The sequence below is a fragment of the Hyperolius riggenbachi genome, chromosome 10 (assembly GCF_040937935.1).
Source record: "Hyperolius riggenbachi isolate aHypRig1 chromosome 10, aHypRig1.pri, whole genome shotgun sequence".
NCBI classification, from domain to species: domain Eukaryota; kingdom Metazoa; phylum Chordata; class Amphibia; order Anura; family Hyperoliidae; genus Hyperolius; species Hyperolius riggenbachi.
The window spans coordinates 283038875-283110963 of NC_090655.1; the positions used below are offsets into that span (position 1 = coordinate 283038875).

General features: G+C 45.6%; 1 protein-coding gene across 1 annotated transcript; it reads left to right on the forward strand.

Annotated features, from left to right (window-relative positions):
- Window positions 1-29226: 29226 nt before the first annotated feature.
- On the forward strand, window positions 29227-51210 carry LOC137535530 (zinc finger protein 300-like). Its single transcript, XM_068257370.1, has 2 exons — window positions 29227-29437; window positions 49632-51210. Exons 1-2 carry the CDS (start codon window positions 29230-29232, stop codon window positions 50753-50755), a joined length of 1332 nt encoding a protein of 443 aa, XP_068113471.1. The 5' UTR covers window positions 29227-29229; the 3' UTR covers window positions 50756-51210.
- The last annotated feature ends 20879 nt before the right edge of the window (window positions 51211-72089 follow it).

The following is a 72089-nucleotide window of genomic DNA, read 5'->3' on the forward strand; positions in this document are numbered from 1 at the left end:
TAGATATTCCTGGCTTGCATATTTGTATGTAGGGATGAGCAGGCAAAATTCTGCAACTTGATTTTGTAATTTTTTTTTTTCCTTCTCCAATACCAGTTGCTTGGCAGAGCTGCTAATTAGGGGTGGTCAATCAGATGCAAATCAGTTTGAGTTGGTGCAGTGTTTGTTTTTTGTTTTACCACTGTAATATGGCTGTGTGAAGTTGGCCCCCCTACAATCAGCACAAATAAAAGTTCTACTATATTTGGTTAGTGCTACGTTTGTGCCACAAAAATAAACATTTGTGCTGCTTTTGTTTTAAAGATAATAGCAATTATTTTTTTCGAAACAATGACATCACCCAGCCCCCCTACAACAGCGCACGGACACGAAAGTGGTGTCCTTGGTTAGTGCTGGGTTTGTGCTCATTTGTGCTGCAAAAATCACCGTTCTATCTGTCATCGTTTTTGAGATATTAAAGTTTTTTTTATAAAGGTCAAAAGTTCATCTAGCTTCATTCACTTCACTATTGAGATGTTTCTGGTTTATTTAATGTACAGATAATGCCCGGTTAACCAGATAGGGACTGTAGGTTCATTCTTCTATGTCCCCACCTCTGTTTGTACCCCCTCTGTGTACCTCTGCTTGTACCCCCCCCCCCCCCCCCCCCCCCGTGCTCTGTAACCCCTCTCTGTCTCTGTTTGTACCCCTGTGCCTCTGTACCTACTCTGTGCCTTTGGTTTTACACCCTGTGCCTCTGCTTTTACCCCTCTGTGCCTCTATTTGTACCCCTGTGCTTCTGTTTGTACCCACTTGCCTCCTGTTGTACTCCCTGTGCCTCTATTTGTACCCCCTGTGCCTCTTTTTGTACCTCAGTTTGTACCCCACCCCTTGTGCCTCTGTACCTCAGTGTGTACCCGCTATGCCTCTTTTTGTACCCTGTGTCTCTGTTTGTACCTGTTTGTACCTCCTGTGCCCCCCCCCTCCCCCCCCGTGACTCTGTACCTTTGTTTGTACCCACTCTGCCTCTTTTTGTACCCCCTGTGCCTCCATTTGTACACCCCTGTGCCTCTTTTTGTAACCCTCACCCAAGTTTGTACCCCCTGTACCTCAGTTTGTACCCCTTGTGCATCTGTACCTCTGTGTGTACCTGCTATGCCTTTTTATACCCCCTGTGCCTTTTTTTTGTACCTCCTGTGTCTCTGTACCCCCTCTGTGCCTCCGTTTGTACCCCCTGTGCCTCTGTTCCAGCTCTCTGCCTCTATTTGTACACCCCCCCCCCCCACCCTGTGGTGGACTCAGTTCAGAGGTAAGACTCAGATCAGAGGTGAGTCCAACACTGCTGCGGGGACATGCCCCGGCACTGTGGAAGTTTTAAGCCGCTACTTTAAACTTCTGTACCTACTTTGTGCCTTTGGTTTTACACCCTGTGCCTCTGTCTGTACCCCCAGTGCCTCTGCTTGTATCCCTCTGTGCCTCAGTTTGTACCCCTGTGCTTCTGTTTGTACCCCTCCCTGTGCCTCTATTTGTAACCCTCCCTATGCCTTTTTTTTGTACCCCCTGTGCCTCCGTTTGTACACCCCTGTGCCTCTTTTTGTAACACTCACCCAAGTTTGTACCCCCTGTACCTCAGTTTGTACCCCTTGTGCCTCTGTACCTTAGTGTGTATCCGCTATGCCTCTTTTTGTACCCCCTGTGGCTCTGTTTGTACCTCCTGTGCCCCCCCCCCCTGTACCCCCTCTGTGCCTCCGTTTGTACCCCCTGTGCCTCCAGGTGCCTCTGTCCCTGCCCTCTGCCTCTATTTGTACACCCCCCCCCCCCACCCTGTGGTGGACTTAGTTCATCAAGTGGACTCAAACTTCTTCCATGCAGAAATGATGTCATCGCAATGGGATTGGTTCATTCATAAGTCGTGGACTATCTGTCCATTTTTTATAGCCCTCAAATTAAATAGAGCGCTGCAATAACTTTAAAGTTCCCCTTGCTTCAGATCAATGAAAGTTTGTTGCACGGATGCCCCGGCCACAATCTATAAAGCTTAAAATCAAACACAAGTCCATAGGCAGAAAACCAACATTAGCCCTACTGCTCAATAATTACTCATCTCAAATCAGGACTGCTTGGGCTGTGGCCCAGAGGGTCAACTTCTCTTTATCACTCCATCTCAGAATTGTGTTCCATGCTGTGCTCCATAGTTCTCACTTTTGGCTATGAACCCAGAAGTCTCTGATATATTGAGCGTGGTGTGGAACATTTAGGTGAGATGCAGAGACACAGCAAAGTTAAAGGCCCATACACATGGGCTACAATTGTAGCTGTCGCCAGCGCACAGGGGACGTGCTGACGACAGCTAGATGACAGCTCCGCAGCAGCGACAGCCATCTACATGTCTCTGCTACAGGGCAGAGACGTGGCGGAAGCTATCGCCGAAGGGAGCATCCCCCGGCCGGATGCTCCCTTCACTTCACAGTGTTGCCTGTCGCTAGTCCGCATACACAAGCTGAGACACGTGCCGGACTAGCGACAGTTGCCAAGAGACAAGTTGCAGCAAAGGTTGGAAATTTTATTTCGCTAAATTATACAGAGTGTAACAAAATAATTCCATTTAACCAGATTTAAGGCACAAACAAGCCAACTGTTGACTGTGAACAGGTAAAACATTAGCTACTTCTGGTCAATGTAGTGCATGAAGAATAGCAAGTATGGACAAGATATAAATGTGGATACATGGTATCTTCTAGTTGTGGATATCCACTCCCTAGTATTATTCTAACGTAAATGGAAGCTAAAGCTAGAGGTATGTGGAGGCTGCCATATTTACTTCATTTTAAGCAATACCAGTTGCCTGGCTGTCCTGCTGATCCTCTGCCTCTAATACTTCTCACCTCTGAACTGAGTCCACCACAGGGTGGGGGGGGTGTACAAATAGAGGCAGAGAGCTGGAACAGAGGCACAGGGGGTACAAACGGAGGCACAGAGGGGGTACAGAGACACAGGAGGTACAAAAAAAGGCACAGGGGGTATAAAAAGGCATAGCAGGTACACACAGAGGTACAGAGGCACAAGGGGTACAAACTGAGGTACAGGAGGTACAAACTTGGGTGAGGGTTACAAAAAGAGGCACAGGGGTGTACAAATGGAGGCACAGGGGGTACAAATAGAGACACAGGGAGTACAAAAAGAGGCAGAGTGGGTACAAACAAAGTTACAGAGTCACGGGGGGAGGGGCACAGGAGGTACAAACAGAGACACAGGGTACAAAAAGAGGCATAGTGGGTACACACAGAGGTACAGAGGCACAAGGGGTACAAACTGAGGTACAGGGGGTACAAATAGAGGCACAGGTAGTACAAAAAGAGGCAAGTGGGTACAAACAGAAGCACAGGGGTACAAATAGAGGCACAGAGGGGTACAAGCAGAGGCACTGGGTGTAAAAACCAAAGGCACAGAGTAGGTACAGAGGCACAGGGGTACTAACAGAGACAGAGAGGGGTTACAGAGCACGGGGGGGGGGGGGTTACAAGCAGAGGTACACAGAGGGGGTACAAACAGAGGTGGGGACATAGAAGAATGAACCTACAGTCCCTATCTTGTTCGTTAACCAGGGACTATCTGTACATTAAATAAACCAGAAACATCTCAATAGTGAAGTGAATGAAGCTAGATGAACTTTTGACCTTAATGAAAAACCTTTAATATCTCAAAAACTATATCAGAACGGTGATTTTTGCAGCACAAATGAGCACAAACCCAGCACTAACCAACGACACCACTTTCGTGTCCGTGCGCTGTTGTAGGGGGCTGGGTGATGTCATAGTTTTGAAAAAAATAATTGCTATTATCTTTAAAACAAAAGCAGCACAAATGTTTATTTTTGTGGCACAAACGGGCACTAACCAAATATAGTAGAACTTTTATTTGTGCTGATTGTAGGGGGGACAACTTCACACAGCCCTGTAATATCTATATCTGTTAATAAACTTTTAATGACTGCCACCTGTAGTGATCAGTAGTTATTGCTAAGGCAATAGTTTTGGGACCCAGTGCTCTACAGATGCATTGCTCTGCCATTACCTAGTGATGCATCTGTACAGCACTGGGGCCCCTGACCTGTTGCCATAGCAATCACATCCGATCACTACTGACATGTATGCTTGGGATAATGGTCTGCTGCATGCCCAGCTAGTAGTGAAATAAGGTATCGCTGTAATCGGGAAGGGACAAACTGTGGCACTTGTCATGTGGAAACTGAAAAAGGGTTTTCTGCATCCCCCCCCCCCCCCCCCCCATCAATACTGTTCACAGCATGTTTTGTATTGACATGTATAACCGTCAATACCGCTAGGGAGGTTGACCAATATATATTATCTCTATCTGGAAATTGATTGTTTGGGACCACTGATGGACAAAAATCTCCTAACCAATCTGATCAGGTTAATTAAATCTCTAGCTGGTTTTTGGATCCATTCGGTCAATCTGATTGAATTGGTTAGGAGATTTTTGTCTTAGTGGTCCCAAACCAGCATTCCTGAATGCTTATGTGAAGAATTGTTTGTAAACAATCGTCTGGCAAATTGTACCATTATCGGTCACCTTTTAAAGACTTGCTCATCCTCACTTAAGTAAGGCTGCATTTCCACTTGTGCGGTGGGAATCGCCACGGTAAAAATTCGCATGCGGATGCGAATTTCGCATACGGATCTATGCGAATTTTCATGTGAATTCGCATGGATGACGATGTATGCGAATTTAACCATGGCAGTGGCGGTGTGATTTTTTTTCATTGTTTCTATGCGAATTCGCATACCCAAACCGCATGCGAATTTCCCATTAAATACATTGTATGCGATTCGCATAGCGGCATGCGAATTCTGATGGCTCTGCCGTGCTAATTTTTTCTGCACAGAAAAATGCAAAGGAATCCTGACAAGTGGAAACAGTCCCATTCACTTGTATTGCTATGCAAATTTGCATGCGAAAAACGCATGCGAATACGCGATAGTGGAAATGGGCCCTTAGGGGTCTAAAACAATTTTTAATTCCTTTGGGTGCCAATGCTCCCATTTTGAGCTATATTTTGTCTCCTAGTTGCACCCCATTCAATTGGGGTAGAAATGTTTCACGTGCGCAATTTGACATGTATTTTGGTTTGCAGTCGTGTCTTGCCATAAACTAAATGTTTAAGCTACTGTATATACCTTGCATGTACTTGCATGCAAGACTTTCAGCATCATTTTTTTTGATGACGTGATGTTTATGCTGCCGCTGGTAGTCCTTGCACTTGCTTGTGATGTTTTGGTGTGATTTGCATGCATATGTTTTATAAAAGGGAAGTGTAATAGGCCATTAAATATCAGTATTCTATACACAACAGGGTCTTCCACTAGGCAACCTAGGCAGGTTGTTAAAGGAAACATTATCTGAGAAGGGATATGGATGTTTCCTTTTTATAGAGACACTGAAGTAAACTAATTTTGCCTATTTTACCTTATAATTTGCTTTAGTGAAAACAGAAGAATAGAAACTCCGGGCACCAGTTGCTTTGCAAGTCACCTATTTATTTGCTCCCAACACCTTCCTGGCCTGGCCAGGATTTATTGCTTGTATGTTTTGAAGGTGTTGGGAGCAAATAAATAGGTGACTTGCAAAGCAACTGGTGCCCGGAGTTTCTACTCTTCTGTTTTCACATTGGTTCTGCTTTCTGGAGGCACAGCTGCCTGCTGCACCTGAGGCTCCTGACCTGCCAATCCAACATCTAGTGCCCATTTGTCTGCTCTTTGTTACAAAACTCATTTGCTTTAGTGCTCTAATGCCAAGTAATCCGCTGTGTCTCCGCCGCTAAACGAGGGCTGCAGAGCCCTCAAATCCCTCCGCAAATTTCCACGACCAACTTGGTCGTGGATTTTGCTGCGCTGAGGGGCGGAGCTTCCAGCTGTAGCTATGCCCCTCCTGACGTCAATCACCTTGACGTCCAGGAAATGCCAGACAGATTGCCCCCCCCCCCCCCTCCCCGGGGGATTTGGGGGCTCTGCAGCGCTCGTTTAGCGGCGGGGACATGGCGGATTACTTTGCATTAGAGCACTGAAGCGAATTATAAGGTAAAATGGGCAAAATTAGTTTGCTTCAGTGTCTCTTTAAACAATACCAGTTGCTTGTCAGTCATGCTGATCTCTTTGGCTGCAGTAGTGACTGAATCACACACCTGAAACAAGCATGCAGCTAATCCAGTATGACTTCAGTCAGAGCATCTGGTCTGTATGCTTGTTGGGGGGCTGTGGCTGAAAATATTAGAAACACAGGATCAGCTTGAGTGAGGCAACTGGTATTATTATATTAAAAGGAAAAATCCACATCCTTCTCAGTTTAGATTCCCTTTAACCTCCCTACAGATATATCCGTCCATAAAAACATACTGTGAACAGTATAAACGTGCATACACATCAATACTCTCCTGCACTGTATACTAGACCCTCGCAGTACTGACACGCATACACATCAATACTCTCCTGCACTGTATACTAGACCCTCGCAGTACTGGCACGCATACACATCAATACTCTCCTGCACTGTATACTAGACCCTCGCAGTACTGGCACGCATACACGTCAATACTCTCCTGCACTCTGTACTAGACCCTCGCAGTACTGACATGCATACACATCAATACTCTCCTGCACTGTATACTAGACCCTCGCAGTACTGACATGCATACATATCAATACTCTCCTGCACTGTATACTAGACCCTCGCAGTACTGACACGCATACACATCAATACTCTCCTGCACTGTATACTAGACCCTCGCAGTACTGACACGCATACACATCAATACTCTCCTGCACTGTATACTAGACCCTCGCAGTACTGACATGCATACACATCAATACTCTCCTGCACTGTATACTAGACCCTCGCAGTACTGACATGCATACACAGCAATACTCTCCTGCACTGTATACTAGACCCTCGCAGTACTGACACGCATACACATCAATACTCTCCTGCACTGTATACTAGACCCTCGCAGTACTGACATACATACACATCAATACTCTCCTGCACTGTATACTAGACCCTCGCAGTACTGACACGCATACACATCAATACTCTCCTGTACTGTATACTAGACCCTCGCAGTACTGACACGCATACACATCAATACTCTCCTGCACTCTGTACTAGACCCTCGCAGTACTGACATACACATCACATCAATACTCTCCTGCACTCTGTACTAGACCCTCGCAGTACTGACACGCATACACATCAATACTCTCCTGCACTGTATACTAGACCCTCGCAGTACTGACATGCATACACCTCAATGCTCTCCTGCACTGTATACTAGACCCTCGCAGTACTGACATACATACACATCAATACTCTCTTGCACTGTATACTAGACCCTCGCAGTACTGACATACATATCAATACTCTCCTGCACTCTGTACTAGACCCTCGCAGTACTGACATACATACACATCAATACTCTCCTGCACTGTATACTAGACCCTCGCAGTACTGACATACATACACATCAATACTCTCCTGCACTGTATACTAGACCCTCGCAGTACTGACATACATACACATCACTACTCTCCTGCACTGTGTACTAGACCCTCGCAGTACTGACATACATACACAGCAATACTCTCCTGCACTGTATACTAGACCCTCGCAGTACTGACATACATACACATCAATACTCTCCTGCACTGTATACTAGACCCTCGCAGTACTGACACGCATACACATCAATACTCTCCTGCACTGTATACTAGACCCTCGCAGTACTGACATGCATACACATTAATACTCTCCTGCACTGTATACTAGACCCTCGCAGTACTGACATGCATACACATCAATACTCTCCTGCACTGTATACTAGGCCCTCGCAGTACTGACATACCTACACATCAATACTCTCCTGCACTGTATACTAGACCCTCGCAGTACTGGCACGCATACACATCAATACTCTCCTGCACTGTATACTAGACCCTCGCAGTACTGACACGCATACACATCAATACTCTCCTGCACTGTGTACTAGATCCTCGCAGTACTGACATGCATACACATTAATACTCTCCTGCACTGTATACTAGACCCTCGCAGTACTGACACGCATACACATCAATACTCTCCTGCACTGTATACTAGACCCTCGCAGTACTGACATGCATACACATCAATACTCTCCTGCACTGTATACTAGACCCTCGCAGTACTGACATACATACACATCAATACTCTCCTGCACTGTATACTAGACCCTCGCAGTACTGACACGCATACACATCAATACTCTCCTGCACTGTATACTAGACCCTCGCAGTACTGACATGCATACACATCAATACTCTCCTGCACTGTATACTAGACCCTCGCAGTACTGACATACATACACATCAATACTCTCCTGCACTGTATACTAGACCCTCGCAGTACTGACATACATACACATCAATACTCTCCTGCACTGTATACTAGACCCTCGCAGTACTGACATACCTACACATCAATACTCTCCTGCACTGTATACTAGACCCTCGCAGTACTGGCACGCATACACATCAATACTCTCCTGCACTGTATACTAGGTCCTTGCTTGACACACATTTTGCCAAGTTACAGGAAACATTTTACAAATAAATGTTATCACTTTTCACACAGAAATCCTGGGAAAATTGAATGCCAGGGAGTTAAAGGACATCCAAGGTGAAAATAAACGGATGAGAAAAACAGTTGTATCTATCCTCCTTCTCCTAAAAGTGTTTTTTTTTTTTTTTTAAGTTCTCCCACAGTTTTTTTATTTTATATTTTAAATCTATTTTTTAGGTTTTTACTGTTTCATTGTCTCTGCTCAATGGCACCTTCATTGAAGTATGCTAGAGCTCAAATCTATGAATTATTGACCCTTTTTTATCTCTTTCCTGCTCCAGGAAGCCATTTACTGACAAGAAATTACAGTCATAAAACACTTTCCTATCAGCGTGGGTTATGCTATAGTCTGAGCCAGTCTGACCCGGTCCCGACCCGGACAGAAAGTGTCACTTGCGTACCTGATGTTTAACTCTTTCAGGCAGAGGAGGAAAAAAGGAACACAGCCTAGTTATTTGTGTGCTTGGCACTGTACATACCCATGTCCATCTCATCATGTGACATGTCATCTCGGTTTTCCTTTAAGGGCTGAAGCAAGTACAAATGGCGCCTGAGGTTTTGGCGTTGCCATAGGCCGCAACAGGAATTACAGGTAAAGCGGCACTTGGACAGTAATTTGGGTGCCGTCAAGACGCGGGCCAAATTACTGATAACAGTGTAATAAAATTTGTCTGTCAGCAGTAGCTTGCAGCCAGGTTGCGTATTTCCCCACTGTCCACTGGAGGGGGAGTGATAATGCCGCCAGAATGTTTGCAGTAGGCGGGTGAGCAGTTTCTTTACCCTGCGCCCAAATTACCTGCTGGCTTAATTTATATGTGTGTTAACCTCTTGAGGACTGCGGTGCTAAACCCCTTTAGTGACCAGGCCATTTTTAGTAAAATTGGCCACTGCAGCTTTAAGGCCAAACTGCAGGGCGCACAACACAGCACACAAGTGATTTCCCCCCCCCCCCCTTTTCTCCCCACCAACAGAGCTCTGTTGGTGGGGTCTGATCGCTCCCCTCCATGTTTATTTTTTGCATAATAAATATTATTGTTCGTGTTTAAAAAAAAAAAACCCTTAACCTCCCTGGCGGTTAATTTATTTTTGAAATTGGGCAAAAATCCTTTTTTTTTAATTTGTTTTTTTTTGGTTTCATGTAAAGCTACCAGAGTGGTAGCTACATGAAACACCACTAGAGGGCGCATGTGGCCCTCTAGTGCGATCGTCGCCGGCATCAATAGCAAACAGGGGAACGCGTATATAACGCGTTCCCCTGTTTGGCTTCTCCTGTCGGCATGGCGACGATCGGCATGACGTCATGGACGTCAGCCGACGTCCTGACGTCATGCGCACTCGATCCAGCCCATAGCGCTGCCCGGAACTCATTGATCCGGGCAGCGCAGGGCTCTGGCGGGGGGGGGGGGGCCTCTTCAGCCGCTGCGTGCGGGCGATCGCCGCAGAGCGGCGGCGATCGAGCTGTGCGCGCGGCTAGCAAAGTGCTGGCTGCGCGCACAGCACTTTGAATGGGGCGAATCGCCCCAGCAGGCCCTGAGAAATCCTCCTGCGCGGCATAGCCCGAGCTCAGCTCGGGCTTACCGCCAGGGAGGTTAAACCCCTTCCCTCTCTCCCTCCCCACAGCCAGCCAATTATGGCGATCGGCTGTCATAGGCTTCTGCCTATGAGAGCCGATCGCTCTCTTGTCCCCCAGGGGGACAGCCATGTCACACGGCTGTCCCCAGTGCAGCGCTGCTGCTGATCGCAGCGCTGCACCATGTAAATAGACGGCGATCACGCCATCTAACCGTCTCCCGAGCGGCAATAGGTCGGCAAAAGGTTAAGGGGTCCACCTGCCACCACCTCACTCCCCCCTCTCTCCACTACAGCTTATCATAAACGCCACAAGGGGGTGCTAAATGTAATGGGGCCCTAGGCAAGGTGGTACATCTTAATCTGATTCTATGTAGTAGTGAATGTGTACATTCAATGTAACTTTAAAGGCCCAGTGTCACAAACACTGAAGTGTACAAGAGTGCAATTCACCAGGATTTCTTCATTTGTGGACAGAAAATGTATAAACTTCCTGAATCAATCCTGTGCCTGTACTGGTGTTGGGATGCACTACTGCTGTGTAGGGGGAGCATAATCACCCAGCTGATTCATGTATGCTCCCCCAGCCTACATAGACTGTTCTTAACCAGCGCTGCACTTGGAGACTCCTAAGTGACTCAGCTGGGTGAGAGGCTGGCTATGCTCCGCCTACACAGTAGGAGTGTCCCAACGCCAGAACAGGCACAGGATTGATTTCATGAAGGTTATTTTCCGCACCACAAGTTAAAAAAATAAATAAAAAAAAAATCCTGGTGACTTGCACTGAACATTCATCAGCAGTAAACATCACTACTTGGCACACATTTGTTATTGACATTGGTCCTTAAAGTAAACCAAAGACTTAAGGTCCGTACACACGCCGGACTGGAGGCAACGACGGGTCCGTCGTCACCTCCCGCTGGGTGGGCGTTCCAGCGACACTCCGGCGTGTGTACAGTCTGTCTGCAGACTGATACAGCTGTTTCTGAGCGATCCGCCCGGCGTGTGTACGGACCTTAACAAATAGAGGGAATTGATACTTGCCCAGGACTTCCTCCAGCCCTATAAGCACATGAGTCCCTTGCCGTCCTCCCTGCAGTCTGCTGTTTAGCCGCAATCCGCCCCGGTAAGAGGCTCAGTCGTGTCAGTCCGGATCTATTGCACATGTGTGGAAGACCCAGACTGGACCTGACTGAGCCAGTTACCGGGGCTAAATGGCAGACTGCGGGAGGACGGCGAGAGACTCAGATGAGTTTTATGGGATTGGGGGAAGCCCAGGGTAAGTATAGATTTGTTCTATTTGTTAGTCTCTGGTACACTTTAAGGAGAGGGACACACTTGTCTTTCAGTTTTCTGAGCATGTTTTTCTGCATGCCATGTGTGTTTGTATGCAGGAAAAAAGGTGGGGTTTTTTTTGTTTTGTTTTTTTTTTTTTGCACGCGAAAAGCGCATTGTGTACTAGCCATTGATTAACAAGTTCCTCAGAACTCATTCAGAAAACATGCATGAAAATAGTTGTGTCCTCTGCCTCAAGGCTACTCACACTAAGGCTTTGTGACATACATTTAGGCTCGGTTCACATTGAGTTGCACTCTGCTCCGATGAGCGGCAGCAATGCTTTCCCAATGGGAAAGTTCACATTGCTCCAGTCCATTCCCTGCGTTCCACTCATCGGAGCGGACGTTCCCGACCTGTCGGGACCTTGCGTTCTCGCTCCGCTAACGGAACGGCAGCGCCAGAGCGAATGCGCTCCAATGTGAACCTGCCCTTACAGTTGCACTGAAGCATACTTTTAACTGCATCAAATTGAATGTCACACCGCATGTAATGTGCAATGGAGCTTTCCATCAATTGGTGGTATGTTTTAACCAGGGCTGTGGAGTCTGTACAAAATCCACCGACTCCAACTCCTCAGTTTAGGATTCCACTGACTCTGACTCCTCTAATTTGCATGTTACAATCTTGTTGATTGAAAGTATGTAAAATGAAATTAGTCCATTAACTACCAACACTTGGGAATTTTAAAAGACAACTGAAGTGAGAAGGATATGTAGACTGCTATATGTATTCCCTTTAGTCATAGACTAAAACTAGAACTTGTAAAAGGTACAGACCGGAACAAAGAACATCAGGCCCTAGGCAATGTAAGAATGATGTGCAGGTACTCTGCAGGGGAATGAGGAGATTCTTCCTCCATCACACATTCTTCATGTACAATCTGAACAAGGTTTATGGGTGATTGAACACAGAGGTGTTGTCTATGTGAACAACATTCTCAGTGGATTCCCTGCAGCTCTGTGGGGAGAGCATATGTAGAGTATAGTACTACTGTGTAACAAAGGAAACCTGAGACAGATGAAAATAAAGTTTTTTACATACTTGGGGCTTCCTCCAGCCCCCTTCAGGCTGATCAGTCCCTCGCTGTCCTCCTCCGCCACCTGGATCTTCTGCTATGAGTCCAAGTACTTGAGCCAGTCTGGCGTAGTGCCCATGCACACACTCCGCCGCCAGGAGCGTACTACCCCTGCGCAGCACTATTGCACAGATGCAGAATGTTCCTGGCTGTAGGAGCGGCAGGCGGCCGGACTGCGCTGACTGGCTGAATTACCAGGACTCATAGCAGAAGATCCGGGTGGTGGAGGACAGCGAGGGACTGATTGGCCTGAAGGGGCTGGAAGAAGCCCCAGGAATGTATAAAACTTTTCTTTTCATCCGTCTCAGGTACCATTTAATGCGTAGTTACCAAACCAAATTTTACCAACATATCAAACTATTTGATTTCATGAGCAAAGAGAGTGCATACATTTCCATAAATCAGCATCCATGCAGAATTATTTCCATCTCATTGACCATCTCTATTAGTGACACAGCTACACATCAGGCTTTATTCTTACAGCATAGATGTTGTTTAGTATATGTGAGATTCCTGTGTTATATATCTCTATCTCTCAAAATCAGCTTTATTGAAGCAGCACAAGTAACTATGTTTGATTGGTTTATTTCATTTTTGTGGACTAAGCACAGCTATTACTGTATGTATAAATTATTTAAGAGGACTATTATCTGATAGAACATTTTTATCATATTTTCTATTTTAATTACAATTTAAATTCATTAGGAGTCGGGGCATCTTCCTGACTCCGCCTTCAGACAACCAAAAATATACCAACTCCACAGCCCTGGTTCTAACCGGATACACAATGCGAGTCTTAAAAGGCAACTGAAGTAAGAAGGGTATAGAGGCCAATACCAGTTGCTTGGTAACCTTGCTGATCTATATGGCTGCAGTGGTGTCTGAATAACACTAGGAACAAGCATGCAGTTAATCTGGTCAGATCTGACAACGTCAGAAACATCTAATCTGCTGCATGCTTGTTCAGAGTCTATGGCTAAAAGTATTAGAGGCAGAGGGTCAGCAGGACAGCCAGGCAACTGGAATTGTATAGGAAATGCATATGGCAGCCCCCATATCCTTCATACTTCAGTTGCCCATTAAAGGATACCTGAAGTGACATGCGAGATGATGAGATAGAAAAGGGTATGCACACTGCCTTGCACACAAATAATTATGCTGTGCTTTTTTTTTTTTTCTGCCTAAAAGAGTCAAATATCAGGTATGTAAGTGCCTGATATTTGACTACATACATACATGCATGCATGCAGACACTGTACATACACTATACATACACACAAGCACACACACTACATACACACTACATACACATACAGTGCTCTTCAATTTATTTATTAATGACCTAGTAGATGCAGTAGTGAGCAATGTTGCTATTTTTGCAGATGATACAAAATTGTGCAGAATCATAAACTCTCAGGAAGATAGTGTCATATTGCAACAGGATCTGGACAGGATGGCTATATGGGCACATACATGGCAGATGAAGTTCAATGTTGACAAATGTAAAGTCATGCATTTTGGTCGTAGCAATGGTCTAGCACCATACAAAATAAATGGGATACAGTTGGGGACATCAAACTTGGAGAAGGACTTAGGAGTACTCATCGACAACAAGTTAAATAATCGTACTCAATGCCAAGCCGCTGCAGCTAAAGCGAACAAAATTTTGGGATGCATTAAAAGGGAAATAAAAACTCGAGATGCTAGCATAATATTGCCCCTGTTTAACTCTCCAGTAAGGCCACATCTGGAATATGGAATTCAGTTCTGGGCACCACATTACAAAAAAGATATTGCAGTTTTAGAGCAGGTGCAGAGACGAGCTACAAAATTGATACGTGGGATGGAAGGTCTCACTTATCGAGAAAGGTTAGATAAACTGGGTTTATTTAGTCTAGAGAAAAGACGCCTTAGAGGAGATCTAATTAACATGTATAAATACATCAGAGGGCAATATAATAGCGTGGCGGATGAGCTTTTTGTAGAGTTGAGCCGAAATTTTCGTAATTTCGCGTTACTATAATTACGCATGCGAAATTTGCGATTACGATGCGTAATTGCCATTAAAATCATAATTGAAAATACCGTAAGCGTAATTTTCAACGCGTAATTTCGCGTTTCGTTCTTACCGTAATTTCGCATTAAACCATACCGTAATTTCGCGTTAAGCCATAATGCTCCCGCATAATATAAAAAAGCTGCCGACTTTAAGGGTTAATAGCAAAGCCCCCTTAAATGCTAAGAGCCTCAAATTTGGAGCATATATTAAGGAGATCAGAAGGAATAAGAGGAATTTTTTTTTTTTTTTTTCCAAAAAGACCTTATAGTTTTTCAGAAAATCGATGTTAAAGTTTCAAAGGAAAAATATATACATTTAAAAACCCGCCGACTTTAACGGTTAATGGCAAAGCCTGCTTAAAGTTTAGGAACACCAAATTCCCAGGGTATATTAAGGGGATCAGTGGGAATAAGAGGAAAAAAATTTTTTTCAAAAAGACCTTATAGTTTTTGAGAAAATCGATTTTTAAGTTTCAAGGGGAAAAATTCCTTTCAAATGCGGAGAATGTCAGTTTTTTTTTTTTTGCACAGGTAACAATAGTGTATTTTCATAGATTCCCCCAAGTGGGAAGAGTTTTACTTACTTTGTTCTGAGTGTGGGAAATATAAAAAAAAAACGGCCGCGTGGGGCTCCGCACCCTGACTATACCAGCCCGCATAGTCCATGGATTGGGGGGTCTCGGAAGGGGAGGGGCAGCCAAGCTTTCCCCTCCCCCACCGAGCCCTTGTCCAATCCAAGGACAAGGGGCTCTTCTCCACCTCCGATGGGCGGTGGAGGCCGCGATTTCCTGGGGGGGGGGCTTCATGGTGGCATCTGGGAGTCCCCTTTAGATGCCCAGTTTCCTTCAAATCAGAAGGAACCCCATTGGTCTGCTAAGGACCAATGGGGCTCCTTGGAGCCCAAATTCGAAGATGCTTAGAGAGCTCTGAGCTATATAGCTCAGTCCGTGCAGTCCGTATAGTCTGGTCCGTGCAGGACGCTAAATCCCCGCCGGCTCCCGCTGCCCTCCCCGCCTCTCCCACATGTCACCCACATGTCACTCACATGTGGGTGACAGATGTGGGTGGGGTGGACAGCGGGAGCTGGCGGGAACTTAGCGTCCTGCACGGACGCGTAAGTGTATGCGGCGGCTGAGCGGCGAGTGACGTCAGGTGCGGCGTAGTTACAATGTAACAAAGTTGTTACAGTGTAATAACTTTGTTACATTGTAACTGATAGAACATTTCCGAGGCTATTGCGAGGGATCATTTATTTAAAGGGACAGGTAAGTATTAATGGTTAATTAAGAATATTAAAGGACTTTTTTCATAGTTATGTTTTTTGTTCAATTAAAATACTTTTTCTAAGTGTTTGTGTGTTTAATTACTTTTAACTCTTAAAGGAAATGGGTAAGGGGTACAAGTACCTCTATACTCATTTCTCCTGGGAGGGGGGGGCATCTAGGGGACCCCTTTTTAAAGGGGACTCCCAGATGCCACCATGAACCCCCCCCCCCCCCCCCCAGGAAATCGCAGCCTCCACCTCCACCGCCCATCGGAGGTGGAGAAGAGCCCCTTGTCCTTGGATTGGACAAGGGCTCGGAGGGGGAGGGGAAAGCTTGGCTGCCCCTCCCCTTCCAAGACCCCCCAATCCATGGACCATGCGGGCTGGTATAGTCAGGGTGCGGAGCCCCACGCGGCCGGTGCTCCGCATTCTGGCTATCCCAGCCTGCATGGGGGACAAGGGGTTAAAGAGGTCTGGGAAGGGGGACCCCACGTCGGTTTTTTTAATATTTCCCACACTCAGAACGAAGTAAGTAAAACTCTTCCCACTTGGGGGAATCTATGAAAATAATACACTATTGTTACCTGTGCAAAAAAAAACGGACATTTTCCGCATTTGAAAGACATTTTTCCCCTTGAAACTTAAAAATCGATTTTCTCAAAAACTATAAGGTCTTTTTGGAAAAAAAAAATTTTTCCTCTTATTCCCACTGATCCCCTTAATATACCCTGGGAATTTGGTGTTCCTAAATTTTTAGCAGGCTTTGCTATTAACCGTTAAAGTCGGCGGGTTTTTAAATTTATACATTTTTCCTTTGAAACTTTAACATCGATTTTCTGAAAAACTATAAGGTCTTTTTGAAAAAAAAATTTTCCTCTTATTCCTTCTGATCTCCTTAATATATGCTCCAAATTTGAGGCTCTTAGCATTTAAGGGGGCTTTGCTATTAACCCTTAAAGTCGGCGGCTACCTAACAATGATCCATGCGTCAACTTTTCCGCTTGGGAGCATGGCCATACGCATTAATTTCGTAATACCCACTGTAATGCGAAAATTACACGAAAATTACGCTTACGCGAAATTTGGCTAAATCCTTCTTCATTACGATTATGTACTTACGGCCATAATCGTAATTACACTAACTACGCGAAATTTCGTGAAATCGTAATTACGTCATTACGCTCATCTCTAGCTTTTTTTTCCCTAGGCCTTCTCAAAGGACTAGAGGACATGATCTGCGCATGGAGGAAAAACGTTTTAGCCATTTATTTAGGAAAGGGTTCTTTACAGTAAGAGTGATTAAGATGTGGAATGCATTGCCACAGGAAGTCATTATGGCAAACTCTATACCTGCATTTAAAAGGGGGCTTAGATGCTTTTCTTGCGTTGAAAGACATCCATGGCTACAATTACTAGGTTATGCCTAATGATGTTAATCCAGGGATTTTATCTGATTGCCATCTGGAGTCAGGAAGGAATTTTTCCCTTTTGTGGCTAATTGGACCATGCCTTGTGGGGGTTTTTTCGCCTTCCTCTGGATCAACAGGGGTATGTGGGGGACGGGCTGGAGTTGTACTTTGTACTGGTTGAACTCGATGGACGTATGTCTTTTTTTTCAACCAAAATAACTATGCAACTATGTAACATACATGCATGCAGACACTGTATATACACTATACATATGCACGCACACGCACACTGTACATACACACACTGTACATGCATGCAGACACTGTACATACACTATACATACACAAGCGCACACACTACATATACACAGTACACATACACACACTGTACATACATACATGCATGCAGACACTGTACACACACTATACATACACACAAGCACACACTACATACAGACAGTACATACATGCATGCATGCAGACACTGTACATGCATGCAGACACTGTACATACACTATACATACAAGCACACACTACATACACACGGTACACATACACACACTGTACATACATACATGCATGCAGACACTGTACACACACTATACATACACACAAGCACACACTACATACAGACAGTACATACATGCATGCATGCAGACACTGTACATGCATGCATGCATGCATGCATGCATGCAGACACTGTACATACACTATACATACAAGCACACACTACATATACACAGTACACATACACACACTGTACATACATACATGCATGCAGACACTGTACACACACTATACATACACACAAGCACACACTACATACAGACAGTACATACATGCATGCATGCAGACACTGTGCATGCATGCATGCAGACACTGTACATACACTATACATACAAGCACACACTACATACACACGGTACACATACACACACTGTACATACATACATGCATGCAGACACTGTACACACACTATACATACACACAAGCACACACTACATACAGACAGTACATACATGCATGCATGCAGACACTGTACATGCTTGCATGCATGCATGCATGCAGACACTGTACATACACTATACATACAAGCACACACTACATATACACAGTACACATACACACACTGTACATACATACATGCATGCAGACACTGTACACACACTATACATACACACAAGCACACACTACATACAGACAGTACATACATGCATGCATGCAGACACTGTACATGCATGCAGACACTGTACATACACTATACATACAAGCACACACTACATACACACGGTACACATACACACACTGTACATACATACATACACTGTACATACATACTTACATACATACATACATGCATGCAGACACTGTACATACATTATACATACACACAAGCACACACACTACATACACACACTGTACATACATGCATGCAGACACTGTACATACACTATACATACACACAAGCACACACACACACTACATACACACAGTACACATACACACACTGTACATAAACACATGCGCACACACTGTACACACTACATACACACAGTACACATACTGTACATTCATACATGCAGACACTGTACACACACTATACATACACACAAGTACACACACTACATACACACTAAATACACACATGCATGCAGACACTGTACATACACACAAGCACACACTACATATACACAGTACACATACACACACTGTACATACATACATGCATGCACACACTGTACATACACGCAAGCACACACTGTACACACTACATACACACAGTACACATACTGTACATACATACATACAGACACTGTACATACACTATACATACACACACTACATACACTGTACATACACACTGTACATATATGCATGCAGACACTGTACATACACACAAGCACACACTACATACACACAGTACACATACACACACTGTACATACATGCATGCAGACACTGTACATACTCTATACATACAAGCACACACTTTACACACACTACATGCACACACTACATGCACACAGTACACATACACTCACTGTACATACATACATGCATGCAGACACTACATACACTATACATGTACACACACTGTGCATGCATGCATGCAGACACTGTGCATACACTATACATACACACAAGCACACACTGTACATACACTCACTGTACATACATGCATGCAGACACTACATACACTACATGTACACACTACATACACACAGTTCACATACACACACTGTACATACATGCATGCAGACACTGTACATACACGCAAGCGCACACACTGTACACATACACACTGTACATGCATGCAGACACTGTACATACACACAGACACTGTACATACACACAAGCACACACTGTACACACAGTACATATACACACACTGTACATGCATGCATGCATGCAGACACTGTACATACACTATACATACACACAAGCACACACTGTACACACACACTACATACACACAAGTACACACACTAAATACACACATGCATGCAGACACTGTACATACACACAGTACACATACTGTACATTCATACATGCAGACACTGTACACACACTATACATACACACAAGTACACACACTACATACACACTAAATACACACATGCATGCAGACACTGTACATACACACAAGCACACACTACATATACACAGTACACATACACACACTGTACATACATGCATGCACACACTGTACATACACGCAAGCACACACTGTACACACACTACATACACACAGTACACATACTGTACATACATACATACAGACACTGTACATACACTATACATACACACAAGTACACACACTACATACACTGTACATACACTATGCATACACACAAGCACACACTGTACATACACACTGTACATATATGCATGCAGACACTGTACATACACACAAGCACACACTACATACACACAGTACACATACACACACTGTACATACATGCATGCAGACACTGTACATACTCTATACATACAAGCACACACTTTACACACACTACATGCACACAGTACACATACACTCACTGTACATACATGCATGCAGACACTACATACACTATACATGTACACACTACATACACACAGTACACATACACACACTGTACATGCATGCATGCAGACACTGTGCATACACTATACATACACACAAGCACACACTGTACATACATGCATGCAGACACTACATACACTATACATGTACACACTACATACACACAGTTCACATACACACACTGTACATACATGCATGCAGACACTGTACATACACGCAAGCGCACACACTGTACACATACACACTGTACATGCATGCAGACACTGTACATACACACAGACACTGTACATACACACAAGCACACACTGTACACACAGTACATATACACACACTGTACATGCATGCATGCATGCATGCAGACACTGTACATACACTATACATACACACAAGCACACACTGTACACACACACTACATACACGCAAGCACACACTGTTCATACATACACACACTGTTCATACATACACACACTGTTCATACATACACACACTGTTCATACATACACACACTGTTCATACATACACACACTGTTCATACATACACACACTGTTCATACATACACACACTGTTCATACATACACACACTGTTCATACATACACACACTGTTCATACATACACACACTGTTCATACATACACACACTGTTCATACATACACACACTGTTCATACATACACACACTGTTTATACATACATGCAGACACTGTACATACACTATACATGCGCACACACACACTGTACATACACACAAGCACACACTGTACACACACTACATACACGCAAGCACACACTCTACACACACTACATACACACAGTACACATAATGTACATACAGACACTGTACACACAATACACACAGTACACATACTGTACATACAGACACTGTACACGTACACACACATACACACATACACACATATACACACACACACGTACACACACGTACGTACACACACGTACGTGTACACACACGTACGTGTACACACACGTACACACGTACACATGTATACATGTATACGTGCACATGCACACGCACACACACAGTACATGTATACACACTGTACATACATACATGCATGCAGACACTGTACATACACACAGAGTACACACACACAGTACACATATACACACACTGTACATACACACAGAGTACACACACAGTACACATATACACACACTGTACATACACACAGAGTACACACACAGTACATAAATACATGCATGCAGACACTGTATACTCTCACTCACTCACACTCTCACACACACTCTCACACACACACTCCCCCCATCCCCCCTAGGGAAGGAAACAAACACGCGTCTTCACTTGCACATGTCCTGCACTTGAAAAGGAGGGGTGGTGGAGCTTTAGGTAAAGTGCATATTATGCGAGAGCCCATACAGGACTCCTGCTCGGTCTTCCACACCAGGTCTATCCACCTTTAGAAGTAAGCATTGTTTTCAGGCAATTAACTTTCTATTTATAGAACAAGCACTTTTTTTACACAGAGCGGGAGTCCTATATGGGCTCTCGCATAATATGCACTTTACCTATATATTCTATTAACTGCACTGCTGGTTGACTGTGGATTGCGGCGCATATCCCGGTTTTTCTGGGTGTGGGCTGCAGCCCAGTCACAATATTGATTTGCTTTGTGTTTTGTTGTTTTTTGCAAGATTTATCTACCTCAAATTGTTTGTATATATTTATGTATCACCTTTTTGCGATATAATCAGATATTGAACACTCACAGCAGTTTTTCTGCAGTACACACACAAGTATGAGATGTTCTTTGCCTGATTAAGTGGAACTGAGATTGTTTATATACCCTTATCAATTATCTATGACTGGTGATCCACATATTGTGAGAGATATGGGGGATTTTTATGATTTTATTTGTATGTGAGTTTGTGATTTAAATAAAGAAGTTTACAATTATTTCATTAGAACACGTATTTGAGTCGACTCTTTTGAGTATATAATCAGCTTTATTTTCTTAAGAGGGTGCTTTTTCTTGGATGATACACTTATTCATTAGAGAGGCGTACGACTGGCCCCACATTCTGTAGCAGGAAAATAACCCCACAAATACAGCCAAAGTGATTAGGAACCATGTTTAGCATAAATAAGTCTTTGGAAGTGATGGTTTGGCCCCACAGAGACCTGATCTCCACATGGAGTGTGTCTGGGATTACATGGAGACAGAAGGTTGTGAGGAAGCCTACAACGTCACATCTACAGAAGATCTGAAGTTAATTCTCCATTGATGATTGGAACAACCTACCAGGTGAGTTCCTTCAAAAACTGCAAATGTACCTAAAATAATTGATGTTGTTTTGAAGGTGAAGGGCGGTCACCCCAAATATTGTTGATTTCTTGTCTGTTTGTTCACTGCATTATATCAAATGATGAAAAATAAATGCTACTTAAATTTTTATAAAAAATTATTTTGTCAGCAATTTTTTTTTTTTACACCTGCCTTTAAACTTTAGCACACTACTGTGTATATGTAAATGTGTAAAATGGACAGGACAGGACAGGACAGGACAGGACAGGACAGGACAGGACAGGACAGGACAGGACAGGACAGGACAGGACAGGACAGGACAGGACAGGACATGATATAGATATATAAAACCTATTATAGACAGAAAACACCTAATATAATTTAGTTATTGCAGGAATTATTTTCTCTGAACCCAAGGCTTGCCAAATATACAGATAAGACATTAAAATTGAAATGAAAATTAAGATAAAAAGTTATAAAAACCTATTTAACAGCCCTACTATTTTTGTACGGGTCTGATGTATTCATAACATTGGTTCTGAGATATACAGCTGACGGAATATTTTGATAATGGAATTGACATATCATAATGGAATACCAATAATTGGATAGGCTTGGATAGGCGGGGAGGGTGGGGGGGGGGGGGGAGGGGAAAAAATGGAAGGAAAGGGGTTCAGGGAGGGGGAGGGGGGGGGGGGAAACAAGGGTCGTGTGGCCCACAATAACAATCGCACAGTGAATACTAAATGATTATTTATATGTAGTATAAAACCCCCCACATGTAATCAGTTCTGCCATTGGGCTACATACAGACATAAAATCGCACTGTTCAACCATTGGGAGTTAAATAAACAGCTTTAACCAAAAATACATGGAATACTATGAGAAGTATAACCAATTCCTACTATGGACAATATCTATCTCATGGGTACTCACCACCCTCATCTAGTGTCAGAAACTGCTAGGAATTGTATTGGAAGCTGTGGAGAGAGATATAAAAGCAACCGGTTTAACGAATGCAATATTCATAGACTATAGAAAAAAAAATTTTTAGGGCTAAAGGAACTATGGATAATAAAGGTATGCATACATCTTACATATAAGTGGAAATTTCTAACCCTTCGTTAAGGCCATTTGGGCTCAAAGAGTTCATTTTAAAAATCCAGTACGTCTCTCTCTCACAGAGCCTCTTATATCTCTCGCCTCTATGGAGGCTCTTGGAAATCGTTTCAAGGCCTAAAATGCAGAGGGAATCAACACTACTGGAATGACATTCTTTAAAATGGCGTGGGACACTATGTTTTTCACCTCCGTCTAGTATATATCTCTTATGTTCACCAAATCTTTGTCTGAGTGGACGCGTGGTGCGTCCCACATAATGTTTTGGGCAATCACAGGACAACAGGTATATCACATGGTCACTGCCGCATGTAATAAATTGTTTGATTGTGACCTTTTGTTGTCGTCCATCTACTGTTTCTTTAGCTCTGTGTTTGATAAATGGGCAGCAACCACATCTTTTTACATGACATTTATAATTACCTGTGATAGCAGGAAACATAGTTTTAGGTGCTTCAAGAGTTTTCTTAACATTACTCGGTGCTATAATATTTTTTATGGATCTAGCTTTTTTGCTTTTATATCTCTCTCCACAGCTTCCAATACAATTCCTAGCAGTTTCTGACACTAGATGAGGGTGGTGAGTACCCATGAGATAGATATTGTCCATAGTAGGAATTGGTTATACTTCTCATAGTATTCCATGTATTTTTGGTTAAAGCTGTTTATTTAACTCCCAATGGTTGAACAGTGCGATTTTATGTCTGTATGTAGCCCAATGGCAGAACTGATTACATGTGGGGGGTTTTATACTACATATAAATAATCATTTAGTATTCACTGTGCGATTGTTATTGTGGGCCACACGACCCTTGTTTCCCCCCCCCCCCCTCCCCCTCCCTGAACCCCTTTCCTTCCATTTTTTCCCCTCCCCCCCCCCCCCCCACCCTCCCCGCCTATCCAAGCCTATCCAATTATTGGTATTCCATTATGATATGTCAATTCCATTATCAAAATATTCCGTCAGCTGTATATCTCAGAACCAATGTTATGAATACATCAGACCCGTACAAAAATAGTAGGGCTGTTAAATAGGTTTTTATAACTTTTTATCTTGATTTTCATTTCAATTTTAATGTCTTATCTGTATATTTGGCAAGCCTTGGGTTCAGAGAAAATAATTCCTGCAATAACTAAATTATATTAGGTGTTTTCTGTCTATAATAGGTTTTATATATCTATATCATGCTTTTTAAATTCATTATTTTTAACAGGTTGCCACACATTTGTTTAATTTATAATATTGTCTTAACTGCATTACTGTAAAATTTATAAAGCACTCCAGGGGTACGCGCTGTGAGCCAGCTTTATTTCTTAGCAGCGTATCCCCGAACGATACAGCAAGCTGACTAGCTTGCGCATAATGTTCATGAACAATAAAGTTCGTTTTAATTTTCCTCACTTGTTGCCATAACTACGGCATCTATGCGGATATAAATCCGCCTCCCGATACGCGTGACGTCATCTGATGAAGGCGCAGAGCGCCGAAACGCGTCATGACGTCACACGCACCACGATTCTAGGCCCCGCCCACCGCCTCGCAAGACGAGCTTCCTGGTACATCGGACACGCTGCTGCTGGCCACAGCGCGTGCAGCCTTGCCGCTGAGGGGTGTAGCGGGTAGCCCACCCGCTGACAAGCGTTTTTAATCTTTATTTCTGTAAGTATTCACTTTTAAGCGCAATAAAAGTCTCATCTTGGGTAACGCACTTAGAGCGCTCCTTCTTTTTTAGATACTTTTTGCACACTCCCTAACTTGGAGCAGCATAAACTGTGTTTGCCTGGTGTGGACTAGAGACTCATTGGATGTGATTGGTCAAGGCTTCCTGGAGTTGAAAGCGCAAGGAACACTTTTTTTATCTACTAACTCCTCTGCCTACATATACTGGGACATATACCTCTGCCTACATATACTGGGACATATACCTCTGCCTACATATACTGGGACATATACCTCTGCCTACATATACTGGGACATATACCTCTGCCTACATATACTGGGACATATACCTCTGCCTACATATACTGGGACATATACCTCTGCCTACATATACTGGGACATATACCTCTGCCTACATATACTGGGACATTTACCTGTGCCTATATATACTGGGACATATACCCCTGGGTCCATATACTGGGGACATATACCCCCTGACTACATATACTGGGCACATTACATATACTGGGGACATATACCTCTGCCTTCATATACTGGGACATATACCCCTGGCTACATATACTGGGGACACTGGCTGTTTGTCATTATGTGCATTTATCGGTGAAAAGCTGTCTCTTATTATGTGCATTTACTGGTGAAAAGCTGTCTCTTATTATGTGAATTTACTGGTGAAAAGCTGTCTCTTACTATTTCTCTACCCTCCGTGTGGCTGACTGTCCTCCCTCCAGCCCCCCCCCCCCCCTGTGGCTGTCTCTGTCCCCCCTGGTGTGGCTGTGTCTCTCTCCCTCTCTGTCCCCCCTGGTGTGGCTATCTTTCTGTCCCCCCCCCCCCCCCTTCCCCGGTGTGGTTGACTCTCTCTTTGTCCACCCTGGTGTGGCTGTCTCTCTCCCCTAGTGTGGCTGTCTCTCTCTCCCCCCTTATGTGGCTTTCTCTCCCCCCCCCCCTTATGTGGCTGTCTCTCTCCCCCCCTTATGTGGCTGTCTCTCTCTCTCTCCCCCCTTATGTGGCTGCCTCTCTCTCTCCCCCCTTATGTGGCTGCCTCTCTCTCTCCCCCCTATGTGGCTGCCTCTCTCTCTCCCCCCTTATGTGGCTGTCTCTTCCCCCTTATGTGGCTGTCTCTCTCCAACCTTATGTGGCTGTCTCCCTCTATCCAACCTAGTGTGGCTGTCTCTCTCTCTCCCCCCTTATGTGGCTGTCTATGTCCCCCCTGGTGTGGCTGTCTCTCCCCCCCTTATGTGGCTGTCTCTCTCTCTCCCCCCCCCCCTTATGTGGCTGTCTCTCTCTCTCTCCCCCCCCTTATGTGGCTGTCTCTCTCCCCCCCCCTTATGTGGCTGTCTCTCTCTCCCCCCTTATGTGGCTGTCTCTCTCTCCCCCCTTATGTGGCTGTCTCTCTCTCTCTCCCCCCTTATGTGGCTGTCTCTCTCTCTCCCCCCTTATGTGGCTGCCTCTCTCTCTCTCCCCCCTTATGTGGCTGCCTCTCTCTCTCCCCCCTTATGTGGCTGCCTCTCTCTCTCCCCCCTTATGTGGCTGCCTCTCTCTCTCCCCCCCTTATGTGGCTGCCTCTCTCTCTCCCCCCCCTTATGTGGCTGCCTCTCTCTCTCCCCCCCTTATGTGGCTGCCTCTCTCTCTCCCCCCCTTATGTGGCTGCCTCTCTCTCTCCCCCCTTATGTGGTTGTCTCTCTCTCCCCCCTTATGTGGCTGTCTCTCTCTCCCCCCTTATGTGGCTGTCTCTCTCTCTCCAACCTTATGTGGCTGTCTCTCTCTCTCCAACCTTATGTGGCTGTCTCTCTCTCTCCAACCTTATGTGGCTGTCTCCCTCTATCCAACCTAGTGTGGCTGTCTCTCTGTCTATGTCCCCCCTGGTGTGGCTGTCTCTCTGTCTGCCCCCCCCCCCCTCCCCGGTGTGGCTGTCTCTCTTTCTGTCCTCCCTGGTGTGGCTGTCTCTAATTTTCTGGTGAAAAGCTGCACTCATTGCGTTTATTTTCTGGTGAAAAGCTGCACTCATTGCGTTTATTTTCTGGTGAAATGTGGCCTACTGCGATAATTTTATGTGAAATGTGGCCCGCTGTGTTTATTTTCTACTAAAATGTTGCCCACTGCATGACTTTGTGCTGAAATGTTGCCCACATTGCGTGATTTTCTGCTGAAATGTTGCCCACAGTGCGTTTACTTTCTGGTGTCTGGGGTAACTGTTGCTGCATTTATTATTTAATGGTCATAGTTGGCTATATTTGCTGCTTTGGGGTTACGGCGGGTATACTAATTAATAGCATCACACAGTTTCTGCACACCCGTGATGCGAATCCTCGTTTCACCACATCATGGAGGAAACACTGCTTTCTTATGCCTCGCTGTAACATCATTACGTTAGCTCCGCCCATACAATGTCATGGCCATTTTTCACCAATTTTCCATCCAATGTCATGGCCACGCCCATTTTTCACACAAAAAAACCGCGTCCCTTGTGCTATTGATATGATGCACTATCTGTCCCAGGAGAGGACGTCAGGATGTGTGCTCCTAATCCCTAGATAGGTTTCATGCAGTGAGTGTTTGCATGTCTGCACTATGCATGTTACAGGGCCAGACTTAGGACACCTACGTTTTCCTGGATAGTTCTGCGCAGTGTAGGTGACAACGCAAGGGAATGCATTCTTTTGTAACTAAAACCATTGATTTTAACTTAGCTGTAGGGATAGCCGTGGTGCCTGGATGATTGATTTAAATGACTGCATTTGTTTGAAAATTTGCATGTGAGTGTGCAAAGGGTTAATTGTTTTTTGCTATTTTTCTGGCCACACCCCCTTTAGCACATCCCTTTTCCTTAATAACTTATTTAAATGTCCTAACCAGGGATCAGCTTCGAATGAAATCTGAATGAGTTTCATTCATATTTCATCCTCCTAATTAGTGCAGTTTACGGGGCGTGTGAGGGGGGTTAAACTTACACTGCAGCCGTCTTCTTTAATTCTTCCTAAGACGCATCTTACGCTGCGTTCCAAGCCGCGTCATGTGACTACTACGCTTCCTCCTTTAACCTGGAAGGAGGAAGTGAGGTAGTCACGTTAAAGTGGCGTCAGACGCGACGTGGGAAGATTTAAAGAGGACGGAGGCCAGGTATTTTACCCCCTCACCCGCCTCATCAGCTGCACTAATTAGCAGTATGAAATCCAAATTAAACTCATTCAGATTTCATTTGAAGCTCATCCCTGGTGCTATCTTGAGGTGATGTGCCTGGATATATATATTTTTTTTCTTGACCATGGAAGAGGGGACTGTGCAGGAGACATTATCATCACCCCTAGCAAAGTATGTTCTTTTCTGTGCTCTGTTTACTACTGCTGGTATCTTACAGCTATAATCTGTTATCCTTTTCAGAACTGAGATCTGAGCTCAAAGAACAAGAGAGGAGTGATCAGCAGTGTATGGAGGAGGGAGACATGATGAGGACAAGTAAAGAGGAAGAAGAGGAGAAGTATGTGAGGAGTGATCAGCTGTCTATGGAGGAGGGAGACATGATGGGGACAATTAAAGTGGAAGAACAAGAGATGTATGTGAGGAGTGATCAGCAGTCTGTGGAGGAGGGTGACACGATGAGGACAAGTAAAGAGGAAGAAGAGACGTATGTGAGGAGTGATCAGCAGTCTATGGAGGAGGGAGACACGATGAGGACAAGTAAAGAGGAAGAAGAGACGTATGTGAGGAGTGATCAGCAGTCTATGGTGGAGGGTGGCTTGATGGGGACAATAAAAAAGGAGGAAGAGAAGACATATGTGAGGTGTGATCAGCAGTCTATGGAGGAGGGTGACATGATGAGGACATGTAAAGAGGAAGAAGAGACGTATGTGAGGAGTGATCAGCAGTCTATGGAGAAGGGTGACATGAGGACAATTAAAGAGGAAGAGGCTCTTACAGAGGGTAAAACAGGTGAGTAATCAAAATTAAATACTGAATGTCTTCTTAGTTATTACGACTGTTTCACTGCTCACAGACTTGCCATATAAGGTGATATGATCCTAACTCCTCATGTTACATTTTTTACATCTTAATCCATAAGTCTTGATAGTATTTGGTGACAACTTACTAACAGTACACATAACCTGATTGCTTTGGATTACCCTGTTCTGTGGAGGGGGGATGCATAAGAAGCATCCTGATACATCTCACAGAAGAAATACAATGCAGATCAGGTGAGGACTTTCCAACTATGAGAGTCACTCACTAAATTGTGTTTATACCTCATTACAGGCACACTGTGCAGTCACATTACACACATCACACCCCTATTACTTCTCACATTCCCTGTGTACATAGTGTGTTAATACCTCATTACAGGCCCACTGTGCAGTCACATTACACACATCACATCCCTATTACTTCTCACATTCCCTGTGTACATAGTGTGTTTATACCTCATTACAGGCACACTGTGCAGTCACATTACACATCACATCCCTATTACTTCTCACATTCCCTGTGCACATAGTGTGTTTATACCTCATTACAGGCACACTGTGCAGTCACATTACACACATCACACCCCTATTACTCCTCACATTCCCTGTGTACAGTGTGTTTATACCTCATTACAGACACACTGTGCAGTCACATTACACATCACATCCCTATTACTTCACATTCCCTGTGTACATAGTGTGTTTATACCTCATTACAGACACACTGTGCAGTCACATTACACACATCACATCCCTATTACTTCTCACATTCCCTGTGTACATAGTGTGTTTATACCTCATTACAGGCACACTGTGCAGTCACATTAAACACATCACATCCCTATTACTTCTCACATTCCCTGTGTACATAGTGTGTTTATACCTCATTACAGGCACACTGTGCAGTCACATTACACATCACATCCCTATTACTTCTCACATTCCCTGTGTACATAGTGTGTTTATACCTCATTACAGGCACACTGTGCAGTCACATTACACATCACATCCCTATTACTTCTCACATTCCCTGTGTACATAGTGTGTTTATACCTCATTACAGGCACACTGTGCAGTCACATTACACACATCACATCCCTATTACTTCTCACATTCCCTGTGTACATAGTGTGTTTATACCTCATTACAGGCACACTGTGCAGTCACATTACACATCACATCCCTATTACTTCTCACATTCCCTGTGTACATAGTGTGTTTATACCTCATTACAGGCACACTGTGCAGTCACATTACACATCACATCCCTATTACTTCTCACATTCCCTGTGTACATAGTGTGTTTATACCTCATTACAGGCACACTGTGCAGTCACATTACACACATCACATCCCTATTACTTCTCACATTCCCTGTGTACATAGTGTGTTTATACCTCATTACAGGCACACTGTGCAGTCACATTACACATCACATCCCTATTACTTCTCACATTCCCTGTGTACATAGTGTGTTTATACCTCATTACAGGCACACTGTGCAGTCACATTACACATCACATCCCTATTACTTCTCACATTCCCTGTGTACATAGTGTGTTTATACCTCATTACAGGCACACTGTGCAGTCACATTACACACATCACATCCCTATTACTTCTCACATTCCCTGTGTACATAGTGTGTTTATACCTCATTACAGGCACACTGTGCAGTCACATTACACATCACATCCCTATTACTTCTCACATTCCCTGTGTACATAGTGTGTTTTTACCTCATTACAGGCACAGTGTGCAGTCACATTACACACATCACACCCTTATTACTTCTCACATTCCCTGTGTACATAGTGTGTTTATACCTCATTACAGGCACACTGTGCAGTCACATTACACACATCACACCCCTATTACTTCTCACATTCCCCTGTGTACATAGTGTGTTTATACCTCATTACAGGCACACTGTGCAGTCACATTACACATCACACCCCTATTACTTCTCACATTCCCTGTGTACATAGTGTGTTTATACCTCATTACAGGCACACTGTGCAGTCACATTACACACATCACATCCCTATTACTTCTCACATTCCCTGTGTACATAGTGTGTTTATACCTCATTACAGGCACACTGTGCAGTCACATTACACACATCACATCCCTATTACTTCTCACATTCCCTGTGTACATAGTGTGTTTATACCTCATTACAGGCACACTGTGCAGTCACATTACACATCACATCCCTATTACTTCTCACATTCCCTGTGTACATAGTGTGTTTATACCACATTACAGACACACTGTGCAGTCACATTACACACATCACACCCCTATTACTTCTCACATTCCCTGTGTACATAGTGTGTTTATACCTCATTACTGGTACACCTTGCAGTCACATTACACATCACACCCCTATTACTCCTCACATTCCCTGTGTACATAGTGTGTTTATACCTCATTACAGGCACACTGTGCAGTCAAATTACACACATCACACCCCTATTACTTCTCACATTCCCTGTGTACATAGTGTGTTTATACCTCATTACAGGCACACTGTGCAGTCACATTACACATCACACCCCTATTACTTCTCACATTCCCTGTGTACATAGTGTGTTTATACCTCATTACAGGCACACTGTGCAGCCACATTACACATCACACCCCTATTACTTCTCACATTCCCTGTGTACATAGTGTGCTTATTAGAGATGTCGCGAACCTCCGATTTTCGGTTTGCGAACTTGCGCGGAATGTTCGGTTCGCGCAAAAGTTCGCAAACCGCAATAGACTTCAATGGGGATGCGAACTTTCAAAAATAGAAAAAATTATGCTGGCCACAAAAGTGATGGAAAAGATGTTTCAAGGGGTCTAACACCTGGAGGGGGGCATGGCGGAGTGGGATACATGCCCAAAGTCCCGGGGAAAAAATCTGGATTTGACGCAAAGTAGCATTTTAAGGGCAGAAATCACATTGAATGCTAAATTGCAGGCCTAAAGTGCTTTAAAACGTCTTGCATGTGTATACATCAATCAGGGAGTGTAATTAGAGTTCTGCTACACACTGACACACCAAACTCACTGTGTAACGTGACGGCCGTACTGGACTGGTGTGCACCGTGGCCAGAGTGTAGGCCGTGGCGTTTTTCAAGCCCATATGGTCGCCGGGCTGTGGTAGCTCAATGATAGAACAACAGTGACTGTCCAGCTGATCAAATTTGGTCTGACCACAATGAAGCAACGACCTTATTATCTTTTGTGTGCCACCCCCACCCGAGACACTCAAATAGCCGGTGGTCATTGCTTCATTGTGATGCGCAAGCCCCTTAACCGCGGCAAGGTAATGATCATGAAGGGGGATGGGCACATGTACATGCCTTTTGTTTTGTTGTTGCAGCCGCCCGCAGTGCAGCCAGAAAAATTAGGCAGGCATGTACACGCACCAGAAAAATTAGTGTAGCGGCCGCTGCTAGCAGCGGCCTTAAAAATTCTGGAATCCGCCTAGAGTCCTGGACCCTGTTGGTGGTGGCGGAGAAGGCAGTCAAGCGGCCTGCAGGCAGAGATGCTGTGTGTGGGGACTGACTTAGTCTTCGGTCGTGCAGTAGCCTTCCGGGATCCATTCCTCATTCATCTTGATAAAGGTGAGGTACTGAACACTGTCGTGACTTAGGCGACTTCTCTTCTCAGATGCAGTGAGCTGTGTCCACTGAACAGTGAAGGTACTTAAGATGCAGTGAGGTGGGTTCTCACTCAACACAACCGGTAGTTAGATGCAGTGAGGTGGCCAGGTGGGTTCTCACTCAACCCAACAGGTATTTAGATGCAGTGAGCTGGGTTCACTCAACACAACGCTAGGTATATGCAGTGATGAGGTGGGTTAAGTATACACAACAGGTACTGGGTAGTTAGATGCAGTGAGCTGGGTTCACTGAACAGTGAAGGTACTTAAGATGCAGTGAGGTGGGTTCTCACTCAACACAACCGGTAGTTAGATGCAGTGAGGTGGCCAGGTGGGTTCTGTGGAAGTCACTTACTTACCAATACACCAAGATTTCAAAAATACGTCAGGAGATGAAAAGAAAAACAAGATATGGCTTTATTCAAAAATGTCACATGTATACATGCGGGAAACTAAGTAAGCCTAGTAAAAGGATTAAGGCAGTTTAAGGTTTCTGGCTTTACTTCCGCTGTGCAATAGTTCTTATACCCCAAAGTAGGTATGCATGATGTAATTTTACTTGTCCAATAATAATGCATGTCTCTGAGAGTTTTTTCTTCTTCAAACAGAAGGGTGGAGATTTCCCACAGCATTGCACCTGGTATGATCTCCAGCACGTAGTCTATTCTCACATGGATACTTCCAAGGTCTTAGCTTGCAGGACTTGAAACATCCTCCGGTGGAAGGTTTGCAGTGCCAGGCGCAGCATGTCTGTTATACATTCCTGAAAGATAAGAAATTCACACAGTACTAGTTCTTGGCTAAAGCATGTCAGCAATAAAAGAATCTGAGTCTAATGTTAAAGGGTAACTCTATTCATCTGGGATACATTGGCCTTATTAAACATTAGTGTCACCTTATATCTATTAAGTGCATATCTATGAAACTTGGATTAACATACAGCTCTGACATTAACATACCCCCCTGTTGCACATATATATGTATAAGGTGGCAAAGGGTTCTACTACATAGACTTGAAACACTTCTTATATAATGGAAGCTAGCAGTTGCTTTCTTTGTAGCCTTGTAGCATTGCAAAATATATATATGTATTTATATGACGCCTAATGCTTCTAGTATACTATCTTATCCGCTATCAAACAATCTACACAACTGAGAAGTCAATTTTTGGGAATTTGTGCTTCCCCATAAAGCTGTCCTCCTCCTCACTGTCATTGTATTCTTCATGTTGGAATGAAAACATGGCTGCATCAGTTTTCTGCTTTATGAAACTTCCCACGTATTTCCTGGCCAGGGGTATGACACAGCAAGCCAAAAAACTGAACATGCGTATCACAATAAGTATCATGGTACCAACATTTTTTAGGAAACCCTTCCAGTCTCCAAACCAGTCATTGAACCATTTTGTAAAGGAATCTGATACACCAGAGTTTCTTTTTAACTCGTCTGATAGGTCAGTCAGTTTCCTCAAAGCTTCTGTCACCCGTCCATCAGGGCCAGTTTCACTGGGAATGTAGGTACAGCAGGCCCCGCCCAGTCCCAGAAATTTGCAAACTCCTCCTTTCTCAGCAAGCATCATGTCCAGACTCATTCTGTTCTGAAATGTCATTTTGGAGTTTGGGCCTAACTCATTAACTATGCCCTGCCGAGCATCACGCGTGAAATTCACAAATCTTTGATGATTGTAATATATGTAGTTTATCCACTCCACGTTTTTATTAATGGTGATCTGTGGAATCATAGACTCAAACCCTGCCCACACCGGGTTTCTGGCCTTAAATTCATCTGGAACCCCTCTGGGGACACCTATTGCATCCAAAAAGACATGTGGGTCCAGGTTACCTCTAAGTTCTCTCTTAAAGATCTTGTGGGCTTCCTTTTCAAAATCTTGGTCACTTTCTCTAAACATATGTGTGGGCATAATGAGTTTGGCCAGTGCACAGTGACCTTTCCATACTGGTGGCAATCTAGGACGTAATTTAAGATCACCGCACAACCAGTAGATATCACCAAGGGAGTGTGTCTGATGAAATAGTAGGAAAGGGTCTGCTTGTTTCATTACAGCACAGTAACCAGGGGGAAATTCACCCACATCTACTCCACCTGAATTCGTACTGTTATAACAGGTATAGTTTCCCTTGTACACAGTTGCTGAGTGGTCAATTTGATCAGGGGTACCTTCCTTCAATGGGTATCGGTCTATCCACATTTTACAGAGTGGATCTGTTGTGGCCGGGGTTTGACCCTTACTCCTATAGAGTGACAGAAAACATGTCTCACCCCCTTCTGGAAGGGGAAGTGGCACAGTGCCAAGGTGTGGCCTTGCTCCTGCACATACATAACAATCTGACATATTGTTTTGTTTGGCTGTGTACCTCATCCATTCAAGCCACATGTTAGTATATTTATATCCTGTCTCCATGGCAATGGTCTCCTCAAATGTAGGGTTAGCCAGGGCCTGTACCCATGGTTCCTGATCCTCATGCTCCATGACTTTAAACTCAGGGTTTTTGTACATGTCCCTGAGCGAAAACTTCCCCAGAGGCCCCCCTGTATACCCTGGGACATGCATGCCTATCACATACGTTCCTGCATCTCCAGGGCTTGGGTTTTCTATATTCAGGGTCAGGCGCTGGGAACTATCTATTAGTTTTCCAGGCATACAGACTCCCCCAGCTGTTGTTAAGGTCATCCTTGAGCGAAGGGGCACCCCATTTCAGTCAATCCGTGTCATGGCAGGATCAGGTCTGTATCCCCAGTCAGTACCTGTGTTCCAGGCAGCTGCTTTCCAAGAACTACATTCATACCCCCAATGGTCATCAGTCACGCAAATGAAAAATTGTCCTTTTTCATAAAGGCTGCAGTGCCAATTACAACGTTGCACAACCTGGCAGTAGTCAAAGGTGTAAGTCGCCACTTGTACTTGTGAAGAGTTATACCAGAACACTAAGTTCTGGTGTTCTCTTGTTACAGCAACCTGTCCTTTTTGCATCAGTCCTATATTTATGGCATCCCGTTTAACCCTTGGTCGGTTGTGAGTTACATTATCAGTTTGTGGAAAGGCTGAAGGAGGTGTTTGGAAATGCTCTAGGGCTTCTAACACTATCCACAATGTCCCAATAAAAAGCATAGCAATAATGACTCCCTTTCCACTTGGAGTGTTAAAGTATCCTGTATCCAAGATCCCCATTTTTTTTTTTTTTAAGAAAACTCTGAGAATTAAACGGGCCCCAACTCTCCCTAATCTAGCTCCCCAATCATCCTGTTCAGGGCTTGTGCCCGCTTTGAATAGAGGAAAATCTCTAATATTCCCTCCACCCGCTGTGACGTTGTCTTGACTGGAGCTCAGGCAAATGTTCCTCACACTCCAGGGCCCAGGAGCTTACACCTCCCGTCACAGGATGCTGTCTATTCTGTCCCTGAACCGGGAATGGGTGCCCTTTTGCAGTGAGTTAAATGTATCCACGAACTTTTTTCGGCTACTCTGACCGCTGTGGGTGTGGCCAGCAACACCTGGTAAGGACCCTCCCACCGTGGGGTGTTCCAATGTTTTCTTTTAATTGTACCATTTGTTCTTTCCACATCTCCTGCTGACTGTGTGTGATAACTACAATGGTGTCTAACGTTTATGCACAAAGTAACTGTCAACTGTTTAATGATATCATTCACAAAATGGCTACCATTGTCACTGATGATTTTTTCTGGTATGCCCCATCTCGGAATAATATCTCTTGTCAGCGCTTTTGCAACTGTGAGTGCATCAGCTTTTGCAGTGGGAAAGACTTCCACCCACCCCGAGAATATATCTAGCAGCACTAGAGCATATTTCTTTCCCTCTGCAGGGGTGAGTTCAATTTAATCCAGTGCAATGGTATGAAAGGGGTAATGTGGTGTAGGTGTTTTACCAATAGGTGGCTTTAATCCCTTTACTGTGTTTTGCTGGGCACATACAGTGCATTGTGAGACAAACTTCTTAAAAAAGGTGCTTATGCCCGGACAGTAAAAATATTTGGTTGCTGTAGCCATCATACCACCCGTTGAGACATGGGTGACCCCATGTAACACAAGAGCCAATAATCTGTACAGAAGTCTGGGAAGGCATAAGGCATCATTGACACAGAGGAGGCCGCTATCATTAACTGTTGCATGTGCTCTTTGCCACTGAGACTTTTCAGCTGCTGGTGCATTGCTCTGGAATTCCACTAAGAGATCAGTGGTGATCGCTGCAGAGAATGGAATGATGAGAGGGGGGGGGGGGGGGGCTGCTGGCAGAGGGGGATCTGTGTCAGGGAGTGAAGGGAAGGCGGCAGCTGTGGTGGGCAGAAGGGATGGGATGGCTCAGAAATTGGGAGAGGGCGCTGTGCCGCCAATTTCGCCTCAGCATCTGCAAGATTGTTGCCACGGGTAACGTCAGAGTCATCACGCATGTGTGCCATGCATTTTACCACAGCTACCTGCGAGGGCAGCAGTACACTATCAAGGAGCTGTTGCAATAAGTCTTTATGGCGGACTGGTTTCCCAGCCACAGTTAACATGCCTCGGTTCCTCCACTGTGCAGCGTAGGTATGACAAGAAGAGAACGAATACTGGCTGTCAGTGTAAACAGTGAGAACTTCACCCTCGTGCAACGCACAGGCTCGAGTGAGTGCATGAATCTCTGCAGCTTGTGCAGAGTAGGAGATTGGTAAGGGACCAGACTCCAAAACAGTATCCAGGGTAACAACAGCATATCTCACTCTGTTCACTCCTAAGGCATCTTTGGAGGCAGAGCCATCGACAAAGACGAGTGTACTTCCGGGTATTGGTTCGGACTTCAGGTCTTCTCTGGGTAGAAAGACCTTTTGTGACTCTGTGACACAATCATGCTGAGGCTCATCACCCTCTGCAGCGGGGTCGGGAGTAAAGTTGCTGGGTTGAGTGTGGTACAGCGTTTCACTGTAAGGTGAGGCTGACCCAGCAAAGTGGCAGTGCAATACAAGTGACGGGCAGGAGTTAGTAACGTCATTTTATCCTGCAACAAAAGAGCATGCACTGCGTGGGGAACAAGAACCTCTAGTGGATAACAGCTTAGATACAAGACGGCAAGGCACATGCAACCTGATCCAAAGGCTTAGAATAAAAACCTAGCGGCCTCTGTTTGTCTCCCCAAGTTTGTGTCATCACAGCTGTCATGCATTTATCTTTGCAATCAACATACAGTTTAAAAACCTTCGTGTAATCAGGGAAGGCTAAAACCAGGGGATCTTGCAGCGCAGACTTACACCTCTGAAATGCCATAGTCAAGTCATCTGTCCAGGTGACTTTGTCAGTCATTGCCATTGGGTCAGTGTGGATGGCATTGAACAAAGGCTTAACCAGTGCTGAGCAATGGATAATCCAGGCCCTGCAGTAGTTAAGGGTGCCAAGGAACGTCATCATGTCTTTCTTTGTCACAGGTTTTGGTATATCTTGGATAGCTCGTACCCGCGTATCCTCAATAGTACGTCCTGCACCTGAAATGAGTTGTCCTAAATATTTAACTGTGGGCTGACAAAACTGCAGTTTTTTACGTGAGGCCTTGTGGCCCTGTTCTGCTAAGAAACAGAGCAGTTGCACTGTGAGTTGCAGACACCTCTTCTCATCTGGAGCACCTATACACTAATCATCGACATAAATGAGGAGTCTGCAATCATCAGGGACAGGAAAAGATTCTAGAGACCTATTTATCTCTTGTGAAAAGATCGCCGGACTTTCACAGTATCCCTGCGGGAGTCTCGAGTACGTGTACCTTTTCCCTTTAAATGTAAAAGCGAACCAAAATCTGCTGTCAGGATGTAGTTTTATAGAATAAAAAGCATCTTTTTTAAATCGACTATGCTGAAAATTTGACAGCTTGGGGTGATCTCATTCAGAATGGTGTTGGGATCTGGAACCACTGGAGCTCGCGGCACAATTGCTTCATTTACCGCTTTAAGATCATGAACTAGGCGGTATTCTGTTGAGTTTGGCTTGGCCAGGGGAAAAATGGGCGTGTTACAGGGGGAGGAGTCACAAGGTATGAGCACACCCTTCTCTAGGAAACCAAATATGATGGGCTCAATGCCGGCAACCATGTCAGGTTTAAGTGGATACTGTTTTTTATAAGGCCGGTACGCACCTTTAGCAACTACAATGACCTCCTCTGAGTTTTTTTTATCAGACCCACGTCAGTGTCAGATTGTGCCCACAGCTTGTCTGGGACACTGGACAACTCATGTCAGGACGCATCTGCAAAGTCAACATTGTCAGCTTCTTCAGGTCGTTTAGTCAGGTGTATCAGCATTCCCGTGGTCTGAAGGTGGCGTGGGCAGTAAATGCCCTCACCACTTCCTTCTTTCCACTTGTTCAATAGAATCCCGGCCGTGTCCCAACGTCCCCACTGCGGTTTGTACAGTGAAGCATGAGGGGCGGAGTTCGGGACAGCAAACAGCTCATCCTGCAGGATGCCGTCTGTCTCAACACTGTCCCAGCCTGGGATTGAAACCTCATACAGAACATAACCTTCTGCATTTTCCCATAGTCCGGTAATCTCTACACAGACTTTTCTCCTCATCGGATACTGTTGCTCATAGTCCAAATCCCTGCATCCATTTGCTATGTAATGTGTGGTGACGTGTGCCACACATACTACCTCCTGAAATGTATCAGCTGGACCGGCATCCTGCTGCATCCAGTTCAGGAGTGAATTTGGCAGAATAATACCGTACCAATGCACGTCAGGTGCTTCTGCCATAGGAGCACGATGGATCTGCAGTGACTCTGGACCGGGAGCAATTGTCAACTTTAAATCACCAATCAAGTCTCTGCCACACAGATTAATTGGGCACCTTGCAGAAATTATGAAACTGCAAAACACAGCTCTGCCTGACTTTTCATCTAAAACCTGCAACGGTTTAGTGGTTGGGGACACTTCAAACCCACCACCGGCATTTTGTGTTACAACTGTACCCAACCTTTCCCATGGGATATTTAAACCAGTCCCAAGGACAGACCTACATGCACCAGTGTCAACCAAAAACTTGATTCTAACACTCGATACAGACAAGAGGATTTCAGGCTTTTTTGTGTCAGCATAATCAATCTCAATCACAATAGTGTCACGGCTCAACTCTTCCCTGCCTAGTCATGCAGACTGGGTTGGTTGCTTGGTTTGATTGGCCGTATTCTCTGGGCAGTCTCGTGCAATGTGATCCCGCTTTCCACAAATGAAACATTCCCCTCTTTCTCGTTTTCCTGCATAGTCACGCACAAATCTACGGGGACGGGGACGCGAGACATCTCCGCTGTATGCACCCTCCTCTCCCATGCCCTGGTTATAGGCGGACAAGGAATAGGAGGCTGCCGCAGCAGGATGTCTCTTCTGTCCCTGCTTCTTTTTTTTCTATCAGAATTTTCTCCGCATGCCTGGCATACTCCAAAAACTCTGTCACACTGCACGTACGCCATGTAATCAAATGTTTATGGATTGTCCACTGTAATTCTTCCTTTAAAGCCCTATCAATCTGTGCTTTGAGCTGTTGTTCCCATTGTGTAGTGCCATCAAGCACTGCAGGTTTCTGCAACCCACTGTATTTTTCAAAAGCATCCATGACCCGTGCAACCAGATCATCCACACTTTCGTTTGCTTTCTGGGAAATCGTAGAAAGCTTGGTAAAATCTGGGGTGATCTTATAAAATGTTATCATTCGTTGGATCAATTCATCCCACCTGGTGGTTAAGGTTGTGCTCTCCCAATCCAACTCCACTGGCGGGTCAGTCGCAAGTCGTCCAGGCCCCCATGCACTCCAATTACCCTCGATGTTAACCCATCCAGTACCACAGACTCTTCTCACAACTCTCTCACATTCAGTGGCAGTCAGCTTAAAACTCCGCCTCAACTCAGTCAGTTGTTTAACACATTCAACCACATCCTCTCTCGGGCTAGGTATAGTCTTAATTGCATTCAACATGTCGTCCTCTGTCCAGGGTCTGTAAACATGTATGGTTTGCCCTGCTCCGTTTGGGAGCTCTATCATAGGCATTTGCATTGCGGGTTCAGGGTTGCACTTTTCAGTAGGCACTGAAATGGTCACTGCTGGCTGTCGCAATGTGGTGGGAGATGGGTAAGGTAATAGGGCAGAACCCGGGAGCTGTGACATGGCTGCCATCGGGTGCATAAAGATGGCACCTGGATTATAGGAAGGAAGTTGAGGGTGTGGAAGCGGTGGGTAAATGTTAGTATAATTCGGCGGGGTCTGAGATGGCTGTTCTTCACTATTTGCACTTACTCTCAGATCTCCCGTTGTCACAGCTAACTGATCAACCGCCTGTTTGATGCCCGAGGCTGAGGGTGCTCTGCCTCGGGCTCCTGAGGTTCTTCGTTCCCGCAACTGTCTATCAGACGTTGTCACCTCAGTTTGTCTATTAACAGATTTGGACTTTGTGGGCTCACTGATGTTTCCTGTACTTGAGGAGCGGGCTGGATGTCCTGACTTATGATCTGGAGCCCGCTGAGGGGATTGGGATCTCTGCCTCAGCCTTTGTGCTGCTCCAGCCTCAGCTCCAAGCACATCTCCACTTTCACTCTCACTCTCAACATCCTGCGCAGTCGCACTGTGACCATATTAACCCTCCAAATCACTCGCTTTCTTTCCAAAATAAAAGGAACACAGTTCCCTCTTACGCTTGTCAGCTCCATCTCGCCATTCTCTCGCCAATTGCAAACCATATTTATTCTGCAAAGTCAATTTCCCTTTACTTCTCTCCTCTATAGCCTTTATCAATGCCCTGCATTGTTTTGGGTGCAAATGGCCCGGGAATTTGAACATCTCATGCCAGACCTCGCATTTCTCTGTCAAGCGGGGGTCTTTACGGTGCATGAGAAGTTCATCATCTGTTGCACGAAGAAGTTGAGCTTTAGTTGCATTTTGCCCCATCCTGCCTGACAATTCTATTCCGGGGTACCTGTGATCTGTTTCCTATGATATAACTGCTCAGCCGCCGCTGCCCCCCAGTGTACCGATACTGTGCTGGGGCCGACTTGCTGAATAGTACGCTTCACTGAATGCCGCTGTAACTCGGGCGCGCTTTGCGAGAATTACTACCCAGCCTAGCAAATCAGTGATGATAACCACGGCTATTATCCGGCTTGCACTTAAGCCCTGAATCCAACCCGGCTATGGTAGCCCTGGATTAAATTCGGCTTGCACTATGAGCCCTGGATTACTTTTGCCCTGTGGCTATTGCGTGGTATCCGCTGTTTCTCCTCATCCGGTCACTGAGGATCTATTCCACCTCGCAGATACCACGACTGACAATTGGTAAAATTGTCAGCTTTTTTACAGATCACAGGTATCCCCAGCTAACCCAATTGTCATGCAGTACTTGAATAAAATCAAATATCTACTTACTTTTTTGATGCACCTTGATAGCTCTCAGCGTTGACAATCAATGTAATCCGCTCAATCCGTGGCCGGCCACACATTCACACACAAACACACCAAAAAAAGTAAAGCCCTCTGCTCTTCAAAGCATCTCCTGAAATCCTGGTTTTTGGATTCGAGTTCCGTCCCGTCTGGGTATACCACTCTGAGAATTTGCCTCTTTTTACAGGGAATTTTTTACCCTGGAGGACTTATTGTGTTGGGATGACTGGGATCATCACCCCCATATTTCAGAGACATACCCCAGGCAGAACAGAATCGATCCCGCTTCGAAGGACCATAATGTGGAAGTCACTTACTTACCAATACACCAAGATTTCAAAAATACGTCAGGAGATGAAAAGAAAAACAAGATATGGCTTTATTCAAAAATGTCACATGTATACATGCGGGAAACCAAGTAAGCCTAGTAAAAGGATTAAGGCAGTTTAAGGTTTCTGGCTTTACTTCCGCTGTGCAATAGTTCTTATACCCCAAAGTACGTATGCATGATGTAATTTTACTTGTCCAATAATAATGCATGTCTCTGAGAGTTTTTTCTTCTTCAAACAGAAGGGTGGAGATTTCCCACAGCATTGCACCTGGTATGATCTCCAGCACGTAGACTATTCTCACATGGATACTTCCAAGGTCTTAGCTTGCGAGACTTGAAACATCCTCCAGTGGAAGGTTTGCAGTGCCAGGCGCAGCATGTCTGTTATACATTCCTGAAAGATAAGAAACTCACACAGTACTAGCTCTTGGCTAAAGCATGTCAGCAATAAAAGAATCTGAGTCTAATGTTAAAGGGTAACTCTATTCATCACAGCAGTGGCTGGATAGTGTAATGGTTAAGGGCTCTGCCTCTGATGTAGGCGTCCTGGGTTCAAATCCTGGCTCTTCCTACTCAGTAAGCCAGCACCTATTCAGTAAGGAGTTCATTGGGCAAGACTCCCTAACACTGCTACTGCCTACTGAGTGCGCTCTAGTGGCTGCCTCGCAAGCGCTTTGAGTCCGACAGGAGAAAGGCGCTATACAAAAAAAGGAATTATTATTATCTGGGATACATTGGCCTTATTAAACATTAGTGTCACCTTATATCTATTAAGTGCATATCTATGAAACTTGGATTAACATACAGCTATGACATTAACAGTTCTCACTCAACACAACAGGTATTTAGATGCAGTGAGCTGGGTTCACTCAACACAAAGCTAGGTATATGCAGTGATGAGGTGGGTTAAGTAAACACAACAGGTACTGGGGTATATGCAGTACTGGGTAGTACAATGTGCAGCTCCCTGTCACACACACAGGTAGTCACTGAATGTGCTGGGCTGCTGGCAGTGGCACACACACTATCAATTAGCAATGCTGTGCATGCAACAAAAGTGTCAGTTTGACACACAGAAAAAAAAAGTACAGGATGAGCTCTGACAAGAGCTGTTGCTGGGTGCTATAGAAGCAATAACAATCAGCCAGGAGCAAGCTAAGCAGCCAAGAACCTAACTAATCTGTCTCTAGAAGAACAAGTCTGCAGCAGCTCTCCCTAGTCTGTCTAATAGCAGGCAGACGAGTGACTGTAATGGCCACCGGAGGCTGCCTTATATAAGGGGGCGGGGTGGGTCTCCAGGGCTTAGTGTAGCCTGAATGGCTACAATGTGCCTGCTGACTGTGATGCAGAGGGTCAAAGTTGACCCTCATAGTGCATTATGGGGCGAATCGAACTTCTGCAAAAGTTCGCCTGGTGCAGGCGAACGCGAACCCCCGAAGTTCGCCTGGAACCGTTCGCCGGCGAACCGTTCGCCGGCGAACCGTTCGCTACACCTCTAGTGTTTATACCTCATTACAGTTACACTGTGCAGCCACATTACACACATCACACCACTATTACTTCTCACATTCCCTGTGTACATAGTGTGTTTCTACCTCATTACAGGCACACTGTGCAGTCACATTACACACATCACTCCCCTATTACTTCTCACATTCCCTGTGTACATAGTGTGTTTATACCCCATTACAGGCACACTGTGCAGCCACATTACACACATCACACCCCTATTACTTCTCACATTCCCTGTGTACATAGTGTGTTTCTACCACATTACCGGCACACTGTGCAGTCACATTACACACATCACACCCCTATTACCTCTCACATTCCCTGTGTACATAGTGTGTTTATACCATATTACAGGCACACTGTGCAGTCACATTACACACATCACACCCCTATTACTTCTCACATTCCCTGTGTACATAGTGTGTTTATACCTCATTACATGCACACTGTGCAGTCACATTACACACATCACACCCCTATTACTCCTCACATTCCCTGTGTACATAGTGTGTTTATACCTCATTACAGGCACACTGTGCAGTCACATTACACACATCACACCCCTATTACTCCTCACATTCCCTGTGTACATAGTGTGTTTATACCTCATTACAGGCACACTGTGCAGCCACATTACACACATCACACCCCTATTACTCCTCACATTCCCTGTGTACATAGTGTGTTTATACCCCATTACAGGCACACTGTGCAGCCACATTACACACATCACACCCCTATTACTTCTCACATTCCCTGTGTACATAGTGTGTTTACACCGCATTACAGGCACACTGTGCAGTCACATTACACACATCACACCTCTATTACTCCTCACATTCCCTGTGTACATAGTGTGTTATACCTCATTACAGGTACGCTGTGCAGTCACATTACACACATCACACCCCTATTACCTCTCACATTCCCTGTGTACATAGTGTGTTTATACCATATTACAGGCACACTGTGCAGTCACATTACACACATCACACCCCTATTACTTCTCACATTCCCTGTGTACATAGTGTGTTTATACCTCATTACATGCACACTGTGCAGTCACATTACACACATCACACCCCTATTACTCCTCACATTCCCTGTGTACATAGTGTGTTTATACCTCATTACAGGCACACTGTGCAGTCACATTACACACATCACACCCCTATTACTCCTCACATTCCCTGTGTACATAGTGTGTTTATACCCCATTACAGGCACACTGTGCAGCCACATTACACACATCACACCCCTATTACTTCTCACATTCCCTGTGTACATAGTGTGTTTACACCGCATTACAGGCACACTGTGCAGTCACATTACACACATCACACCTCTATTACTCCTCACATTCCCTGTGTACATAGTGTGTTATACCTCATTACAGGTACGCTGTGCAGTCACATTACACACATCACACCCCTATTACGTCTCACATTCCCTGTGTACATAGTGTGTTTACACCTCATTACAGGCACACTGTGCAGTCACATTACACACATCACACCCCTATTACTTCTCACATTCCCTGTGTACATAGTGTGTTTATACCTCATTACAGGAACACTGTGCAGTCACATTACACATCACACCCCTATTACTTCTCACATTCCCTGTGTACATAGTGTGTTTATACCTCATTACAGGCACACTGTGCTGTCACATTACACACATCACACCCCTATTACTTCTCACATTCCCTGTGTACATAGTGTGCTTATACCTCATTACAGGCACGCTGTGCAGTCACATTACACACATCACACCCCTATTACTCCTCACATTCCCTGTGTACATAGTGTGTTTATACCTCATTACAGGCACACTGTGCAGTCACATTACACACATCACACCCCTATTACTCCTCACATTCCCCTGTGTACATAGTGTGTTTATATCTCATTACAGGCACACTGTTCAGTCACATTACACATCACACCCCTATTACTTCTCACATCCCTGTGTACATAGTGTGTTTATACCTCATTACAGGCACACAGTGCAGTCACATTACACATCACACCCCTATTACCTCTCACATTCCCTGTGTACATAGTGTGTTTATACCTCATTACAGGCACACTGTGCAGTCACATTACACATCACACCCCTATTACTCCTCACATTCCCTGTGTACATAGTGTGTTTATACCTCATTACAGGCACACTGTGCAGTCACATTACACACATCACACCCCTATTACTTCTCACATTCCCTGTGTACATAGTGTGTTTACACAGATTGGGCACAGTAGGGGTGACTTAGTGTTACTGGCCTGTAATAAGCTGATAATGGTCACTGTACATTACTGTACGTAGATTGGCCACAGTAGGGGTGACTTAGTGTTACCAGCCTGTAATAAGCTGATAATGGTCACTGTACATTACTGTACACAGATTGGTCACAGTAGGAGGTGATTAGTGTTACCGGCCTGTAATAAGCTGATAATGGTCACTGTACATTACTGTACACAGATTGGTCACAGTAGAGGTGAAATAGTGTTACAGGCCTGTAATAAGCTGATAATGGTCACTGTACATTACTGTACACAGATTGGTCACAGTAGGGGTGACTTAGTGTTACCAACCTGTAATAAGCTTATAATGGTCACTGTACATTACTGTACACAGATTGGTCACAGTAGGGGTGACTTAGTGTTACCAGCCTGTAATAAGCTGATAATGGTCACTGTACATTACTGTACACAGTTTGGTCACAGTAGGGGTGACTTAGTGTTACTGGCCTGTAATAAGCTGATAATAGTCACTGTACATTACTGTACACAGATTGGTCACAGTAGGGGGTGACTTAGTGTTACTGGCCTGTAATAAGCTGATAATAGTCACTGTACATTACTGTACACAGATTGGTCACAGTAGGGGTGACTTAGTGTTACTGGCCTGTAATAAGCTGATAATAGTCACTGTACATTACTGTACACAGATTGGTCACAGTAGGGGTGACTTAGTGTTACCAACCTGTAATAAGCTTATAATGGTCACTGTACATTACTGTACACAGATTGGTCACAGTAGGGGTGACTTAGTGTTACCAGCCTGTAATAAGCTGATAATGGTCTCTGTACATTACTGTACACAGATTGGTCACAGTAGGGGTGACTTAGTGTTACCAGCCTGTAATAAGCTGATAATGGTCACTGTACATTACTGTACACAGATTGGTCACATTAGGGGTGACTTAGTGTTACCAGCCTGTAATAAGCTGATAATGGTCACTGTACATTACTGTACACAGATTGGTTACAGTAGGGGTGACTTAGTGTTACCGGCATGTAATAAGCTGATAATGGTCACTGTACATTACTGTACACAGATTGGTCACAGTAGGGGTGACTTAGTGTTACTGGCCTGTAATAAGCTGATAATGGTCACTGTACATTACTGTACACAGATTGGTCACAGTAGTGGTGACTTAGTTTTACCGGCTTGTAATAAGCAGATAATGGTCACTGTACATTACTGTACACAGATTGGTCGCAGTAGGGGTGACTTAGTGTTACTGGCCTGTAATAAGCTGATAATGGTCACTGTACATTACTGTACACAGATTGGTCACAGTAGGGGTGACTTAGTGTTACTGGCCTGTAATAAGCTGATAATGGTCACTGTACATTACTGTACACAGATTGGTCACAGTAGGGGTGACTTAGTGTTACCAACCTGTAATAAGCTTATAATGGTCACTGTACATTACTGTACACAGATTGGTCACAGTAGGGGTGACTTAGTGTTACCGGCCTGTAATAAGCGGATAATGGTCAATGTACATTACTGTACACAGATTGGTCACAGTAGGGGTGACTTAGTGTTACTAGCCTGTAATAAGCTGATAATGGTCTCTGTACATTACTGTACACAGATTGGTCACAGTAGGGGTGACTTAGTGTTACCAGCCTGTAATAAGCTGCTGATGTTCACTGTACATTACTGTACACAGATTGGTCACAGTAGGGGTGACTTAGTGTTACTGGCCTGTAATAAGCTGATAATGGTCACTGTACAGTACTGTACACAGATTGGTCACAGTAGGGGTGACTTAGTGTTACCGGCCTGTAATAAGCTGATAATGGTCACTGTACATTACTGTACACAGATTGGTCACAGTAGGGGTGACTTAGTGTTACCGGCCTGTAATAAGCAGATAATGGTCACTGTACATTACTGTACACAGATTGGTCACAGTAGGGGTGACTTAGTGTTACCGGCCTGTAATAAGCTGATAATGGTCACTGTACATTACTGTACACAGATTGGTCACAGTAGGGGTGACTTAGTGTTACCGGCCTGTAATAAGCTGATAATGGTCACTGTACATTACTGTACACAGATTGGTCACAGTAGGGGTACTTTAGTGTTACTGGCCTGTAATAAGCTGATAATGGTCACTGTACATTACTGTACACAGATTGGTCACAGTAGGGGTACTTTAGTGTTACTGGCCTGTAATAAGCTGATAATGGTCACTGTACATTACTGTACACAGATTGGTCACAGTAGGGGTGACTTAGTGTTACCGGCCTGTAATAAGCAGATAATGGTCACTGTACATTACTGTACACAGATTGGACACAGTAGGGGTGACTTAGTGTTACCGGCCTGTAATAAGCTGATAATGGTCACTGTACATTACTGTACACAGATTGGTCACAGTAGCGGTGACTTAGTGTTACTGGCCTGTAATGAGCTGATAATGGTCACTGTACAGTACTGTACACAGATTGGTCACAGTAGGGGTGACTTAGTGTTACTGGCCTGTAATAAGCTGATAATGGTCACTGTACGTTACTGTACACAGATTGGTCACAGTGAGGGTCAATGAGATGCAAATAAGTCTAACTTGTATAGGAATGTAATGCAAATTGTATGCAGATAATCAGATTTGTCAAGACATGCATTGGATTGGCTGAATTCCAAGACACATAGCATTTTCATGCAATGAAAAGTCATGTGATTGGCCGCCTGCAGTGAGCACAACCTTCTTCAGTTCTCTGTCAGGATGACTAGTGATGGTCAGTAGTATGCAAATAACTCAGAGCAAATTGTATGCTAACGATATGCAAAGTTATGCAGCTGCTGTATCCGGTCCATTTGGAATCTGCATCATCTTTGCATCAACTTGGAATTATCAGCAGCTCACTGACCATCTCTAATGATAATTGTTCCTCCCCTCAGAACTCTCTAACAGAAAGTGATGATGTTTCTCTATTTGCAGGGCGGAGTCCCGGCATCAGGAACCTCTCAGAGACTTGTCTCTCTGTATCCATAGACTGTACAATGAATGATGATGTCACTGGACAAGAGCCTCCTGCAGATATCCTGGTTACCCCAAATATTCCCCCAGACCCCCCTCACCTGTCTAACCCCGAGGGGCCTCATACCCAGCACAGCTCTCCCCCTGCTGGAGGGTCTCATTCTTGTTCCACGTGTGGGAAATGTTTCGTATATAAATCAAAGCTTGTCGTACATGAGAGATCTCATACTGGTGAGAAGCCTTATTCATGTGCTGAGTGTGGGAAATGTTTTGTTCAGATATCACATCTTGCCAGACATGAGAGACTTCACACTGGAGAAAAGCCCTATTCATGTGATGAGTGTGGGAAATGTTTTGTTCAGATATCACATCTTGCCAGACATGAGAGACTTCACTCTGGAGGGAAGGCCTATTCTTGTGTTGAGTGTGGGAAATGTTTTGTATATAAATCAAAGCTTATTAGACATGAGAGATTTCACACTGGTGAGAAGCGATATTCATGTGCTGAGTGTGGAAAATGTTTTGTATATAAATCAAAGCTTATTAGACATGAGAGGTTTCACACTGGTGAGAAGCCCTATTCATGTGCTGAGTGTGGGAAATGTTTTGTACATAAATCGCATCTTGTTATACATGAGAGATCTCACACTGGAGAGAAGCCCTATTCATGTGCTGAGTGTGGGAAATGTTTTTTTCAGATAGCACATCTTGCCAGACATGAGAGACTTCACACTGGAGAGAAGCCCTACTCATGTGCTGAGTGTGGGAAATGTTTTGTTCAGATATCACATCTTGCCAGACATGAGAGACTTCACACTGGAGAGAAGCCCTATTCATGTGCTGAGTGTGGGAAATGTTTTGTGCATAAATCACACCTTGTTACTCATGAGAGATCTCATACTGGTGAGAAGCCCTATTCATGTGTTGAGTGTGGGAAATGTTTTTCACGGAAATCTCATCTTGTCAGACATGAGAGACTTCACACTGGTGAGAAGCCCTATTCATGTCCTGAGTGTGGGAAATGCTTTGCACTGAAATTAGAGCTTGTCAGACATGAGAGATCTCACACTGGTGAGAATTCCTAAGCATGTGCTGAGTGTGGGAAATGTTTTGCTTGAAAATTAAGTATTTCACACCCAAGATACCAAAGAAAATTAGCGCAGGTGAGTTTGGGCGTAGGGTGCAGCCAAAAAATAACTCGCTCTGCTCTAGCCAAATTTTTGCAGCAATTCGCGGAGATATGTAGTTTGCCAGCAGGGGAATTACCTCATCTTTTTGCTAACTTGAGCTGCTGTAGCTGTAGTTTGCATTATGGCCTATGGCAGCGTGCAAATCATTGGTTTAGCATTGAGCTGAAATTAGCTGTCTCTCCCAATGATATTCTCACGAAGCCTCTTGCAGTGACCTCATGTATGAAATGGAATTTATTACAGCTTTGGCATACTAGTATCACAAACGATAAAACCAGAGACATACAATGTTAGAACCACTAAACCTTTCAGGAGCACTGACTGTACTCATGGGGGGACCTGTCAGCAGTATGAAGCGTGTGGCAATCGCCCGGCTAATGCCTGTGCTACCAGCCATGCAGATGCTGCCAGATTGTCCCTCCACCCCCCCCCCCCCAACACCCCACACTGTGCACAGCTGGCTGCGGGAGGCTGCAGGAATATGACACCCCCTAACTCCCCACACTGTGCACAGCTGGCTGCGGGAGGCTGCAGGAATATGACACCCCCCAACACCCCACACTGTGCACAGCTGGCTGCGGGAGGCTTCAGGAATATGACAGCCCCCAACTCCCCACACTGTGCACAGCTGGCTGCGGGAGGCTGCAGGAATATGACACCCCCCAACACCCCACACTGTGCACAGCAGGCTGCGGGAGGCTTCAGGAATATGACACTCCACACTGTGCACAGCTGGCTGCGGGAGGCTGCAGGAATATGACACCCCCAACTCCCCACACTGTGCACAGCTGGCTGCGGGAGGCTGCAGGAATATGACAGCCCCCAACTCCCCACACTGTGCACAGCTGGCTGCGGGAGGCTGCAGGAATATGACACTCCCCACACTCTGCACAGCTGGCTGCGGGAGGCTGCAGGAATATGACACTCCCCACACTGTGCACAGCTGGCTGCGGGAGGCTGCAGGAATATGACACCCCACACTGTGCACAGCTGGCTGCGGGAGGCTGCAGGAATATGACACTCCCCACACTCTGCACAGCTGGCTGCGGGAGGCTGCAGGAATATGACAGCCCCCAACTCCCCACACTGTGCACATCTGGTTGGGAGAGGCTGGAGGAATTTATGACAATAGCTCCAAAAGTTTTTTTTCCACTTTGTTGCCGTTCAATCTCACAGAGTAATGCAGCAAGTCCCGGACACAGTCCCAGCACTGCAGGGGAGCTTCCAAAGTAAATGTGGTAACCACAGGTCCCTGACACAGTCCCAGCACTGCGCGGGTGCTTTGCACAGTCACAGCACTGCAGAGGGAGCTTCCTATGTAAATGTGGTAACCACAGGTCCCTGACACAGTCCCAGCACTGCGGGGGTGCTTCCAATGTAAATGTGGTAACGACAGGTCCCTGACACAGTCCCAGCACTGCGGGGGTGCTTCCAATGTAAATGTGGTAACCACAGTTCCCTGACACAGTCCCAGCACTGTGGGGGTGCTTCCAATGTAAATGTGGTAACCACAGTTCCCTGACACAGTCCCAGCACTGTGGGGGTGCTTCCCATGTAAATGTGGTAACCACAGGTCCCTGACACAGTCCCAGCACTGTGGGGTGCTTCCAATGTAAATGTGGTAACCACAGGTTCCTGACACAGTCCCAGCACTGTGGGGGAGCTTCCAATGTAAATGTGGTAACCACAGGTCCCTGACACAGTCCCAGCACTGCGGGGGTGCTTCCTATGTAAATGTGGTAACCACAGGTCCCTGACACAGTCCCAGCACTGCACGGCAGCTTCCAATGTAAATGTGGTAACAACAGGTTCCGGACACAGTCCCAGCACCGCGGGGTGCTTCCAATGTAAATGCAGTAACCACAGGTTCCGGACACAGTCCCAGCACTGCTCTAGTGCTTCCAATGTAAATGTAGTAACACAGTTCCCTGACACAGTCCCAGCACTGCGGGGGTGCTTCCAATGTAAATGTAGTAACCACAGGTTCCTGACACAGTCCCATCACTGCGGGGGAGCTTCCAATGTAAATGCAGTAACCACAGGTTCCGGACACAGTCCCAGCACTGCGGGGGTGCTTCCAATGTAAATGTAGTAACCACAGTTCCCTGACACAGTCCCAGCACTGCGGGGGTGCTTCCAATGTAAATGTAGTAACCACAGGTCCCTGACACAGTCCCAGCACTGCGGGGGTACTTCCAATGTAAATGTAGTAACCACAGGTCCCTGACACAGTCCCAGCACTGCGGGGGTGCTTCCAATGTAAATGTAGTAACCACAGGTCCCTGACACAGTCCCAGCACTGCGGGGGTGCTTCCAATGTAAATGTAGTAACAACAGGTCCCTGACACAGTCCCAGCACTGCGGGGGTGCTTCCGATGTAAATGCAGTAACCACAGTTCCCTGACACAGTCCCAGCACCGCAGGGGGGGCTTCCAATGTAAATGCAGTAACCACAGTTTCCTGACACAGTCCCAGCACTGCGGGGGAGCTTCCTATGTAAATGTGGTAACCACAGGTCCCTGACACAGTCCCAGCACTGCGGGGGTGCTTCCAATGTAAATGTAGTAACAGGTTCTGGACACATTCCCAGCACTGCGGGGGTGCTTCCTATGTAAATGTGGTAACTGTTATAAACTGTTCTAATCACCTTTCGATCCGGCACCAGAAACTTCTTACAGTTGCGTCTTACTCTAGACTACCTATGTACAGCATACATTAGATCAGATTACATGAAGAATGAAAATACTTAGAGGTCCCTGTCAGCATCTAGTTAGCATGAAGTAGGAAGCAGAGCAGGAATCAGAGAGCCCTCTGTCCCCTCGTCCCGCGTCTTTAATACCGACTAGGAAAGAGTTAAATGTGACCTCATCTTCACCCTCCCACAGACCAGACTATTGGCTGAGCCCCCTCGTGGTGTCATAATACCCACCTACTCGATTAATATTTAATGTCACTTTTCCCTTACTTACTGGAATGTGGTATTTTGGTAAACATGGCCTATGTTGATTGTTCTTGTGGTGTACATGTTGAGGTCAGTGTAGGCCTGTGGCCTTCTTTCAGGAACATGTTCTCGGTATCTGCGTGCATCATCTGCTACACGCAGACACTAAGATGCTTCTGCCTGCATCACAAGAAACTCTATTTATTTTAAAGACATACTCTGCGGACAAGCCTTTTACATAAAACTCAGGCCAAATAACTGAGGCCTACTTAAATTATAACAATCCCCCCTAAAATGGCTTGATCCGCAGATCCCAACTTCTGAACCCCACAGTACCTGGTTTCTTTATGTTTCATTTTTCGATGTTCGTGCTCACACAACTTCTCTGCTCTAGGCGGTTATCCCTGGGAGAGAGGGCAAGACCTCTTGGTCTTCCTGTAACCAGGCTCTCTGGGGAGGCCCTACTTCTAAGTCCCTCTATACCACATGCTCAGCATTTGCTTCACTTGCGTATCACTCACAAACTTGCATGACCACAGAAAAGTGAAACTCGTTTGTTTGTTACACAACGGAGCAGTGCCAGGTGCCTTCTAAAAGAGCGCCTTTATACAATCAGCTCCATCACCGGTACTACTAAACCTATACCCGTAACCCCGTACAGTGTTCTCCCCAGGCTCTTTTAGCCGGGTGCTCCACCCGGCTAGTTTTGGTGACCACCCGGCTGTCATCGGCTCATCTTCTCCTCCGCTGTATGCAGAGAAGCGCTGGCCCTGCATTCTGTTATCACGCCCCACCCGGCTACTTTTTCTTGCCACCCGGCTACTTTTTCATGCCACCCGGCTGGAAAAAATTTCTGGGGAGAACACTGCCTGTATATCCCTTAATTTGGAAATATTGGTTCATGAGATTGTTTATGAGGCACCAATCTCTTGACCGTGTTAATTTGTTTTACGTAATTTTAACACACAACCTCCCCTGGATAATGATGCCTAAAGTTGTCATCCCCATCCAGACGACCAGTGGGTGTAGGAAGAACTTGTGAACTGCAGAGGCCCAGTCCGAGTGTCCCTGGAACATCACCGGAAACCTTTTCCACCAGGTCAGACTGGAACTCACCTGCTTATTTTTGTGTTCTACCTCGTTAAGATCACTTGGATCATGGTGAAATCTTACCTCTAACTTAGTGTACTGTCTGTTTAACCATTGTAACAAAATGTGGTCGTCTTGGATCAAACCCTGTTCCCCTTTGTCCCATATCGTGTTCTCTTTCAGGAGGGGAACTTACCGTGAAACTTTGAACTTTAGAGTTCTCTTAACAATTTGAGAAATAACGTCATGAAACCTGGTTACCCTGCGCCCAGCTCACCAGCGGTGTTACAATATGTACACCACTGGGATCGCTTGTGTCACCGCCGGTCATATTGCAATCACATCACCTGACTGAGGGCAATCCTTACAGCACCTCCCAGCCTGTAGCTGCTGTATGCGCAGTTAGCATGGTGGGGAAGGTGTGGAAGCAGTGTTAGAGTTCTCCTAGGTTAGTCACGCCAACTGACGTGTTTTGCCGTTCCTCCTGCGGCTTCCTCAGGGTATAACTCCATATGGTGTATCTAAGCCGGGAGAGCACTCACTCTGCTTCCACACCACGCTGACCGCATATACAGCAGCTACAGGCTGGCAGATGCTCTGAGGATTGGCCTCAGTCAGGTGATTGCCATATGACTGGCGGTGACACAAGGGATCCCCAGTGCACAGGCGATGGACTATGTTTGATTACTGAGCTCACTATCTCTGAGCAAGTATTTCTGATTTGCATTGCATAAGAAGCACACGTCTCATTCATTTCTCTCTTCCTCTGCTTCTCCTCTCTGCTAAGCTCTTCACTGGCTACCAGTTAACCAGAGGATCCAGTTCCAACTCCTAACCCTAACCTACGAAGCTCTCCACAATCTCTCCCCTGTACATCTCCTCACTAGTTTCCAGATTCCAACCTAACCGCAATCTTAGATCTGCACATGACCTTCCATTGTCCTCCTCTAGAATTATCTCCTCACATTCACGTATACAGGATTTTACACGTGCTTCACCATTCCTCTTAAATGCCCTTCCACAACACAACTGTCACTCTCCAACCTTTGATGTTTTTAAACACTCTCTCAAAACTCTGTCTCTGACAAATACATGCTCTACCTTAGGACGTTTTCTCTTTAACCTCTAGTTAACCTAAAACACACTGCCTCTAGGTATGAATATTGTATACTACCCCACCTCTTGTCCCCCCCCCCCCATTTCTTTAGATTGTACGCTCATAAGGGCAGGTCTCTCTCACCAGTTTTCCTTTTTTCAATTATCTTTTTATTGTTCAATAAAGACAAAAACAAATTTTGAACATTTATCAACATTGAATGTGCAACAACAACAGTCATGCTTGAAGGACATTAGCCATGTGCCTGTATAATAACTTAAACGTAAACAAGTAGGGAAGAGAGTATTATAAGGAAATATGAAGTCGACCATACGGTCCAAGGATCCCATATCGAGTCAAACTGCTGAGTTGTCTCTCGGATTGTTGCAGTGATTTTTTTCTAACACGGTATATACTTTGCATTCTGTTTATCAGTTCGCTCCTAGAGGGAGGGAGGGATTTCCAAGTCTTGGCAAGTAAAGCTTTTGCAGCATTACAAATTTGCCCCAACAGCTTATTCTGGGGTTTGGAAAGTTGAGGATGGGGCCTGGGGAACAGTGCCGACCATGGATCTAGTTGGACTTGCCTATCGAACACTTCAGATGCAAGTGAATAACACACGTCTCAAAAACCCGCTACCAGAGGGCATGACCACCAGCAGTGAGCTTGGTCAGCAGTGGATGCACAACCACAGAAACATAAGTCAGATAAGAGCAATCCCCACTTGGACAATTGGTCCTATAACAGTCTAAAAGAATCTTATAGTTGCGTTCCTTAGTTATTGTATTCCTAGACAAGGTAGACATGCCCAGAAAGCCTCCCATTGCCTTGTGTCACAAGTGGCATTCAATCTATCTTGCCATTTCAACATGGCTGTAGAAAATGTATCATGTTTAGAGTACCAGAGTATATAGAGAGGAAATAAGACCGTCGTGAAGTGGGTGAGTCAGAGCCATTTTTTTCTAGACCAGAAGTGACTAAAGGTGTGAGCGCCGTGATTACAAAAAGTGACCAACCTGAAGGTAACTGAAAGCTTCTGAGTCTGGTAAATTGAATTTCTCCTGTAGTTGTGACCAAGACAAGGGGAGGCCATCCCTCAATAAATCACCTATAGAAATGATTCCTCTGGCTTTCCAGTTACCCCAAGCTAATCGTCAGACCCCAGGAGGGAAATCCGTGTTACAAAATAATGATTCCAAACTAGAGTGTCGGCCTGTCTGGACTAACATTTTAGCAAGGATCTTTTTTAGCTTAAAGGACTCATGTATGGGGAGCGGGAGGACATCAGAGCCAAGCCAGGGCTTAGGGGTCCAAAATAGGCAACTAATTGGGAAAGGGGAAATGATTTCCTGTTCTAAATCAACCCATCTGACTGATCGTCTGGGGAAGGACCACTGTAGTAATTGGGCTAGCCTGGCAGCGTAATAGTAACGCATAATACTAGGAGCTCTTAAACCCCCTTGAAGTGTGTGGCGTGCCAAGTGTAGGTAGTTAATTCAGGGTCTCCTGGCCTGACCCCCCCCCCCCCCCCCCCGATAAAGTTAGTGATTCTAGACTGCAGGACTTCCACATCTCTTCTGATGAGTCTGATAGGTAGGGCTCTAAACAGATACAAAAAATTTTAGGCAATAAAGTCATTTTCATCTCTCCCCCTTTTGTGTCTTGGAATGTGTTACACTTTTTATTCGTATTACATTTGTCACTGTAATTACCAATTATGTACTGTACCGATTTTGTATTTTGTACCAAGTCTGTATTTTATATATTGGTGTACACATTGTATGATTTTGTACCCCATGTTTGTTTCTTACTGTGTACAGCGCCACAGTATATGTTGGCGCTTTATAAAGTAGAAGGAAAAGTGAAAGGTAGAGAATTAGTTAAAAAATAAATCACCTCCCTGTTTACTTCACGGCAGCGTGAATGTGACAGCTCTTCCGACGGACAGCTCCTATCTGCCTGGCTAAGATTGTTAGACTTTACTGCAAGCTGCTAACGGCTTTTAAAGCAGTCAAGCTGTCTCCTCCTGTGATTTTAGCCAGGCAGATAGGAGCTGTCCGTCAGAAGAGCTGTCCCAGTCACGCTGCCGTGAATGTGTACACAGCAGGGTGATTTATTGTTTTAACTAATTCCCTACACTTCACTATCCCTTCTACTAGCATTCTTTCCAGAATAAATCTTTTTTTAGTTTTTTTTTTTTTTAATTCACAAATTCACAATAATGGTTCCTAATGCTGGGGATACATGGTACGTTTCTGTACCGTGTATCGACCAGTTGATAATATTCAGCTGGTCCAATCAAGCAGGCTGATAAAGACCGCCGGCGGGGACGAGCAGGAATCGATCCGCGGGGACGCAGCTGGAGTCGATCCGGCGGCTAATCGGCCGCCGAATCGACCCGTCTATGCCCAGCATAAAAGCAGGAGGATTAGCCATACTATGCCAGAGAAAAAAACACATATATAAGTAGATAAATACTTGATCTACTTACATAACACATGTATTGTACTGTCCATGATTGCGGTTTTGAGTAATGAACCAGGCTGGGAGTTTTTAAAAGCCTCAGGAATCTTTTGCAGGTGTTTAGAGTTAATTAGTTGATTCAGATGATTAGATTAATAGCTCGTTTAGAGAACCTTTTCATGATATGCTAACTTTTTAAGATAGGAATTTTGGGTTTTCATGAGCTGTATGCCAAAATCATCAATATTAAAACAATAAAAAGCTTGAACTACTTCAGTTGTGTGTAATGAATCTAAAACATATGAAAGTCTAATGTTTATCAGTACATTACAGAAAATAATGAACTTTATCACAATATGCACATTTTTTTGAGAAGGGCCTGTAAGTACGTGTAAATATGGGGGGCGGTGGTTGCCAGCCCAGAAAAAAATAAGGGGAAAAACAATCAGCATATAACAGGTAATCCAGCTATAAGTGCAAAATTATGCAAATACAAAGTGCTATGTTATATATGCAACTAGTAGACCCAAACCCGTGCCCGTTTAAAAACGGGCTCTAGGTCTTTTTTTAACGCCGCCACCGCCAGTCACTGCGCATGCACGCGCACCCACCGCGTGCCCCCGACACGCACCCAACGAGTCCACGCAACTGCCTGCCCACCAACCTCCCTCCCTGGTCCCTCCAGATATACGTTACTGCGCACATGCGCAGTAACAAATTACCAGGGACGCTGCAAACTGCTGGACGCAGTGACAGAGAGCTTTTATTAGGTAGGATAAGAACCACAACCTTTGTGGTAAAAGTAAATAAAGTGCTATGTGGAAAGGTAGAGGAGAAAATACAGGGAGGTCCGGGAGCCCAATCTGGTGCAATAACGTTAGTGAGAAAAATACATTTTCATAAGTACAGAGGTAAAATACTGACAAGAGTGGGTTGCTGTAGGAGGCAACCACTCATTTTCGCATGTGGGGAAGTACTGTCCCCACTCGGCCTTGGTTGTCGGTCGCTACTCCAAGAAAAAATTAGATCTATCAGATGCCTTCTGATGCCGATCTTCCTCTAAGGTGGGGGTGCTGACTAGTTTTGGGAGGGTTGGGAGGAGGCGCCCAGTCAAAGTTTTGATATAAATGTACACTTTATATGGCAGAGACAGCAGCAGCAATAAAAAGATGCGGTCCTACCTTAAGGCTTCTTGCACACAGGGACGTTACAGGCGCACGTTAGTGCAGCCTGTAACGCTCCCCCAACGCACAGCAATGTAACACAAGTGGGCTGTTCACACTGCCCACGTTGCGTTACATTGTAACGCAGCAAAGTGCTGCATGCTGTGCGTTCTCCGCGGCTAAGCCACGTTAGACTGTTTGCACATGCTCAGTCATGTTGGGGAGGAGGGGAGAGCGGCCGGGCACATGGCTAATTAATATTCACTGCACTTTGTGACGTGTGCAGTGTTTACTTCCTGGAGCGGCCGCTCTGTGCGACGATTGGCCGGGCGGGACCACGTGATGCCGCATGCGTCCAAGAGTACGCATCACGGCATCACGGACGCCAGAGTGAGCTGCACAATGCGGCTCACTCCGACGTCCACACCAGAGAGCACCAGGCGTGGCATTAGGGGCACGTTATGTGCCCTATAAAGTCCCCTAAACGCAACGTCCTGGTGTGTAACTAGCCTTAAAGAGAGTCTGAAGCGAGAATAGATCTCGCTTCAGACCTCATAGCTAGCAGGGGCATGCGTGCCCCTGCTAAAACGCCGCTATAGCGCGGCTTAACGGGGGTCCCTGTCCCCCCAAACCCCCTCCGTGCAGCGGGGGAGCACTTCCTGGTTGGGGCAGGGCTAACCGCCGCAGCCCTGCCCCATGCGCGTCTGTCAGACGCGTATCTCCGCCTCTCCCCCGCCCCTCTCAGTCTTCCTTCACTGAGAGTGCCGGGGGAGAGGCGGCGATGCGCGTCTGATAGACGCGCTGGGAGGCAGGGCTGCAGCCGTTAGCTCTGCCTCCAGGAAGAAGATTACCAGTGACCATTTTACGACCAACTTTTGCGGGGGGTGGGTTGGGGGTGAAGGGACCCCCGTTAAGCCGCGGGATAGCGGCGTTTTAGCAGGGGCACACGTGCCCCTGCTATATATAAGACCTGAAGTGAGATTTAGTCTCGCTTCAGTGTCTCTTTAAGGTGTCCCCTTTCAGGAAGTAAGACTAATGTAGGTATGTAGTAAAAGATAGTTCGTTTTTATTGGTGCACAAAGACAACGCGTTTCACGGCATAAGCCGCTTCCTCAGGTCAATAGTAGTGCCTATATTCCACCGGTATCCACCATAAACGGAGCCCGGATACTAGATACCGGTGGACTATAGGCACTACTATTGACCTGAGGAAGTGGCTTAAGCCGGGCGCTTCCTAACCCTCCCAAAAGTAAAGTGCTATGTGCATCACCAACTAATAATCATCAACTAATACCATGCACCATACATCGTTACATAAATTCAATGACCAATATATATGCAATCCACTGTAGCTAAACATCAAAACGTCAAAGAGCATAAAACCAGTAAAGGAATGATCCAATGAATAATGGTCACTGTCATATATGAGCTCCAAGGGTATAAAGCAGGATGCCAGCATTGAATGAGAAAGAAAAAGCGTGAACTTTTAGCCTGTCGGGGATTCCGGTATTCAGCATTCACCCCTTTGCTTTCTCATTCAATGCTCGCATCCTGCACATTGCACTTTACTTCCTTTTACCACAAAGGTTGTGGTTCTTATTGTATATATAACATAGCACTTTGTATTTGCATCATTTTGCACTTATAGCTGGATTACCTGTTATATGCTGATTATTATATACCCTATTCTTTTCTGGGCCGGCTTCCACCGCCCCCATATTTATACATACTTATATATACAATAACTTTTTTGCTGGACAAATTCTTGGCAGCCCACCCTGGTTGTTTTTATCGCTTTCTTTGGCATTGTGATTGCCTGTGTCATTCTATGTATGTAATGCTTTTTTTTACCACTTTTTGAATGTAATAATAAAGATTAATTAATGATTTGACTACTTTCTGGTGCGTTGTGAGATTCCTTTCTCTTGTTTGGTACATATGTTGATATATCGCTAGATCTGCACAGAAGTTGGTTATATTTTGATTTATGTTTTTTGCTCTCTGATTCCCCGTTTGGTTCAGATCTGACAATAATGTCAAACACCTGATATGCTGCATGCTTGTTCAGGGTCTAGGGCTAAAAGTATTAGAGGCAGCGGATCAGCAGGACTGCCAGGTAACTGGTATTGCTTAAATGGAAATACATATGGTGTGCTGGTTAATTCTATATAATCTAATATCTACTATGCACAAAAATCTGTACAGTAGAGAAAATGTATTTTTCTCTTTTGAATAAGGAAAAAAAAAGTAATTCATTCACAAACACACACATATGTACCAGCACACATACTGTACCAGTACAGACACACACACATACCAGTACAGACACACACACATACCAGTACATACACACACACATAAGTACCAGTACAGACACACACACACATACCAGTACATACACACACACATAAGTACCAGTACAGACACACACACACATACCAGTACATACACACACACATAAGTACCAGTACAGACACATACACACATACCAGTACAGACACACACACACGTACCAGTACAGACACACACACACGTACCAGTACAGACACACACACACGTACCAGTACAGACACACACACACGTACCAGTACAGACACACACACACGTACCAGTACAGACACACACACACACCAGTACAGACACACACACACACGTACCAGTACAGACACACGAACAAAGTACCAGTACAGACACACACACACGTAAGTACCAGTACAGACACACACACATAAGTACCAGTACAGACACACACGTACCAGTACAGACACACACATAAGTACCAGTACAGACACACACGTACCAGTACAGACACACACGTACCAGTACAGACACACACACACGTACCAGTACAGACACACACACGTACCAGTACAGACACACACACACGTACCAGTACAGACACACACACACGTACCAGTACAGACACACACACATAAGTACCAGTACAGACACACACGTACCAGTACAGACACACACGTACCAGTACAGACACACACACACACGTACCAGTACAGACACACACGTACCAGTACAGACACACACACACGTACCAGTACAGACACACACACACGTACCAGTACAGACACACACACACGTACCAGTACAGACACACACACACGTACCAGTACAGACACACACACACGTACCAGTACAGACACACACACACACACACGTACCAGTACAGACACACACACACACACGTACCAGTACAGACACACACACACACACACGTACCAGTACAGACACACACACACACGTACCAGTACAGACACACACACACACGTACCAGTACAGACACACACACACATACCAGTACAGACACACACACACACCAGTACAGACACACACACACACCAGTACAGACACACACACACATACCAGTACAGACACACACACACACACCAGTACAGACACACACACACACCAGTACAGACACACACACACATACCAGTACAGACACACACACACACACACCAGTACAGACACACACACACATACCAGTACAGACACACACACACATACCAGTACAGACACACACACACGTACCAGTACAGACACACACACACACCAGTACAGACACACACACACACCAGTACAGACACACACACACACACCAGTACAGACACACACGTACCAGTACAGACACACACACACGTACCAGTACAGACACACACACACGTACCAGTACAGACACACACACGTACCAGTACAGACACACACACGTACCAGTACAGACACACACACACATACCAGTACAGACACACACACACACCAGTACAGACACACACACACATACCAGTACAGACACACACACACGTACCAGTACAGACACACACACACGTACCAGTACAGACACACACACACACCAGTACAGACACACACACACACCAGTACAGACACACACACACACACCAGTACAGACACACACGTACCAGTACAGACACACACACACGTACCAGTACAGACACACACACACGTACCAGTACAGACACACACACACACACACCAGTACAGACACACACACACACACCAGTACAGACACACACACACATACCAGTACAGACACACACACACACACCAGTACAGACACACACACACATACCAGTACAGACACACACACACACACACATACCAGTACAGACACACACACACATACCAGTACAGACACACACACACGTACCAGTACAGACACACACACACGTACCAGTACAGACACACACACACGTACCAGTACAGACACACACACACGTACCAGTACAGACACACACACACGTACCAGTACAGACACACACACACATACCAGTACAGACACACACACACACACCAGTACAGACGCCCACACACACATACCAGTACAGACACACACACACACGTACCAGTACAGACACACACACACGTACCAGTACAGACACACACACACACCAGTACAGACACACACACACACACACCAGTACAGACACACATGTACCAGTACAGACACACACACACACGTACCAGTACAGACACACACACACACGTACCAGTACAGACACACACACACACGTACCAGTACAGACACACACACAATGTACATGTAACGATTGGTGTCAGCACGCAGAGAGAATCTGATTATTGGTGATCTGCAGTATCACCAAGAATGCAGATATATACCCGATTATTGATGATCTGCAGAATCACCGATAATCAGATATATTGCTAACCTCTGGACACCTATAGGTATGTGAGTGTTTGGTGTAACAGTAATACTTTGAGTGATGCACCTGCTGAGCAGGCGATATACAGTAAAGAGACACTGCTCTGGGAGCACAGGAACCTTCCAGCAGCCTGAGGCTCTCCAAGGGGAGGAGTCAGGCTGGAAACAGGAAGGGCCAGAGAGTGAGTGACACCTAAAGGCGGATGTCACTATATGATCTGGAGACTATCTCTTAAGGGGAGAGATAGCTCTCGAGGTCGGCCAGGCCGGGTCGGCAACACACTGACAGATAAAGTACAAAGACAGAAGGCTGATTCGGTATCCAAGTCAAGCAGGGTCTGGCAACGGAATATCAGATATACGAGGTACCGAATCAGAAGACAGAGGAGTAGTCAGAAAAGCTATAAGTCATAACAGATATCAAACAATGCCTAGTCTGGGTGTGAGGTCCTTGGTCTCTACACCCCAGAACTAGTCTGAAGCATAACAGAATGATTTGCACAAGTTCCCTAGACTTAGGTGCGAGGTCCGTGGTCTCAGCACCCTGGAACTAGTCTGGAGTATAACACAGATGACAATACAGTTCCCTAATCTGGGTGTGAGGTCCTTGGTCTCTACAGCCTGGAACTAGCTTAAGCATAAACAGAATACAATTCAAATAATCTGGCTAAGTGTGAATTCCCAGGTCCACCTGGTTCAAACACACTGAAGGATCTGACTAGGTCTGAGTGCTTCCACGTAGTGATCGCAACGGCAGACAACTTGCAAGTGCCCAGCAGGAACTATATATGGAGTAGTGCTCTCCAGCACCACCCCTAATTGCTCAACCAATAGTATCCTGCTCTGGAGTCAGCTGATCGCCGTGGTCAGCTGACTCTTCCTGCTTAGTATAAGAACTCTGCCTCTCAGCGTGCGCGCGTGTATTCCTAAGCCTATGTGCACTAACAGACTCAGACACACGCTGCCGCGTGCAACCCGCCGCGCTGGACGCGGAACCAGCCGCCTTACTGTTGTTGCATGCGGCGGCTTTTCCGCGTTCTGCCTTGCTACCAAACACACGCTTCCGCGTGCAAACCGCCGCGCTGGATGAGGAACCAGCCGCCTTACTGTTGTTGTATGCGGCGGTTTTTCCGCGTTCTGCCTTGCTACCAAACACACGCTTCCGCGTGCAAACCGCCGCACTGGACGCGGAATCAGCCGCCTGCTCAGTAGCACATGTGGTGGCTTTTCCGCGATCTCTCACAGTGCCCCCCCCCCCCCCCCCCCCCCCCGAGGAGTGGACTCCGGACATCTCCTGCCCGGCTTCTCAGGATGCAAGTTATGAAACTCCCTTTTCAACTCCTCTGCATGCATGCGACATTCTGGCACCCAAGTTCTCTCCTCAATGCCATACCCTTTCCAATGCACCAAATACTGCACGGAGTTCCGCACAAGTCGGGAGTCAAGAATCTTCTCAATCTCATATTCAGGTTGGTCAGCAATCAACACGGGGGGGGGGAGCGGAATCCAAGTGCACTGCCGGCTTGAGCAAGGACACATGGAAAGATCTCACACCCCGCATGCTGGCGGGGAGATCAATGGCGTAAGTGACATTGTTGATTTTTCTTATCACCGGAAACGGGCCCACAAATCTGGGACCTAACTTGGGAGACAGTTGCTTCAGAGCCAAATGTCGTGTGGACACCCAGACCAAGTCACCTGGAAGAAACTCCCACTCTATGGAACGTCTTTTATCAGCCTGTTTCTTCTGACTCTGAAAAGCCCTCCTCAAGTTTCTTTCTACCATTCCCCACGTCTGCTTCAAGGACCTCTGCCAATCCTCCAGGGCTGGAAACTGGGTGGCAGCCACTGGCAATGGGGTGAACTTAGGAGATCTTCCAGTCACCACCTGGAATGGAGAAAAACCTGAGGAGGAGCTCCTCAAGTTGTTGTGTGCAAATTCTGCAAATGGCAGGAATTTGACCCAGTCAGTTTGAACATCTGCCACATAACATCTCAAAAACTGTTCCAGAGACTGATTGGTTCTCTCAGTCTGGCCATTGGTCTGTGGGTGGTAGCCTGATGAGAAAGATGTCTAACTGCTGGCAGAATGCCCTCCAAAACTTAGAAACAAATTGGACTCCCCGATCTGACACTATATTTTCCGGAATACCATGTGTAACGATCGGTGTAACACAGAGAGGATCTGATTACCGGCGATCTGCAGTATCACCGAGAATACAGATACAGTATATACCCGATTATTGATGATCTGCAGTATCTTCGATAATCAGATATATCTACTAACCTCTGGACACCTGAGAGATGAGTGTTCGGAGCAACAGTAATACTTTGAGGAAAGCACCCGTGAGTGCTAGACTGCTTTGGATCAGATTCCTTCCCCAGGTCTGATGCTCCCCAAGGGGTGGAGCCAGGCTGAGGGAAATGGGAAGGACTGAACGTGAGTGACACCAATGGGTGGTGTCACTACCAGATTTGATGAACTATCTCCTAACAGGATAGATAGTTCTCGACATCGGACAAGCCAGGTCGTAAACACACGAACAAATACAGTACAGAGACAGGAGACAGATGCAGAAACCTGGGTCTAGCGGAGTTCGGCAACAGGGTATCAGAATGACAAAGGTACAGAATCAGAGATCAGAAGAATGGTCAGGAAAGCAGAAGGTCACAACAAATAATCAACAATATCTAAGCTTGAGTGTGAGCTCCAAAATTCTCACACTCCAGGAACTAGACTAGAGAATAACCATGATACAGATGGTACTGAATTCCTAGACTAAGGTGTGAGCTCCTTGGTCATCAACACCTTGGAAACTGTCTAATAACACAGATACTGACAAGGTCTGAGTGCTACTACGTAGTGATCGCAACGCCAGACACCAGATGAATGACCAGCATCCAGTATAAATACACTAGCGCTCTCCAGCGCCACCCCTAAGTGCTGGACCAATGATGGTTACTGGATTTGTCAGCTGACCGGCTTGGTCAGCTGACCCTCTTCGGACTGCCATAAAGGCCCTGCCTCTCTGCGCGTGCGCGCGTCCTCCTAAATCAATGTGGACTATCAGTCCCAGCCACACCAGTCATGCCTTGCAATGTCTCTGCTGTGTTGGATGCGGAATCTGCCGCACCCTTGTTTGTGCGTGCGGCGTTTTCTCCGCATTCCGCATTACTGAGACGAACAGGCCCATGCGCGCAACTTGCCGCATTGGACGCGGAAACCACCGCCCCGCTGTTAGAGCATGCGGCGGTTTCTCCGCGCTCCGACCGCGCGCCAGCTGTCATGTTGAACGCAGAGCCAGCCGCCACACTCTGAGTATTGGCGGCGGCTTTTCCGCGTTTTCTCACACCATGCAGCCGGAAAATATGTTGGACGAAGAGATCGGCCAACTCCTGGGCCGAGGGGAGTCCTTTCAGGGGGACAAAATGGGCCATCTTGCTGAAACGATCGACTACCACCCAAATGACTGTCATGCCTTCAGACCTAGGGAGTTCGCCCACAAAATCCATGGACAGATGGGTCCATGGTTCCCTCGGGACTGGCAGTGGTTGTAATGTCCCAACAGGTGCCTGACGGGGAGGGTTTGCTTCTTGCACACACTGCACATTCTCTTACATACTCTTTGTAGTCAGTTGCCAATGAAGGCCACCAGGCACATCTCGCTACGAGGTCCTGAGTTCTGGTGGCTCCAGGATGCCCAGCATTCTTGTGGGAATGAAACAACTGCCGTATTTGTAGACGAAAAGGCAGTGGTACAAACATGACCCTTTCAGGCTTTCCCTCAGGTACATCCTGTTGGAATGGAATCAACATCTTAGTCCAGTCCCTCCAGGTCTCAGTGGCGGCCAGAACCACTTTCTGCGGCAGAATGGTTTCTGGGTCTGAGGGCTGTGCTGTCTCAGGCTCAAAACATCTGGACAAAGCATCAGCTTTGATGTTTTTACTACCAGGGGTATACGTGATTACAAATCTGAATCTCGAGAAGAACAATGACCACCGAGCCTGTCGGGGGCTAAGTTTCTTAGCGCCCTCAATGTACTCCAAATTCTTGTGGTCAGTATAGACAGTAATGGTATGTTCTGCACCCTCTAGCCAATGTCGCCATTCCTCAAAGGCCAACTTAATGGCTAGAAGTTCCCTATTGCCTATATCGTAGTTTTTCTCAGCGGGTGAAAACCTATGTGAAAAATAGGCACAGGGGTGTAACTTTCCCTGCAACCCAGAACGCTGAGACAGCACAGCCCCTACCCCTACCTCTGAGGCATCTACCTCCACAATAAAGGGGAAGGTGGTGTCAACATGTCTCAAGATGGGTGCAGTACAGAACAATTTCTTTAGAGTGGAGAAAGCATCAGGGGACCAGTGGTGAGTATCTGCCCCTTTCTTTGTGAGACTGGTGAGAGGTGAGATCACCGTAGAGTACCCCTTTATGAACCTTCTGTAGTAGTTAGCGAACCCCAGGAACCTCTGGAGAGCCTTCAATCCCACAGGTTGAGGCCAATCCAACACAGCTGAAACCTTTCCAGGGTCCATAGAGAGGCCAGAGGTTGAAATTATGTACCCTAGAAAGGCGACAGAGGTCACTTCAAATATGCATTTTTCCAGCTTAGCGTACAGCATGTTTTGTCTCAACTTCCGTAACACAAACTTAACATGATTTCTGTGCTCTGAGAGGTTGTACGAGAAAATTAGAATGTCGTCTAAGTATACCAAGACGAATTTGCCCAATACCTCTCTAAAGACCTCATTGATCAGTTCTTGGAAGACGGCCGGGGCATTACACAACCCGAAAGGCATCACTAGGTACTCGTAATGCCCATCGGGTGTGTTAAAGGCCGTCTTCCACTCATCACCGTCCCTGATTCGCACAAGGTTGCAAGCACCCCTCAGATCCAACTTTGAAAAGATCTTAGCATTGGTGACTTGAGTAAACAAATCGTCTATTAACGGCAAAGGATAGCGATTTTTTTACTGTGATTTTATTTAAGCCCCGATAGTCAATGCAAGGGCGCAGGCCACCATCCTTCTTTTTCACAAAAAAGAACCCTGCCCCGGCCGGAGATCGAGAAGGGCGAATAAAACCTTTAGCTAAGTTTTCTCGGATGTATTCCTTCATGGCCAATTTCTCTGGCCCTGATAAGTTATAGAGATGACCTCTAGGGGGCATACAACCAGACCTAAGATCAATGGGGCAATCGAAGGGACGGTGTGGAGGAAGTTTATCTGCTGACTTGGGGCAGAATACGTCTGCAAATTCTGAATACTGATCTGGCAATCCCTCCATGTGAATCTTGGTTTTACCAAAGGTTACTTTCGCTAGACAATGATGATAGCAGTGGGCAGACCAGCTTGTTAGCTGACCCGTGGCCCAATTGATCTGAGGCGAGTGAATCTGTAACCATGGCACGCCAAGAATGATCGTGGAGGTTGCCATTCGTAATACAAAAAATGATAAACTTTCTTTATGCAAGACCCCTATTGTGACCCCCTAATCTGGGGTCTGGGAAATAGGGTGATTACTCTGCAGAGGGGAATCATCCACCGCAGTGACCCGAATCTGTTGTTTTAAAGGGGAGATCGGGATCCCCAATTTTTTAGCAAATTCATAATCCATAAAATTAGCTGCTGAGCCTGAATCAACGAAGGCCTCAGTAGTCTCTGTCTTATCTTGCCAAGATATAGTGCAAGGGAGAAGAAAACGTTTGTCATCGAGAGGTAACGACTGCGTGCCTAGGGTATTACCTCTGACTACACCTAGGTGGCAGCGTTTCCCGACTTCCTGGGACAATTCTGTACCTTATGACCCCCCTCTGCACAGTAAAGACAGAGCCGCTCTGTTTCCCTGCGTCTCCGTTCCACCTGAGACAATCTCGACCGATCAATCTGCATTGGTTCCGGTGAAGGCGAAGCAGGTGGAGATGGAACCGGAGGAGACGTTGCGTAGGACAAGTATCTCACGTTGTTCCTACCCCTGGTCTGTCTCTGGTATCGTACACGACGGTCAATTCTGATGGCCAATGAAATGGCCTCATCTAGAGACTTGGGCTCCGGGTGACTCAACATCAAGTCTGAGACCGCGTCTGACAGCCCCGATAAAAAACAGTCTAATAAAGCGAATGAGCCCCATCTGGCTAAAACTGCCCACTTTCTGAACTCAGCTGCGTAATTCTCGACCGGATCTCTGCCCTGCCGCAACGTCTTGAGCTTCCGCTCAGCGGTAGAGACAATATCTGGATCATCGTAAATTATGGCCATAGCGTCAAAAAATGCTTCAACTGAAACTAACGCACTATCACCTGGCTGGAGACTATATGTCCAAGTCTGGGAATCTCCTGATAATAGTGTCTTGATAAACGTAATTCTCTGTGCTACAGTTCCTGAGAAACTAGGTCTCAACTCAAAGTATGACAACACTCGATTTGGAAGTCAGATCTGTGGCCAGAAAACCTTTCAGGTACGGACATACGTATGTCTGTGCTAGGAGGAGATCGCACTGTACCCACAGCCGTCTGAAGGGCTTGTGCAGACCCATTTAAGGTGTTGATCTGCTTCAAGGACCTCTGCCAATCCTCCAGGGCTGGAAACTGGGTGGCAGCCACTGGCAATGGGGTGAACTTAGGAGATCTTCCAGTCACCACCTGGAATGGAGAAAAACCTGAGGAGGAGCTCCTCAAGTTGTTGTGTGCAAATTCTGCAAATGGCAGGAATTTGACCCAGTCAGTTTGAACATCTGCCACATAACATCTCAAAAACTGTTCCAGAGACTGATTGGTTCTCTCAGTCTGGCCATTGGTCTGTGGGTGGTAGCCTGATGAGAAAGATGTCTAACTGCTGGCAGAATGCCCTCCAAAACTTAGAAACAAATTGGACTCCCCGATCTGACACTATATTTTCCGGAATACCATGTGTAACGATCGGTGTAACACAGAGAGGATCTGATTACCGGCGATCTGCAGTATCACCGAGAATACAGATACAGTATATACCCGATTATTGATGATCTGCAGTATCTTCGATAATCAGATATATCTACTAACCTCTGGACACCTGAGAGATGAGTGTTCGGAGCAACAGTAATACTTTGAGGAAAGCACCCGTGAGTGCTAGACTGCTTTGGATCAGATTCCTTCCCCAGGTCTGATGCTCCCCAAGGGGTGGAGCCAGGCTGAGGGAAATGGGAAGGACTGAACGTGAGTGACACCAATGGGTGGTGTCACTACCAGATTTGATGAACTATCTCCTAACAGGATAGATAGTTCTCGAGGTCGGACAAGCCAGGTCGTAAACACACGAACAAATACAGTACAGAGACAGGAGACAGATGCAGAAACCTGGGTCTAGCGGAGTTCGGCAACAGGGTATCAGAATGACAAAGGTACAGAATCAGAGATCAGAAGAATGGTCAGGAAAGCAGAAGGTCACAACAAATAATCAACAATATCTAAGCTTGAGTGTGAGCTCCAAAATTCTCACACTCCAGGAACTAGACTAGAGAATAACCATGATACAGATGGTACTGAATTCCTAGACTAAGGTGTGAGTTCCTTGGTCATCAACACCTTGGAAACTGGTCTAGATAATAATACAGATAATAACAGAGTTCCTAGACTAAGGTGTGAGCTCCTTGGTCATCAACACCTTGGAAACTGTCTAATAACACAGATACTGACAAGGTCTGAGTGCTACTACGTAGCAGACTCAGTGGTGGGCAGACCAGCTGGTTAGCTGACCCGTGGCCCAATTGATCTGAGGCGAGTGAATCTGTAACCATGGCACGCCA

Bases quoted from the DNA above. Each gene is read 5' to 3' on its own strand.
- LOC137535530 (XM_068257370.1), top strand. From the start codon at position 29,230: ATGGTGGAGGGTGGCTTGATGGGGACAATAAAAAAGGAGGAAGAGAAG. The intron at 29,438-49,631 runs GTGAGTAATCAA...CTCTATTTGCAG, and splicing joins TCTTACAGAGGGTAAAACAG to GGCGGAGTCCCGGCATCAGG.